Source organism: Triticum aestivum, chromosome 1D (genome assembly GCF_018294505.1).
Source record: "Triticum aestivum cultivar Chinese Spring chromosome 1D, IWGSC CS RefSeq v2.1, whole genome shotgun sequence".
Lineage (NCBI taxonomy): Eukaryota > Viridiplantae > Streptophyta > Magnoliopsida > Poales > Poaceae > Triticum > Triticum aestivum.
Window position 1 is genome coordinate 396,443,628 of NC_057796.1, and position 72,089 is coordinate 396,515,716.

General features: G+C 44.9%; 1 protein-coding gene across 6 annotated transcripts; it reads right to left on the bottom strand.

Moving 5' to 3' along the window:
• Positions 1-29,721: 29,721 nt before the first annotated feature.
• Positions 29,722-34,902, bottom strand: LOC123182345 (ribonuclease P protein subunit p29). Of its 6 annotated transcripts, XM_044594880.1 has the most exons (11): positions 34,579-34,885; positions 34,325-34,400; positions 34,122-34,217; positions 33,235-33,447; positions 33,090-33,134; positions 32,947-33,020; positions 32,594-32,856; positions 32,379-32,447; positions 30,845-30,903; positions 30,648-30,749; positions 29,722-30,155 (listed from the first exon to the last, which is right to left on the bottom strand). In XM_044594880.1, the coding sequence occupies exons 2-11, from the start codon at positions 34,389-34,391 to the stop codon at positions 30,019-30,021; spliced, it is 1,125 nt and encodes a 374-aa protein (XP_044450815.1). In that variant the 5' UTR covers positions 34,392-34,400; positions 34,579-34,885; the 3' UTR covers positions 29,722-30,018. The 6 variants fall into 6 exon arrangements, with proteins under 6 accessions (XP_044450815.1, XP_044450814.1, XP_044450816.1 ...); XM_044594879.1 differs by having other exon boundaries at positions 32,947-33,134; positions 34,579-34,899; XM_044594881.1 differs by having other exon boundaries at positions 32,947-33,134; positions 34,122-34,224; positions 34,579-34,895.
• Between the last annotated feature and the right edge of the window lie 37,187 nt (positions 34,903-72,089).

A 72,089-nucleotide genomic window follows, 5' to 3' on the forward strand; every position in this document is an offset into this window, starting at 1 on the left:
CTTTCTGTGACTGGACGTGCACGATGGCTTCTGTGGCAACGTTGATGGTGGTGAGCAATGTCGGAGGCGTGGCCTTGGTCGTGGTAGTCGGCTTCTTCACTGACGTGTTCGTGGGAGTGTCTCGACTACTTGTTGCTGTGAAGTCAAAGCCGCGGTAGGGGGCTGGCGGTAAGCGATGACGCATGATAGGCGGTTCGTTCGGTGATCCTTCGTGACGCCAACCTTGCCTCATTTTCTATTGTAGTTCACCGTCGGAGTCGGAACTGCACTGTCTATTATGGACTGTATGGAGTGTTGTGTTGTAGCTATCAGGGTTGCTATTTTTCTTTTTCTTTGATCTTCGGATCTTCTGGTCTTAAGGCCTTCACCATCTTATTGTTTTCCGTTGCTTCCTGTTATTATCAATGAATGCCAGCAATAGCTGGGTCTTTTTTAAAAAAATGCTACTATGAAAATACAAAATAATGCACATACCCCTCCGCTGCAAAATAGCCGCCGCGCAGTCTGCCAATACCCGGAACTACGGGCATAAGAGGCACCAGGAACGGGTGGATAACTGGCATGTGCACATGACCTATAGAATTCACACATCCAGCATGCCTCACCACATCGTCTATTTACCCTACACCGGTGGCTGGTTTGCGCATACGGGAAAATTTCAGGTGATACCGAAACTTGGGTGATACTGTCATACGGACTTCCCGGCTCAGCTGTTGGATCTCAGATTTGACGGGCATCTAAAGAGCTATTGTACCTACGCATATATTTGAGATTCTCCTATGGCTTTTCTGCAAAATGTTCAATAGCTTACCCCTTTTTTTTAGGGAAGGCCATCATGGCTAGTTTTATTGAAACTCAAAATAGGTTTACATCGTCTACGAGCTTGCTGACAACAATGTTAGGAGGCTCGTCCAACCAGCTAAAAGAAGTTTTATTACAATAACAAAAATGAGCTAGCACATGAGCCGCTTGATTACAAGATCGATAACGGTACTTAAATATGACCTTCCCAATTGAATTACTAGTGTCTAGACATTCTGCGAAAATGGTCGCTGCAGCGTCCCACCAAGTTGTTTGACCATTGCAAAAATTGATGACCTGCAGAGAATCTGATTCCGCTTACACTCGATTACATCTGAGGGCATTCGCAAACACAAGGCCATCTCGCATGGACAAAGCTTCAGTAATAATTATATCAACTGCAAAAGGAATGAATTTGCATTGAGCTCCAATAAAATTACCTCTATCATCACGTATAATAGCTGTTGTAGCCCCTATTGTCGGTGTCAAAACCGGCGGATCTCGGGTAGGGGGTCCCGAACTATGCGTCTAAGGTCGATGGTAACAGGAGACAGGGGACACAATGTTTACCCAGGTTCGGGCCCTCTCTATGGAGGTAATACCCTACTTCCTACTTGATTGATCTTGATGAATATGAGTATTACAAGAGTTGATCTACCACGAGATCGTAATGGCTAAACCCTAGAAGTCTAGCCTGTATGACTATGGTAATGAGTCCCTCCCCTCTCCGGACTAAGTCCTGCGGTTTATATAGACACCGGGAGGATCTAGGGTTACACAAGGTCGGTTACAAAGAAACGAATCTACATATTTGATCGCCAAGCTTGCCCTCCACGCCAAGGAGAGTCCCATCCGGACACGGGTGCAGTCTTCAGTCTTCGTATCTTCGCAGCCCAACAGTCCGGCCCATGGCTAACAGGCCGGACGCCCGAGGACCCCTTAGTCCAGGACTCCCTCAGTAACCCCCGAACCAGTCTTCAATGGCGAGGTGTTCGGCGCATAGATTGTCTTCGGCATTGCAAGGCGGGTTCCTCCACCGATGACTTCCAAGTAATGTATTCGGCCTCCTATTTAATGTCATACCCTTCGGCTTCTGTGCATCAACGACTTCAGCTTCCACGCGTCGAGCGAATGCGGGAGGTCAGGGTATTTTTACACATGACACCCCGGCCATGCGAGGGATAGCGCCTATTTAAAGAGATTGGATCTCAGATCCATTTAACATCCCGCAGAAAAATCCTCAAAGATTGATAGGAAAGAACACTCCAACATGTCTAGCATTCCCGGCTCCTCCTCCCGTCCCTGCGGCCCAGAAAAAGGTGAGTGGGAGAAGTGCTCCGTATCCCATAGTCAGCTGGTGAAGCTACAGACACAGGGATTTCTCCCTCTTGCGGATCTGGTCCCTGTTCGAGCAGGCCTGGCCTCCTTCAACGGCGGAACCCAGGTGGAGGATTTCCCCAATCCACCCGGGGGGAACGAGTGTGTTTCGTCCCTATCTGCTAAGGGGCGTCGGATTTCCAATCCATCCGTTCCTCCGGGGGCTTCTGGAATACTATGGCCTCCAGCTGCACAACTTTACTCCCGCCTCCATCCTGCACATTGCGGGTTATGTCGCTTTATGCGAACTATTTCTGGGTATTGAGGCCCATTTCAAACTGTGGAGAAAGTTGTTATGTCTTGTCCCGCGTAACCACGAGGGATCAATATTTGAAGTGGGCGGAGCCGAAATATGGCGCATCGCCGATACCGGGTACTTGTTCGGCACGCCAAGGAAGGCATCCGAAGAATGGCCTTCCGAATGGTTCTATATCGAGGACGTCTCACTTCCCGACCCAGTTCGGAAGGGTCTTCCCGAGTTTGCAAGCGTTCCGCTGAAGAAACGCCACAGCTGGGGCCCCCGGAGTCTTGAAGAGGATGACAGTGCGGAAGTTCGTCAACTCATGAGCAAGGTAAAGACGCTCGCCCAGTCCGGATTAACAATAGTCGAGGTAATGGCGACCTCCATAGTACGAGGGGTTCAGCCACTTCAATACAGAGGGCTCCCAATGTGGCACTATAATGGGGAGGATGACGCCTCCCGCTGCGGTCGGAAAGGTCCGGACACCCCCGCCGTTCTGGCCAAGATACTGGTCAAGCTGTTTAAAGGGGAGGAAGAGGAATTTCTTCGCATCAAGCGCAGAGATGGGTACTCTATGTATGACCCTCCCAGCTGGGTAAATCCTAACCCCTCTGCTTTTACTCATTCCACTCCCCAAGTCATCTTTAATGAATTCTTAATCCGCTTCTTTATAACAGCATTGGCGAAAGATCTCCGAGGGGCTTCACAGCCCCGCCCCACAGCTAGAGAACCATAACCGGGAGCTTGATCCTGGGTTCGAAGAGGATCCAGATATATTTGTGGTACTCGCGGAAGGGGTGTTTTACCAGGCGAGCTACGATGGCACAGAAGTGGCCATTGTCGCCGACTATCCCGGTCTTCTTCCTGCTTCTCACGTAAGTCATCATGAGACATCTCCCCCGAAAGAGTGTCCTCGCTCTGCCTCACCCACCGCACTGTCTCATGCACCAAAGGGGAGACATTCGGCACGTCATGCTACCCTGGGGGCGACTCCGAAGAGAGCGGCTCCCACGCCGAGCAAGGCCTCTAAAAGGAAGGCAGGTGAAGACACGGCCGGGCCTTCATCGAAGAGGTACGGATTTGAAAATACGCTTTTAGTAGTCACATCCAACTGTGACTGTTATGTTTGTCCAGTATCAGGAAAAAGGTTCGCCGAACTATGTCCGGGAATTCGGCCAGTCGTACTCCCAACCGTCGGGGTGCAGACCCTGCCGGAGAGACGGGGGCCGATACGGGAATAACACCGGACTGTCCTTCGCCCGAGGGTTCGGAAGACATGTCCGTCACCAACTCGGAAGTGGAGAGCGCCATGAATCATCGGCGCCGGAGGGCCGTTTTACGAGACCCTGGCTTCTCAAAAGAGGCGTTCGTTGCCTTCAGCTCGGCTGATGCATACATCCGAGCTGCTCGAGATGGGCTTGGCAGAGCCACAAAGCAGCATTTAATAGATGTGCAGGTAAGTTTTCTTTGTCCGAATAGGATAACCACATGCCAGTAGCCCTCGAGACTGAAAGCAGTTGGTACAACTGATTTAAGGATCGTTGTATAACCAGGTTCTTACAGAGAAGAACAACCTGCTAGCCCAAGAGCTGGAACAGTGTCGGACATAGCTAAATGCTGCTACCGCCGAACTGAAAAGGTCCAAGAAGGCATCTTCTGGTAATATTCCCCTCCATCGAGGAACAATAATTATATACCAGTTGTGCTAATACTGTTGCTTGTCTCATAATAGGATCGTTAGATCAACTGGAAGAGAAACTGAAAACCGCTCAAGCGGGAGAGAAAGAGGCAAAAAAGACTACACGCCGCAGGCGAGCGTGTCCTGACCCGAGTCAGAGAGGAGAAAAACAAACTCCAAGATTCAAACACCGAACTGGGCGAAGAACTAAAAGATGTGCAGGCCCAGCTAGCCGACTCCGTGAAGTAAAATAAAAAGCTGCGAGGTGGCATATTCGGTATGTGGCCGACTTTACCTCATGTCAGTTTGGAGATGAAAATTAGCTGATATAGATGTTCTTGTAGGTATGCTGACGGGCCGTCCTGAAGAGGAGGTGTCCGGATCATCGGACGAATTGCTTCAAGGGCTATCTCAAATGCACGAGCAAGCTCGACAGGCAATGCGGAGTGTTGCCAAAGCCTTGTGGCCCTCCTCTTCCCCTCCAGGAAGGATGGAGGAGGTTGTAGAGTTGTTCAAAGGAGCACGGCGTCGTTTCTGACTGTGGAAGATATCTGCCTGCCGGGAAGGTGCACGAGAGGCCTGGGCTATGGTAAAAACGCGGTATACCAAGCTTGATCCGAATCACATGGCCCGGGTCGGACCTCTAGGGTCAGACGGGAAGGAGGTTCCCGTTAGTTTGGTATATAACCAAGTAGAAGTAGCCGCCAGGTATTCCCAACAGGATTGTAAATTAGACTGTCTGCTAGACGGTATAGAACAGGAAGTTTTTTAGTCCTAAGTGACTATGTATTTTCCTTGACATGTTCGACTCTAGCTGGATTGTAAAACGATTGTCATGGCAGACCTTTTTGCTTCGACCTCTCGACCCGAAGGTGCGGAGTGCTTCCGAATACCTGAGCGGCAAAATAAACCATGGTATGGTGGAAACCAGACGTAGGGGTGATAGTTGCTTAAACAGACAAGTTGTATCCGGCTAGTTATGTTATATTACATTAATATTGTAAGAAACATCTTCCAGAGAGAATAGTTCCGTTAAGGGTTCCTTTCCCTGGGTGTGCATGCATTAGCGTGCATGTCCGGACTGTGATAAAAAAATCACAGTATGTATAGCTTCTGGGAGTTCACGATGGAACGAATGCAAAAAACATATTTAATTCACCGACCAAATATTCCCTTAAGAACGCTAGCTTTCGGCTTCACCCAGTCTGAGGTACACATCCGGATGACCCGGCAGTAACAATCGCAGAGGTGCTCCCTTTATGCCCTAACCGAACTAACGGGAACATAGGGCATAAGCACAGGAGCCAGGCAACCCAACTTGGCCAAAACTTAAGTCATATCGATGCATATAATGGCGAAGAAAAGGTACATATGAGGAAAAGACACATATGTGGTGAGCTTGATGCTTGAGAGATAATAATAATAACAAGCTTCTGTCCGAGAAGCCCCCAGGTATAATGGACGTACATATTTGAAGATGTATACGTCAGAGGTGTGTGGCCTAGCCGTACGAGAGCTTTAAAGTGAAAAAAGAAAAACGAAAAAGAGAGAAAAAATAATGAAAACCGCAGGGAAGAAAGAGACGAACAAAGATTTCGGCGCTAGGCATAGAATCTTCGGAGTCTGGCCGCGTTCCAGGGGTTCAGCTCTAGGCGATTGTCTGACGCATCACGCAGACGGTACGCTCCTCTGGTGAGAATTTCGTCAATGATGAAGGGACCATCCCATTTGGGCTTGAGTTTGTCCTTTTTCTTTTCCGGCAAGCGTAGAACGAGTTCGCCAACGTTGTAAGTTTTGGCCCGTACTTCTCTGCTTTGATATCTCCGAGCCTGCTGTTGGTATAGTGCTGAACGGGCTTTTGCGACGTCGCGCTCCTCCTCCAGGGCATATAAGCTGTCCTGCCGATCAAGCTCGGCTTCTCTCTCTTCATACATGCGCACTCGAGGTGAGTCATGAATAATATCGCAGGCAACACAACCTCTGCACCGTACATCATGAAGAAAGGTGTGTATCCGGTAGTGCAGTTGGGCGTGGTCCGCAGCCCCTAGAGTACAGAGTCGAGCTCCTCAACCCAGTGCTTGTCTGATTCTTTTAAAGACCCCACTAGTCTTGGCTTAATGCCGCTCATGATAAGACCATTGGCTCGTTCCACTTGACCGTTTGTTTGTGGGTGGTAGACAGAGGCGTAATCCAGCTTAATGCCAAGGTTAGCACACCAGGTTTTCACCTCATCGTCTGTGAAATTGGAACCGTTGCCGGTGATGATGCTATGTGGAACACCATAACGGTGTACAACATCGGATATGAATTCTATCACTGGTCCAGACTCGACCATTTTAACTGGTTTGGCCTCTATCCACTTAGTAAATTTATCCACCATGACCAGCAGGTATTTTTTCTTGTGGCTTCCCCCTTTAAGGGGTCCAACCATATCCGGTCCCCAGACCGCGAAAGGCCAAGTGATGGGGATTGTTTGTAGGGCAGTAGGGGGCTTGTGGCTTTGGTTGGCAAAGAGTTGGCACCCGATGCAACATTGGACAAGGTCATGTGCGTCTGCTCGGGTCGTCGGCCAATAAAACCCTGTACGGAAGGCTTTGCTAACAAGTGCCCGAGTTGCAGCGTGGTGCCCGCCGAGACCGGCATGAATTTCAGCCAAGAGCTACCGCCCTTCTTCCTCGGAGATACATCTTTGAAGGACTCCGGTAGCACTTTTCTTGTAGAGCTCTCCGTTGTGAACCTTGTAGGCCTTCGAACGCCGGACAATGCGGCGGGACTCATTCTGATCCTCGAGGAGTTCCTTCCTATTAAGGTAGGCCAAGAAGGGTTTGGTCCATGGGGCAATGACTGCCATAATAAGGTGGGTCGATGGTGTTATTTCGGTGGCTGAGCCCGCGATGATATCGGTCTGTTCGGAATCTGGGGTTGTGTTCGGATCCGGACTGGTGTTGCCGCCCTCCCCTTGCCACACCACGGATGGCTTAAAAAGCCTTTCCAGGAAAATGTTAGGTGGGACGGGGTCGCGCTTGGCGCCGATACGAGCAAGGACGTCCGCCGCTTGATTACTTTCTCGGGCCACGTGATGGAACTCGAGCCCCTCGAACCAAGCCGACATTTTAGGACGGCATTACGGTAAGCCGCCATCTTCGCATCTTTGGCATCGAAGTCTCCATTTATTTGAGATATTGCAAGGTTTGAGTCCCCGCGCACTTCCAGGCGTTGTATACCCATGGAGACAGCCATCCGGAGACCATGCAATAAGGCCTCCTATTCGGCTGCGTTATTGGAGTCTGTGTATAATATTTGGAGTACGTACTGGACGACGTCTCCAGTGGGGGGCGTTAGAACGACGCCCGCTCCTAGCCCTGCCAACGTTTTGGAGCCATCAAAATACATAACCCAGTTGGAATATGTGTCGTACTCTTTAGGGAGTTCGGCCTCTGTCCATTCGGCGACGAAGTCAGCCAGTACTTGGGATTTAATAGCTCGACGTGGTTTGTATGTAATATCAAATGGAAGGAGCTCAATGGCCCATTTGGCAATCCGGCCCATGGCATCGTGGTTGATTATTATGTCGTTGAGTGGTACTTCAGAAGCCACCGTGATCGAACACTCCTGGAAGTAGTGTCATAGCTTTCAGGATGCCATGAAGACCGCGTATGCTATCTTTTAATAATGGGGGTACCAGGATTTGCATGGTGTAAGGACAGTGGATACGTAGTATACTGGCTTCTGGAGCGGGAATTTGTGTCCGTCCTGTTCTCGTTCAACGACGAGCACGACGCTCACCACCTGATGTGTTGCCGATATGTATAGTAACATGGGTTCGCCGACGTTCGGTGCAGCCAGGATTGGGTTGCTCGCTAGAAGGGTTTTTATTTCTTACAGTCCGGCTGTTGCCACGTCCGTCCACTCAAAGTGATCGGTGTGCCGTAGAAGGCGATAGAGTGGCAGTGCCTTTTCTCCCAATCTGGAGATAAAGCGGCTTAGAGCTGCCACGCAACCAGCGAGTTTTTGGACTTGTTTAAGGTCTGTTGGCGTAGCCAATTGTGACAGAGCTCGGATTTTGGCTGGATTTGCTTCAATTCCTCTATTGGAAACGATGAAGCCCAGCAGCTTTCCTGCGGGGACGCCAAAAACACACTTTTCCGGATTGAGCTTAATGTCATATGCGCGGAGGTTGTCAAATGTGAGACGTAAGTCGTCTATTAGTGTTTCGGCGTGCCTTGTTTTGATTACGACGTCGTCCACATAAGCTTCAACTATCTTTCCGATCTGTTTCTCCAGACATGTTTGAATCATGCATTGGTAGGTGGCGTGTCACGACCGGTTTTTCAATAAAATAATTATTGAGAGACCAATCCCTTTTACGGACCAGTAAGGAAGAATCCCTTCTCACTGGTAGACAATATCTTGGTCACAGAAGAAGAATACCAGGAGTACTAAATATAATACAAAGTTGAGCGGAGACTGCCCAACAATTTATTACATGCACGCCGATAAACAAGACGGCGGATAGGGTGGCATAACTACTAACTCACGATAATAACGGTGGTGGAAATATCACCGCGAAGCGAATGATATGACTCCTGAAGACTACAGCTCTTCGAGCGTCGGAGTGAGGCTCGAGGAGACTTATTGCGGGTGGCGGAAGCGTATATAATACAAGTGACCAATATCCGGGATCGCGCAGGACTGACTGGGACTCCTCTAGGCGTCGGACGCGCTATCAAACTCTTCATCCAAGAGATCGCCTTCGTCAATATCTGGCCAAATCAACAAGCCAGGTGAGTACTATGAAAGTACTCGCAAGACAGTTCGGACATAAGATATAACAAAAGTAAACATGAAGCATATGAACAAGTTAACCAGTGCGATCAGACATAGAGATAATAAATGCTGGGTGCCAAGCGAGGGTCTGAATGACGCCTCGAGCGGAAACTGCAGAATAGTAATACTAGTACCAAACGAGTGTCTGAAAGACTCCTCGAGCGGAAAATGCCGAATAGTAATACTGGTGCCAAACGAGTGTCTGAAAGACTCCTCGAGCGGAAAATGCAGAATAATAATGATGGTGCCAAACGAGTGTCTGAAAAACTCCTCGAGCGGAAAATGCAGAATAGTAATGCTGGTGCCAAACGAGTGTCTGAAAGACTCCTCGAGCGGAAAATGCAGAATAGTAATGCCACAGTCGGGCGTCGGGGCGACACCACATAAAGGGCTTATAACAGAAAATAAAGGCAGTACATGCCACAGTCGGATGTCTGAGCGACATCGCATAAAGGGCTTATAATTGAAGTAAGAAAAACAAAGACACGCCACAGTCGGACGTCTGCGCGACGTCACATAAAGGGCTTATATTATAGTTCAATAATACAATAGTTCGGGAACATAAATTATCACAAGCATGAGGTAATTATAAAGTTAGTCCATCCACAGGAATAACAATAAATCTGGATTTACCACTTGAGCTTGTTCACCGGGGACAAGTTTTCCACGCGGATAGATATGGATATAATGTTTTCACTACTCGATCATGGATACGATGACTTGGAAGGAATTGACTCTGCAGAGTTTGTACTTAACCACAACCAACGGATTTCGGTAGTCACGGGGACTAGTTCCGTCTACGGTGTTTTGGAAGAAACACGTCTAACTAGTACACACCCAATTCAACCTTCCGAAGCCAGGGATCACCCTCGGTAACGTTCAAGAAAAACCTTGAGACGGGGAGGCTACAACCTCGCGTAGCATGGGATCAAATTTCTATACGCGCGCTCTAAGGGGGTGCCCCCCCTCTCGGTCCCAACCGGAAACACCCATGCCCCCTGACCGGATGACTGGCTTTAATCCTGGGCCAAGGTACCATCATCCCGGCCTCTCTGTTTGGTGTGTACACGGAAAGAGGTTACCAACTTACTAAACCGCATCCTGGCAAATGAAACATGTGGTAGCACGGAAGGGGGAAAGAACGATAACGTGACTCCGTCCACGTTAACGTCAGAAATAGTCGGATGACGCAAGGCTGGTATGCTACAACAGTACCACCTTGCTGCCCTTCATGTCACCACATGATTAGGCCATCTCTCATCAGAGATCATCGCAACTATGGAACATGCGGGGAAAAAGAACGATAACGTGGCTCCGACCACGTTAACATCGGAGAAGGTCGGATGAAGCAAGGCTGGTATGCTACAACAGTACCACCTTGCTGCCCTTCATGTCACCACATGATTAGGCCATCTCTCATCAGAGATCATCGCGACTTTGGAACATGCGGGTGGTTACCTTACAAGCAACGAGGTATTCACCGACACTCGTATGCCACGCACAAACTTTCACATGAACATGAAAAACATCTGCCATATCAAATGTTCAAACATGCTTGCCTGGTTCGGAGAAGTCGGAGTCTAGCTCGGCGAAGTTCGCGGCTCCGTCACCTCTCCCGGAACCTACGGCAATCACGAAAACGGGCACTAACGTGAAAACCAAGGGGTGCACAGAAAATTTTCCAAATATTTTTCAAATAAATCCCATAAAAAACTAGACAAAATTTGAAGATTGTCAGACAAAGAATCACTCAAAAATTCCTTTTTATTAAAAAGTTATAAAGGTTTCTGTCCAGGGACTTATCTGTAATGAAACAGAAAAGTTCCAGGGTTTTAACCAAGAAAACAGAAAACGCTTCGGTAGAAAATGCGCAAGCGCGAGAGGGAAAGCGTATTTGCCCGAAGGCGCCAACAGAAAACGGTTCAGGGGAAAATAAAACAGAGGCTGACACGTGGGGTCCACATGTCAGGTTTGAAAAGGCTCGCCGGCGCCCGAAGACGGCGGTGGACGCCGGCGTCGAACCACGGCGAGTTAGGAGAATCGGAGGGTACCAAGAGCTTCAGCGTCTTCTTCCGTGTCAGTGGGTGGTGGACTCGACCAACGGGGAGCACTACGTCGACGGCGACACTTTCTCCGGCGGACGACGGCTCGGGTGAGGATGGGGAACTCCGGTGGAGGGCTGCAAACTACGAATTGAAGCGTGGGTCAGAAAGAGGGATGCATGGTGAAGCTACTAGCAAGAGAAGGGATGCGGAGGAGCACACACGGGGACGAATCGAGCTGGATCCTGTGGCGGGTCGCGGCGGCCGGAGTCGAGGAAGGAGACCTCCTCGGGGCTCTTCCAGTGGCTAGGCGTGCTCTAGGGGGAGTGCAAGGATGGTGGGTGCTCGAGTTGAAGCTCGGGGCCTCTATTTATAGGCGGATCGACGGGGTGGCCGTGAACGGAGAATCTCCGGCGAGCGATTACGGCGGAGCAGTGGATTGGTAGGAGGTTTGAGTGGCCAGGCAGCATCAGTGGAGGTTACTGGGTTCATTCCGCAGCTAAACGGAGTTGGTCTTGGCGTAATGGCGTCGGTCCACGGTGAGGTGACCGCACGGGCTCGACGGCGGCAGAGAGCGCGCTCCGCGCCCTGCGGTTCACGATGGGAGTGGCAGCGTGTTCGGGGGAGTGGAAGTCCACGCGGCGAGCTCCGGTGGTTTGGGCGGCGCTGGGTGGCGTCGTCGGCGCCGTGTCTCCCGCTGGCATCCGCAAAGCCGCCGCCGGCGTCGGTCACGGGGCGGCGCACCTTCTGCTGCTCGTCGCCGACGCCCGCAAGGTGCCAGGCGTTCGTGCGGTGCAGGAACAAGAGGGAGGGGACGAGGAGCAAGGCGACACAGTGGCACTGGCGAGATCGACGTCCATCTCTGAAGAAAACGACAGTGAGCACTGAACTGAATCTCTGAAACTCTGAACTTGACAATGACCATGCACTGCAGGTGTTCGACAGAAAGATTTTGCAATGAGATAAATTTTTCTGCAGCTGGTACTTGGTGAGGTGACCACTCAATGCACCCAGAGGCTGCCTGATTTTTCTTGGAATTTTTGGAGGAGGTTTTGAATGAATTTCACCAAATTTGACAAATCTGGTCCAAACTTGCAGCAAGTTTAGTTTGAAAATTTTGAACTGAAGACCAGTGGATCTTCATGGATCTTGGTTGAGGGTTCAAAGGACTAGGAGGGGAAGAAAGTTTGGGGGCAAAAATCAAGACAAAAAGTGGAGTTCCTTTGTAAATCTCCAAGTGCTAGAAGAGAAGGCAGAAATTTGTTTGAATAAGATTTAAATGGAAATAATCACATGGGGAGGTCCAATTTGCTGGATTTGATGCAAATCATGATTCAAAGGTGAGGGAAGGGCTAGGAGAGAGGACTTGCACTAAGGCCATGGCAAGAAGGAATTGTTGAAAGTGGCAAAGGATTATTCCAAAAGCCATAGTGCATTTGCAAAAAGATTTTCAAAAGTTATTTTCCCCAATGAAAAACATTTGTCTTGAGTCCAAATGAAAAGCAAGAACTTCCAAGACCAAAAACAGATCTTGGGTGAATCCAAATAAAACTTTTGCCATAAGAAAAAATTACTTGGGAGGGAGAGTTCTCTTGAAGAAAAATTTAACTCACTCCCCTCAAGTCAAATAAAAATCTTTTTGAAAAATCCAAATAAAAACTTGGGTGTCACATGGCGCCGGCGTTCTTGAGCCCGAAGGGCATGGTGTTGAAGCAGAATGGCCCATATGGGGTAATGAATGTTGTTGCAGCTTGATCGGACTCCTTCCTTTTGATTTGATGGTATCCGGAATATGCGTCAAGGAAACACAGTGAGTCGTGTCCTGCGGTAGTATCAATGATTTGATCAATGCGGGGGAGGGGAGGGATCCTTAGGGCAAGCCTTATTGAGGTCTTTAAAATCGACGCACATGCACCAGGATTTATCCTTCTTTGGTACCATCACCAGGTTTGCCAGCCAGTCCGGATGTTTTATTTCTCTAGTGAATCCGGCCTCAGTTAGCTTGGCTAGCTCCTCCCACATAGCTTGGCGTTTCGGTTCGGAAAAGCGCCGCAGTGTTTGTTTGACTGGTTTGTATCCCTTTAATATATTGAGGTTGTGTTCGGCCAGCTTGCGTGGGATTCCTGGCATGTCAAAAGGGTGCCAGGCGAATATATCCCAGTTTTCGCGAAGAAAATCCCGTAGCGCGGCATCGACCGTTGGGTCTAGTTGTGCCCCAATAGATGATGTCTTCTTGGGGTCCGTTGGGTGGACCTGTAATTTGACTATTTATTCTGCCGGTTTGAAGGAGGTGGATTTGGGTCGTTTGTCTAAGATCACATCGTCCCTATCCACCGTGGAGCTTAGTGCGGTTAATTCTTCGGCCGCGAGGTCTTCAGATAATGCCTCAAGGGCCAGGGATGCGGTTTTGTTTTCGGTGCGGAGTGCTATATCCGGATCATTGACGAGAGTGATTATGTCGTTGGGCCCGGGCATCTTGAGCTTCATGTACCCGTAATGAGGTATAGCTTGGAAGCGTGTAAAAGCATCTCGCCCCAATAGGGCGTGATATCAACTGTTGAAAGGGGCCACTTGGAAGGTTATCTCTTCGGATTGGTAATTCTCCGGCGTGCCGAATACCACGTCAAGTGTGATTTTTCCCGCACACCGCGCCTCCCGACTGGGAATGATTCCTCAGAAGGTCGTGCTGCTTTGCTCGATGCGGCTCCTGTCTATTTCCATTTTGTGGAGTGTATCCTCGTAGATGAGGTTTAGTCCGCTGCCGCCGTCCATGAGGACCTTGGTGAGTCGGAAGCCGTCCACGATTGGACTGAGGACTAATGCGGCTGGCGCTCGGACTATCCTATATTTTGGTTAGTCACCGGCATTAAAGGTTATAGCCGTGTCGCAAGGGTTTACTGCAGCAATTTGGCAGACTTCAGCGAGGTCACGGAGTGCCCTTTTGCGCTTATTGTTTGAAGCGAATGTCTCGAAGACTGTCAATACTCTGAGGTCGTCGTCTTCTGGGGGTGTTGCTTTGGGGCGTTTTTGGTGAGGATATCCTCGCCGCTCTTGGCTACCTGCCGGAGTATCCAACATGCTCTAAGGCTGTGGGTTGATATGGTATCCGGCGTTGTGTGTATTTTGCATGGGCCATCGAGCCATCCCTCCAGAACGGTTCCATGCCGTGCAATGGGCTTATATTTCTTGGCTACTGGACCGGGCGTACCACGAGGGTGTGCCCTTTTCGCCTGAACGAGAGGTTGAGTTGGGATCGATGGTTCCCAGCGAGCTGCCTGAATTTTCCAGGCGCTTTCCATTATGCTGTACTTCTGTACGATAGTTGTCAGGTCAGCGAAGTGTGTTATGCGGCGGCGATTGAGGGCGTTGAGGATTCCTTCATTCGTGCAATTGTTGCAGAACGATGATATCGCGTCCTCGTCACAGCAATCTTTAACCTTGTTCTTGGCAAGGAGGAATCTGGCCCAGAAGTGGTGGACCGTCTCCTGAGACTGCTGCTGTATATTCGTGAGAGCGCAGATATCTGGGTGGGTGGGTGGTTTTAAATCCGGACCCTGATCCAATTGTTGATCTGGAGTCTGAAGATCCTCCGGACTTATCAGTCCGGGCTTCGGAGTGTTCGCTGATTGCTTAGGCCCGCTGTCCGATTCTATGTTCAGAAGGCAGGTCGCATCTTCTCACCGATGGGCGTCGGCTCTTCAGGGTCGAAGATCCGAACATAATCCGTCCTCAGTATAGAGGAGGGGTCGTTGTCTTGCTCCACGACTACCGCTATCTGGTGGGTGATCGGTGGAGATTTGATTTCTCTCTGATCGGGTTTAAGCCCAAACCGATCGTAATCTGTGGCGATCCCCAGGGCGGCGATGTGATCAAGGAGCTCGTTCAAAGACAAAAACTCTGTCGGATCCATCTGCTTCGCGAGTTCGGATTCGACACGGAGAGGATTTTCGATGACCCAAGAGGTCATCGTCGGCTTAACGGCCGAACGGGTGGTCGTAGTAAAGCCGCCCAGCCGGAGGGTTTGGCCTGGGGCCAGTACCCCTCCAGAGGTGTGAAGGAAATATGCCTTAGAGGCAATAATAAAGTTATTATTTATTTCCTTATATCATGATAAATGTTTATTATTCATGCTAGAATTGTATTAACCGGAAACATAATACTTGTGTGAATACATAGACAAACAGAGTGTCACTAGTATGCCTCTACTTGACTAGCTCGTTGATCAAAGATGGTTATGTTTCCTAGCCATAGACATGAGTTGTCATTTGATTAACGGGATCACATCATTAGGAGAATGATGTGATTGACTTGACCCATTCCGTTAGCTTAGCACTTGATCATTTAGTATTCTGCTATTGCTTTCTTCATGACTTATACAAGTTCCTATGACTATGAGATTATGCAACTCCTGTTTACCGGAGGAACACTTTGTGTGCTACCAAACGTCACAACATAACTGGGTGATTATAAAGGTGCTCTACAGGTGTCTCCAAAGGTACTTGTTGGGTTGGCGTATTTCGAGATTAGGATTTGTCACTCCGATTGTCGGAGAGGTATCTCTGGGCCCACTCGGTAATGCACATCACCATAAGCCTTGCAAGCATTGCAACTAATGAGTTAGTTGCGGGATGATGTATTATAGAGCGAGTAAAGAGACTTGTCGGTAACGAGATTGAACTAGGTATTGAGATACCGACGATCAAATCTCGGGCAAGTAACATACCGATGACAAAGGGAACAACGTATGTTGTTATGCGGTTTGACAGATAAAGATCTTCGTAGAATATGTGGGAGCCAATATGAGCATCCAGGTTCCGCTATTGGTTATTGACCAGAGACGTGTCTCGGTCATGTCTACATAGTTCTCGAACCCGTAGGGTCCGCACGCTTAAAGTTCGATGACGGTTATATTATGAGTTTATGTGTTTTGATGTACCGAAGGTAGTTCGGAGTCCTGGATGTGATCACGGACATGACGAGGAGTCTCGAAATGGTCGAGACGTAAAGATCGATATATTGGACGACTATGTTCGGACACCGAAATGGTTTCGGGGAGTTTCGGGCATATACCGGAGTACCGGGGGGTTACCATAACCCCCCGGGGAGACTAATGGGCCTATTGCGCCCTAGTGGAGAAGAGGAGGGGCGGCCAAGGGCAGCCGCGCGCCCCCTTCCCCCTCCCCAGTCCGAATTGGACAACGAGGGGGGGCGCCCCCTTTCCTTTCCCCCTCTCTCTCCTTCCCTCTCCTCTCCTACTCCCACTTGGAAGGGGGGAGTCCTACTCCCGGTGGGAGTAGGACTCCTCATGGGGCGCGCCTAGGGTGGCCGGCCCCCTCCCCCTCCTCCACTCCTTTATATACGGGGAGGGAGGCACCCCTTGGTGACACAACAATTGATCTCTTGGATCTCTTAGCCGTGTGCGGTGCCCCCCTCCACCATAATCCACCTCGATTATATCGTAGCGGTGCTTAGGCGAAGCCCTGCATCGGTAGCAACATCATCATCGTCACCACGCCATCGTGCTGAAGGAACTCTCCCTCAAAGCTCGGATGGATCAGCGTTCGAGGGACATCATCGAGTTTAACGTGTGCTGAACTCGAAGGTACCTTGCGTTCGGTATTTGATCGGTCGGATCGTGAAGACGTACGACTACATCAACCGCGTTGTGCTAACGCTTCCGCTTTCGGTCTACGAGGGTACGTGGACACACTCTCCCCTCTCGTTGCTATGCATCACCATGATCTTGCATGTGCGTAGGAAAATTTTGAAATTACTACATTCCCCAACAGTGCCATCCGAGCCAGGTTTTATGCGTTGATGTTATATGCACGAGTAGAACACAAGTGAGTTGTGGGCGATACAAGTCATACTACTTACCAACATGTTACACTTTGGTTCGGCGGTATTGTTGGATGAAGCGGCCCGGACCGGCATTACGCGTACGCTTACGCGAGACTGGTTCTACCGACGTGCTTTGCACACAGGTGGCTGGCGGGTGTCAGTTTCTCCAACTTTAGTTGAACCGAGTGTGGCTATGCCCGGTCCTTGAGAAGGTTAAAACAGCACTAACTTGATGAACTATCGTTGTTGTTTTGATGCGTAGGTAAGAACGGTTCTTGCTCAGCCCGTAGCAGCCACGTAAAATTTGCAATAACAAAGTAGAGGACGTCTAACTTGATTTTGTAGGGCATGTTGTGATGTGATATGGTCAAGGCATCATGCTATATTTTATTGTATGAGATGATCATGTTTTGTAACCGAGTTATCGGCAACTGGCTGGAGCCATATGGTTGTCGCTTTATTGTATGCAATGCAATCGCCCTGTAATTGCTTTACTTTATCACTAAGCGGTAGCGATAGTCGTAGAAGCAATAGTTGGCGAGACGACAACGATGCTACGATGGAGATCAAGGTGTCGCGCCGGTGACGATAGTGATCATGACGGTGCTTCGGAGATGGAGATCACAAGCACAAGATGATGATGGCCATATCATATCACTTATATTGATTGCATGTGATGTTTATCTTTTATGCATCTTATTTTGCTTTGATTGACGGTAGCATTATAAGATGATCTCTCACTAAATTTCAAGATAAAAGTGTTCTCCCTGAGTATGCACCGTTGCCAAAGTTCGTCGTGCCAGACACCACGTGATGATCGGGTGTGATAAGCTCTACGTCCATCTACAACGGGTGCAAGCCAGTTTTGCACACGCAGAATACTCGGGTTAAACTTGACGAGCCTAGCATATGCAGATATGGCCTCGGAACACTGAGACCGAAAGGTCGAGCGTGAATCATATAGTAGATATGATCAACATAGTGATGTTCACCATTGAAAACTACTCCATCTCACGTGATGATCGGACATGGTTTAGTTGATTTGGATCACGTGATCACTTAGATGATTAGAGGGATGTCTCTCTAAGTGGGAGTTCTTAAGTAATATGATTAATTGAACTTAAATTTATCATGAACTTAGTACCTGATAGTATTTTGCATGTCTATGTTGTTGTAGATAGATGGCTCGTGATGTTGATCCGTTAAATTTTAATGCGTTCCTTGAGAAAGCAAAGTTGAAAGGTGATGGTAGCAATTACACGGACTGGGTCCGTAACTTGAGGATTATCCTCATTGGTGCACAGAAGAATTACGTCCTGGAAGCACCGCTAGGTGCCAAACCTGCTGCAGGAGCAACACCAGATGTTATGAACGTTTGGCAGAGCAAAGCTGATGACTACTCGATAGTTCAGTGTGCCATGCTTTACGGCTTAGAACCGGGACTTCAACGACGTTTTGAACGTCATGGAGCATATGAGATGTTCCAGGAGTTGAAGTTAATATTTCAAGCAAGTGCCCGGATTGAGAGATATGAAGTCTCCAATAAGTTCTACAGCTGCAAGATGGAGGAGAATAGTTCTGTCAGTGAGCATATACTCAGAATGTCTGGGTATAACAATCACTTGATTCAACTGGGAGTTAATCTTCCGGATGATAGCGTCATTGACAGAATTCTTCAATCACTGCCACCAAGCTACAAGAGCTTCGTGATGAACTATAACATGCAAGGGATGGATAAGACGATTCCCGAGCTCTTCGCAATGCTAAAGGCTGCGGAGGTAGAAATCAAGAAGGAGCATCAAGTGTTGATGGTCAATAAGACCACCAGTTTCAAGAAAAAGGGCAAAGGGAAGAAGAAGGGGAACTTCAAGAAGAACAGCAAACAAGTTGCTGCTCAAGAGAAGAAACCCAAGTCTGGACCTAAGCCTGAGACTGAGTGCTTCTACTGCAAGCAGACTGGTCACTGGAAGCGGAACTGCCCCAAGTATTTGGCGGATAAGAAGGATGGCAAGGTGAACAAAGGTATATGTGATATACATGTTATTGATGTGTACCTTACCAGAGCTCGCAGTAGCACCTGGGTATTTGATACTGGTTCTGTTGCTAATATTTGCAACTCGAAACAGGGACTACGGATTAAGCGAAGACTGGCTAAGGACGAGGTGACGATGCGCGTGGGAAATGGTTCCAAAGTCGATGTGATCGCCGTCGGCACGCTACCTCTACATCTACCTTCGGGATTAGTTTTAGACCTGAATAATTGTTATTTGGTGCCAGCGTTGAGCATGAACATTATATCTGGATCTTGTTTGATGCGAGACGGTTATTCATTTAAATCTGAGAATAATGGTTGTTCTATTTATATGAGTAATATCTTTTATGGTCATGCACCCTTGAAGAGTGGTCTATTTTTGTTGAATCTCGATAGTAGTGATACACATATTCATAATGTTGAAGCCAAAAGATGCAGAGTTGATAATGATAGTGCAACTTATTTGTGGCACTGCCGTTTAGGTCATATTGGTGTAAAGCGCATGAAGAAACTCCATACTGATGGACTTTTGGAATCACTTGATTATGAATCACTTGGTACTTGCGAACCATGCCTCATGGGCAAGATGACTAAAACGCCGTTCTCCGGAACTATGGAGCGAGCAACTGATTTGTTGGAGATCATACATACTGATGTATGTGGTCCAATGAATGTTGAGGCTCGCGGTGGGTATCGTTATTTTCTCACCTTCACAGATGATTTAAGCAGATATGGGTATATCTACTTAATGAAACATAAGTCTGAAACATTTGAAAAGTTCAAAGAATTTCAGAGTGAAGTTGAAAATCATCGTAACAAGAAAATAAAGTTTCTACGATCTGATCGTGGAGGAGAATATTTGAGTTACGAGTTTGGTCTACATTTGAAACAATGCGGAATAGTTTCGCAACTCACGCCACCCGGAACACCACAGCGTAATGGTGTGTCCGAACGTCGTAATCGTACTTTACTAGATATTGTGCGATCTATGATGTCTCTTACCGATTTACCGCTATCATTTTGGGGTTATGCTTTAGAGACGGCCGCATTCACGTTAAATAGGGCACCATCAAAATCCGTTGAGACGACGCCTTATGAACTGTGGTTTGGCAAGAAACCAAAGTTGTCGTTTCTTAAAGTTTGGGGCTGCGATGCTTATGTGAAAAAGCTTCAACCTGATAAGCTCGAACCCAAATCGGAGAAATGTGTCTTCATAGGATACCCAAAGGAAACTGTTGGGTACACCTTCTATCACAGATCCGAAGGCAAGACATTCGTTGCCAAGAATGGATCCTTTCTAGAGAAGGAGTTTCTCTCGAAAGAAGTGAGTGGGAGGAAAGTAGAACTTGATGAGGTAACAGTACCTGCTCCCTTATTGGAAAGTAGTTCATCACAGAAACCGGTTCCTGTGACATCTATACCAATTAGTGAGGAAGTTAATGATGATGATCATGGAACTTCAGATCAAGTTGCTACTGAACCTCGTAGGTCAACCAGAGTAAGATCCGCACCAGAGTGGTATGGTAATCCTGTTCTGGAGGTTATGTTACTAGACCATGACGAACCTACGAACTATGAAGAAGCGATGGTGAGCCCAAATTCCGCAAAATGGCTTGAGGCCATGAAATCTAAGATGGGATCCATGTATGAGAACAAAGTATGGACTTTGGTTGACTTGCCCGATGATCGGCAAGCCATCGAGAATAAATGGATCTTCAAGAAGAAGACTGACGCTGACAGTAATGTTACTGTCTATAAAGCTCAACTTGTTGCAAAAGGTTTTCGACAAGTTCAAGGGATTGACTACAATGAGACCTTCTCACCCGTAGCGATGCTGAAGTCTGTCCGAATCATGTTAGCAATTGCCGCATTTTATGATTATGAAATTTGGCAAATGGATGTCAAAACTGCATTCCTGAATGGATTTCTGGAAGAAGAGTTGTATATGATGCAACCGGAAGGTTTTGTCGATCCAAAGGGAGCTAACAAAGTGTGCAAGCTCCAGCGATCCATTTATGGACTAGTGCAAGCCTCTCGGAGTTGGAATAAACGTTTTGATAGTGTGATCAAAGCATATGGTTTTATACATGCTTTTGGAGAAGCCTGTATTTACAAGAAAGTGAGTGGGAGCTCTGTAGCATTTCTGATATTATATGTGGATGACATATTGTTGATTGGAAATGACATAGAATTTCTAGATAGCATAAAGGGATATTTGAATAAGAGTTTTTCAATGAAGGACCTTGGTGAAACTGCTTATATATTGGGCATCAAGATCTATAGAGATAGATCAAGACGCTTAATTGGACTTTCACAAAGCACATACCTTGACAAAGTTTTGAAGAAGTTCAAAATGGATCAAGCAAAGAAAGGGTTCTTGCCTGTGTTACAAGGTGTGAAGTTGAGTAAGACTCAATGCCCGACCACTGCAGAAGATAGAGAGAAAATGAAAGATGTTCCCTATGCTTCAGCCATAGGCTCTATCATGTATGCAATGCTGTGTACCAGACCTGATGTGTGCCTTGCTATTAGTTTAGCAGGGAGGTACCAAAGTAATCCAGGAGTGGATCACTAGACAGCGGTCAAGAACATCCTGAAATACCTAAAAAGGACTAAGGATATGTTTCTCGTTTATGGAGGTGACAAAGAGCATGTCATAAATGGTTACGTCGATGCAAGCTTTGACACTTATCCGGACGATTCTAAATCGCAAACCGGATACGTGTTTATATTGAACGGTGGAGCTGTCAGTTGGTGCAGTTCTAAACAAAGCGTCGTAGCGGGATCTACATGTGAAGCGGAGTACATAGCTGCTTTGGAAGCAGCAAATGAAGGAGTTCATATCCGATCTAGGTGTCATACCTAGTGCATCGGGTCCAATGAAAATCTTTTGTGACAATACTGGTGCAATTGCTTTGCCAAAGGAATCCAGATTTCACAAGAGAACCAAGCACATCAAGAGACGCTTCAACTCCATCCGGGATCAAGTCCAGGTGGGATACATAGAGATTTGCAAAATACATACGGATCTGAATGTTGCAGACCCGTTGACTAAGCCTCTTCCACGAGCAAAACATGATCAGCACCAAGACTCCATGGGTGTTAGAATCATTACTGTGTAATCTAGATTATTGACTCTAGTGCAAGTGGGAGACTGAAGGAAATATGCCCTAGAGGCAATAATAAAGTTATTACTTATTTCCTTATATCATGATAAATGTTTATTATTCATGCTAGAATTGTATTAACCGGAAACATAATACTTGTGTGAATACATAGACAAGCAGAGTGTCACTAGTATGCCTCTACTTGACTAGCTCGTTGATCAAAGATGGTTATGTTTCCTAGCCATAGACACGAGTTGTCATTTGATTAACGGGATCACATCATTAGGAGAATGATGTGATTGACTTGACCCATTCCGTTAGCTTAGCACTTGATCGTTTAGTATTCTGCTATTGCTTTCTTCATGACTTATACAAGTTCCTATGACTATGAGATTATGCAACTCCCGTTTACCGGAGGAACACTTTGTGTGCTACCAAACATCACAACGTAACTGGGTGATTATAAAGGTGCTCTACAGGTGTCTCCGAAGGCACTTGTTGGGTTGGCGTATTTCGAGATTAGGATTTGTCACTACGATTGTCGAAGAGGTATCTCTGGGCCCACTCGGTAATGCACATCACTATAAGCCTTGCAAGCATTGCAACTAATGAGTTAGTTGCGGGATGATGTATTACGGAACAAGTAAAGAGACTTGTCGGTAACGAGATTGAACTAGGTATTGAGATACCGACGATCAAATCTCGGGCAAGTAACATACCGATGACAAAGGGAACAACGTATGTTGTTATGCGGTTTGACCGATAAAGATCTTCGTAGAATATGTGGGAGCCAATATGAGCATCCAGGTTCCGCTATTGGTTATTGACCAGAGACGTGTCTCGGTCATGTCTACATAGTTCTCGAACCCGTAGGGTCCGCACGCTTAAAGTTCGATGACGATTATATTATGAGTTTGTGTTTTGATGTAGCGAAGGTAGTTCGGAGTCCCGCTGTGATCACGGACATGACGAGGAGTCTCGAAATGGTCGAGACGTAAAGATCGATATATTGGACGACTATGTTCGGACACCGGAATGGTTTCGGGGAGTTTCGGGCATATACCGGAGTACCGGGGGGTTACCGGAACCCCCCGGGGAGACTAATGGGCCTATTGGGCCCTAGTGGAGAAGAGGAGGGGCGGCCAAGGGCAGCCGCGCGCCCCCTTCCCCCTCCCCGGTCTGAATTGGACAAGGAGGGGGGCGGCGCCCCCCTTTCCTTTCCCCCTCTCTCTCCTTCCCTCTCCTCTCCTACTCCCACTTGGAAGGGGGGAGTCCTACTCCCGGTGGGAGTAGGACTCCTCATGGGGCGCGCCTAGGGTGGCCGGGCCCCTCCCCCTCCTCCACTCCTTTATATACGGGGAGGGAGGCACCCCTTGGTGACACAACAATTGACCTCTTGGATCTCTTAGCCATGTGCGGTGCCCCCCTCCACCATAATCCACCTCGATTATATCGTAGCGGTGCTTAGGCGAAGCCCTGCGTCGGTAGCAACATCATCATCGTCACCACGCCGTCGTGCTGACGGAACTCTCCCTCAAAGCTCGGCTGGATCGGAGTTCGAGGGACGTCATCGAGTTGAACGTGTGTTGAACTCGGAGGTACCGTGCGTTCGGTATTTGATCGGTCGGATCGTGAAGACGTACGACTACATCAACCGCGTTGTGCTAACGCTTCCGCTTTCGGTCTACGAGGGTACGTGGACACACTCTCCCCTCTCATTGCTATGCATCACCATGATCTTGCGTGTGCGTAGGAAAATTTTGAAATTACTACGTTCCCCAACAAGGTGATGTTGTCTTTGAGAACAAGGCGAGCCATCGATCCTGGTGTTGATGTCACAGTGGAACTCTCAATGAAAGCACCAACGGAGATCCTGGACTAAGGGGTCCTCGGGCGTCCGGCATGTTGGGCTGCGAAGATACGAAGACCGAAGACTGCACCCGTGTCCGGATGGGACTCTCCTTGGCGTGGAGGGCAAGCTTGGCGATCAAATATGTAGATTCCTTTCTTTGTAACCGACCTTGTGTAACCCTAGATCCTCCCGGTGTCTATATAAACCGGAGGACTTAGTCCGGGGAGGGGAGGGACTCATTACCATAGTCATACAGGCTAGACTTCTAGGATTTAGCCATTACGATCTCGTGGTAGATCAACTCTTGTAATACTCATATTCATTAAGACCAATCAAGCAGGAAGTAGGGTATTACCTCCATAGAGAGGGCCCGAACCTGGGTAAACATTGTATCCCCTGTCTCCTGTTACCATCGACCTTAGACGCACAGTTCGGGACCCCCATCCCGAGATCCGCCGGTTTTGACACCGACACCTACACCTTCATCAGGATAGAACGCTGCATGCACATTGAGTTTAATAAATCGAGAATCGGGCTTAGACCATTTTGCTTCATTTATGTTCCTTGTGTCATAGCCGAAGCTCTCTGATGGTTACTTGAAATAGATAGTACCGATAGCGGCCACTTCCATGCTGACGGAATTGCTTCATTATGTGTCACACGTCTCCATATCCACCATAGATACCACCCTCAAACAATTATAACTTGTTTAAAATTCAACTCTTGATGAACCATGAGCTGCTGGTCTGGTAAAGACAGTATAAATTCAAATATCGCCGAACCAGATCTATCCACATGAATTGCTCGGTCAATAATATGTGTCACACCCAGTCTCCTCCATAATTCCTTCGCATTAGTGCACAGGAAAAGTAGGTGTCGGATGTCCTCCACTCCCAGGTTACAAATTGGACAAGCCCCATTTGAACCTATATGTCTATTAGCAAGTATAGCTCGAAGCGGGATTATTCCTCGCAATATTCTCCATCCAAAAATCTGAACTTTACGTGGGACTTGAAGCTTCCATAGCGTTTTCCAGACTACCAATGGTGTTGATACACCAGGGTGTCCCTCCATCGTTGCATGCCCCCGAAACCTATGCATCCATTGCATATGATAAGCACTTCTAACGGAAAACGTTCCTGTTCTATTCGGGTGCCAAGCAATAAAGTCATCAAAACCTTGCAAATGTAATGGAATTTGAAGTATTCTACGAACATCCGCCGGATTAAACAACTCTGTAATCAAGGCTTCATCCCATGACCCATTAACCGGATCAATTAATTCACAGTCTCGTAATGATTGTTTGACCTCTTGGAGTGATTATCATTCTGTCTGCACTAGATGGAATCCATGGGTCTCTGCAAATGTTTACCTTCTCTCCAGTTCCAATTCTACATATATAACCTTTTTTGAAGGTGTCAAGCCCTTTTAGAATACTTTGCCAACTAAACGAGGAGCCATTCTTTGGTGTTGCCTCTAGTAGAGACCCATTTGGGTAATACTTTGCTTTAAGCACTCTCGCCACCAAAGATTTCGGTTCAGTTATCAGCCTCCAGCATTGTTTCGCAAGCATTGCTAGATTAAAAGAGTATAGGTCCCGAAACCCCATACCTCCTTCACTTTTAGGAACAGAAAGCTTCCACCAAGCCATCCAATGCATTCTTTTGTTATCCGCGTCATCACCCCACCAAAATTGTGCAATAATATATGTGATCTCTTTATAAATACCTTTAGGTAAACTAAACACAGACATGGCATAAACAGGTATGGCTTGGGCCACTGCTTTCAATAAGATCTCCTTTCCTCCAGTAGAAAGGATTTTTTCATCCAACCCATTAACCTGATTTTGATTCTCTACAAAATGCGTGAGGCAATCACTTCTGTCAGCTCCCACTAAAGCTGGGAGGCCAAGGTACTTGTCTGAAAGTGCTTCAGTATCAATATGCAAAATTTGACAGATCTCTGCTCTTGAGACCACAGTAGTATTAGGACTAAAGAATATGCTTGACTTAGCCAAACTCACCATCTGTCCTGAACTCTGACAGTAGGTATTAGTGTTTGCTATAAGGAAGTTGCATTTAACACATCTACTTTCATGAGTATTAGAGAATCATCAGCAAATAAAAGGTGTGAAACTGACGGTGCATTCCTGCACACTCTAATCCCATCCATGCCACAAACTTCTTCTTCGTACTGCACCATACTAGAAAGTCCTGCACAAATAAGGAACATATAAGGGGAGAGAGGGTCCCCTCGCCGAATACCCCTCGTTGGAGTAAATAGTTCTGTTCCTTGATAATTAAATCTCACCTTGTATTTTACAGAACTGACACATGCCATGATAATTTCAATCAACTGTTCATGAAAACCAAGTTTCTGCATCATGCTCCACAAAAATATCCACTCCACTAGATCATAGGCCTTGTGCATATCCAGCTTTACTGCACACAGGCATGTTTGCCCCACACTTTTATTTTTTATCTTATGAAGACATTCATAGGCAATCAGTACATTATCTGTTATCATTCTACCCGGAACAAACGCACTCTGAGTGGGAGAAATAATCTCTGGCAAAATGCTTTTCAATCTCATAGATAACATCTTTGAAATAATTTTGTACAGGACATTGCATAGACTGATAGGTCTGTACTGAGTAATCAATTCAGGTGTGTCTACTTTTGGAATAAGAACAATGGAAGTATCGTTCCAATCAGCGGGGATCTGGCGGATGTTTAGAGTAAACAATACCTCCTATGAGATAGCATCACCGAGTACATGCCAATATTTTTTAAAGAAAAGTGCATGTAGTCCATCTTGGCCCTGGTGCTTTTAAATCACCAATACTAAACACGGCCTTGCGAACATCATCATGCGTATATGGTGAATCAGGAAATCATTCATCTGATTAGTCACTTTAGTCTGAACTTCCTGCATAATCTCAGGGTCTACCTGCTGAACTTCCAAACTGAACAAATTACTAAAGTAATTATGAATATGTTGGCTGAGAGGCGTCGTACCTTCCACAGAATTACCATCTCCATCGTTCAGTTTCTTGATATAATTTTTCTTTCTCCACGCTGATGCATATGCCTGAAAAAAATCAGTATTTCGATCACCCAACTGGAGCCAATTAGATCTCGACCGCTGCATATAGTGAATTTCCTCAAGTTCTAACAAAAATTCTATCAGTTCAGATAGCTCATTTCTCTTCTCCTCTGTCTCATCATTCATAGGGCCAGTTATTATCTTTTCCAAATCTCTTTGCGCCTTTCTCAACCTTTTCTTAGGCTTCTTGAGAACCCTTTGATCCCAATCGTGAAACATATCGTGCATGCGATTAAGTTTAGCATGAACGGATAAAAGGTTCGGGTTGGATCCAACCTGCTGCCACGTTTCCTCAACGAGATCATTAAAATCACTTTCTTTAATCCATCTTGCTCGAAGCGTTTGACTGATTGCCGGATCCACCCACCTGCAGCGAGCGAGGCAACACGTTGGCAACGCGACACCCAAACAAGACAACGCACCCAAACTTTCACCCGACCCGTAACATAAACCTCAACTGGTCACCTGTGATTGATCTTTTTTTCCGATAAGGACCTGTGATTGATCATGGTATGGTAGTTGCTATCCTACAAGGATGCAGCTTGCACAAGAAGCGTGTTCGAACTTATGAATTTCAGTGTCGTGTCTTTGCCAGGAGTGACGGGCTTACAATGTGGAGCAACAAGAACTGCCAAGTGCTAAGCAATGAAGGGATAGACTGACGTTAATCAACAGAAACAAAGACTGAACAAGAAAAATTGTGGGCAAAAAATTGTAATAGACATGCTCTCAAGCAAACTATAAATCAAATATTTATTTCATGGTGTTTCTTTGAGAACTCGATGAGAATCGTTGGATGAAGAGTTACAATCAAATTATTTAGCATGATCAATTGGAAAAGGAAGTATCAGGTTAGCCATAGAAAAGAAAAGCCAAGAGAAGATTAATAGAGAAAAGATTGTAATAGACATGCTCTCAAGCAAACTATAAATCAAATATTGCATTATGAAAGTGGGATAGTAAGTACCTCGGAAGTGGTTGTCCTCTAACTTAATTCCAAAAGTGTTTGTAGTGTCACGGATAATGATGCCACTTACACCTTCTCAAATTTGTTAATCTTTCAAAACCTATTTAGTAAAATTCTATAGATTTATTATTTTAAAGCCGAGCCCGTCTCGTGGTTTCGTTCTATAAGAAATCTATACAACAACTTAGTTGAGCTATTTGACGCAATCAGACAACTATTAAATGGTAATTTAGTTCCCAATAAAACACATTTGAGACTACTGTAGTCAGGGAAGTGGCGGAAAGTGCAGGCCATTTTTTATGCTGGAGACGAGATTTAGGGTATGTTTCCGTTTTCGTTCCGTTTCTGTTTCCTGCAGTGGCTACTATGCTTCGATCTTGAAACTCAAGAGTGTCCCTTCCGAGCGTGAAAAGGGTCGGAGGAACTATCGGTTCAGTTGGTGTTAGCCATGTTTTAAGTGGGTACATGATAGAATACTGCATGTACTATGTAACTACTAGTGGCAGCTAAGATTGGATTATGGTTCTATGAAAAGTGATCGCAGGGTAGCTGTTGGAATTCAAGTTTGAACAATGCATAGAAGGAGAAATTTCAAACATACTCTTTTGATTTGCAAAATTAAGGTACAAACATATTTTTTGCATATAAGACATTCTGGAGAAAGTAAATGTATGACTGGTTTATCAGGCCGAGACGAGGCATGACCTAATTAACATGCTAGAAATTTGTCCGGGTCTGAGTCCGAGTCAGAAGATGGTTACAACTAGGCAAAATTGGTTCTACTTAGCTCACTTTGTCTTGTCCATTAGATCCAGTTCTTTTTCCTTTATTTCCAGAACCTTTATCTTGATCAGATTGAGTAGGAGTACGTGATCTTAGCCCTTTTATGTTGGCTAGCCACATGTGTAGAGACCAAAGAACAATACTTGAAAAAACTTAAAAAATATATTATTTGTTTAAAGCTCTTGTGACCCAATAGACTGATCTAGCCAAGGACAAACAAGCTTAGGAAATTTATCATTTTTTTTAAGTTACCATTACCTCTGACCTACCCCGAATAGAAACAAGCACAAAAATTTCATCATTTGTGTAAGTATCTCATGGGCTCTTACCTACCTAAGGACCAAGCTCATAACAAAGAATTCTTAGCTACTGAATCAACCGAGATCCGATGACCTCAAGTCACTAGTTGTACCGCATGTACCCAAGTCGTCTATAAAAGGAGCGGTCCTCCCAGTTCCTCGTCTTACTTCTATGTATTGCCATTGTTCATCATTCCTGTGTAGTGTGTAGTGCATTGTTTTGTCTCTGCATAGTAGCGATTTTAATTTGATAAGTGTAGACATAAGAGGCATGTGCAAATGCGCTATAGAATTCACACATCCAGCATGCCTCGCCACATCTCCTATTTTCCCTACACTAGCCGATGTGCCATCCTAGTACAGTCATTATGTACACCACGCCCTCATGTCATCTTGTGGAACTAAGGCTGGTTAAAGCAGAGAAGATGATTGGCGTGGCTGGCCCCTGGTTCAGCAGGGGCAGCACAGACTGCTATGGAACGGCGACGATTTACGTACCGAACGAGGGCGTTTAATAACAGCTCAGCGTCTTCTTCCACGCCGGAGTCCTTCCCACGGCAAAGGGATCCCACACCGGTGCCGCCGCTCCAGCCACAGCCCACAGGTTATGGTTTCCACAGCGCTGGAGTAGACACGACTGTGAGGCTAGGCTAGCGAGTGAGGCAATACATTAGCAACGCAATGGTTAGCAAATTTGGGGGCTATAAACAGGACAAGGCACCGAAACTTTCACCCGATCAGTCACATATATAAACCCCAACTGGTCACCTGTGATTGATAAAAAAAATTGATAAAGACCTGTGATTGATCATGGTATGATAGTTGCTATCCTACAAGGATGCAGCTCGCACAAGAAGCGTGTTTGGATTTACTAAGGAACTTCTCAGCGTCGCGACTTTGCCAGGAGTGACTGGCTTACAATGTGGAGCAACAAGAACTGCCAAGTGCTAAGCAATGAAGGGATAGACTGACGTTAATCAACAGAAACAAAGACTAAACAAGAAAATCTGTAGGGGTTTATCTGGGCAAAATTTGTCAGAAAACAGAGTCTAACAGGCTCGAAACTCTATCTGATCAGTGATTGCGCACGCTGCAGACGCTGGCTTTCCTTCAACTTCTCCTTTGGTGACAGTTTGTCGCCGATCAGTGTCACCTTCCAGCAATCAGCTTGGAGGACGAAAACTGATCCAGCTTTCGGTACAACTGTAGGTTTCAAAGTGAGTTTCTTAGAAAGCAATCCATCAGGTCTGCAGTAATTAATAGTTTAATACTAAAATTCATGACTACAAACAACATAGTATAACGGCAAGAACGAGCCTATGGGAAGAGCAGTTCCATTGAGCGAGTAAAATACAACGTTTTGAGCAAGAAGCTGAACAACCCTGTTCGCTTGTACTTCTGCCATGAAAAATTCAAGTGTGGACTTCACCAGAAAAACAAGTATGCGTTTCATCGCAGTCTCTTAGAGCATGAATCATATGGATGGAGAGTTACACTAAAATTATTTAGCACGATCAATGGGAAAAGGAAGTATCATATTAGCAGTAGAAAGGAAAATCCAACACAAGATTGCAACAGCCCTATATTCCCGAACAAAAAAAATAAGATTGTAGAAGACATGCTCTCAAGCAAACTATACATCACTTCATCCAAGCCTATTCAAAGTATTGCATTACGAAGTGGGATAGTAGGTACCTCGGAAGCGGTTGTCCTCTGATATAATTCCAAAAGTCTCTGCAGTGTCACGAATCATGATGCCACTTACACCTTCATATGAGGCTGCTTTGCATTGTGCCACTGCGAATGACCAAAAGAAAACACCAAAACAATGACAGGATCAATACAGGCAGTCTAATAACCCAGTATGCAACTATGCCAAGTATATGAATCACCTATTATAAGCGCCCCATGAAGATCTGCTGAAAGGAGGTTTTCCGATAATTGCTTTTTCCTATAAAGAAAACAGGGAACATCAATACCTCATACATTGTACTGAAAAGGCATAATAGAGGGTTAGCCCAAATCTGGGAAAGGTTAAACTGATTACATTTCTTGAATTTGATTGTCCAAATTTTCAAATTTATTAATCTTTCAGAACTCTATTTAGTATAATTCTATACAACTACAGCTTAATTAAGCTATTTTTGAGGCAATCAGATGAATACCAACAATCTAGTCCCTACAGTCAATAAGTTTCGATACAATTATCATTTTTGGGTGAGCTCGGTCTTACTAACAGCATAAAGCCTGTGAGTTACTCTACTGTGAATAAAAACAAACTGATAATTAAAGAGTAGTACAGCTGTACAAATACACCAATTCAATATATCAGTAGTTGGATCCTTCAAAAGTAGACACCAATTACAAAAGATCTAAAAACAATTAAGTCGTATATTTAAAAATAAGAGACAAATAACAGCAAAAGATCCAAAGACCAAATGCCTTTTCTTTTACAAATTGCAGTCTTTACCTCATAATTCAACAGTTGTTGTGCACATTACCAGAGTTTACAAATGTTTGCACATTATACTAGATTACCAAAAAGTTCGGTTTTTACCAGGGCCTTAATTCTTATACTGACCCAATCTGTGAATTGACATCTCAGACCCAATCATGTGTGCCAGCATGCCACGTAAGTATGAGGTGACTTTACAAATATGGGTCCACCTATAGAGTGACCCAGTTTACTTGTTTTCTGATAAGACATAGAGAAACTAGCACACTGATCTAAAGACATGTAACTAACATTTTTTTCGAAAAGGAGGCAAAAGATTTGCCTCATATATTAATTAAGGAGAGAAGAGGTTTTACAAATATCCCACAAACACCACATGACAAGTACTCTCGCAATACAATTTTCCCTAGGTGTTTAGCCCCTGCGGTGGACCACAAATTGGCCTCGTTCAAGATGTTGGCGAGCAAGATTGGCGGTGGAGCACTCTTGTGATGGAAAACACACGCGTTTCTCTCATTCCATATAGTCCAGGAGACAAGCATGGTGAAGGAGGCCAAGGCCTTTCTATCGGGGTTGCTCGTGTCGGATCTCTTCGCCCAAGACAAACATGTAACCAACATTCACGGGGTTAATAACATCTCAAGCATGTTATTTATGACTAGTCCAGCCTACTTTGCCATCCTGTACGTATTTACGAGTCAAACAGTTCACATGTGTAGACAAAGGGACATGATCCTGAGTCCACATATTTGGCCACGTAGGTAAGGAGCATTATTTTTTAAACATAATAATCTGGTACTATGCACAAACATTTGCAAATCCTCCTAATTTGCACTACATGCGTTGAATTAAATGGTAAAAACAATGTATAAATTGCAAGCCTTTTTATCTTTCCTAGTAAAAGCAAATAGTGTGGAGATGTAAATGAGGCCTGAAAGTAACAGAAAGAAAAGACAGTGAGGGATCCATACGGAGTACTTTTTGTAAGCTCTCGCATATACTCTTTCCACATTTCATGCATTGGCTTATAGAGGTCAAACCTGCAAGAATAAGAATCACATGTAAAAACTGCATAAACTCCAAAGATACCCCATGTGGGGATTTTAGCAAGGATATAAATATTTCAGTCATATGAAAATGTGATGATAGGAGAAGAAAACTTATACTAAACCTGAACAAGGATTACCTGCGGAATGTATCATGTAAATCAAATGACCCACATTTCTTATGTTGCTTCAGTGACATGTGCCTTTTAGATCGCTTCGAGTGGATCAACAAAGATCGTGATTGTGCATCCACTAATATAGGACCCCTTTGAACATAGTTATCCAAAAGAATCCCTCTATCCAACTTTAACTTTTTCGATCCCTTGGAAATTTTCCCGGCTTCTCCACCTTTGTGAATTATATCATATATGACATTTTGAACTACGTCTGTGCTGTCGGGATCCTACACCAAAGTTCACCCAAAAAATATTAAAGGATATTTCAACCATATAAAGTTAAATTTGAGACCATAACACATACCATGGGTACTTACCGCATAGTCATCTTGGGACAAATTTTCATGAAGAGCAAATGAAATCTCAGAGTATATAGGGTTGATTTCTCCACCTAAAAGGTCAAAAAAGCTATCAGTTGATTTCAGGACAAAGTCACACGCACACACAGATATAGGTTTACCTGAGGAGGCAGAAGGCTTTTGTTGATGACTGGAGATTCCTTGAGCTGAGAAGCAGAAGCAGCAGCAGCAGCAGTATAAGACAAATTGGGGACGTATATAAAATGTGCACTAATGAAATGGAGAATGGTGAGCAAAAATAAAAACCTCTAAATGTAGGCAGCTGGCCAGAAGTTCGAGGAGTGGATTCAGGAGTTTTTCCTTTCCTCTGTGCATCAAACTTGGGCTTGGGGGTACTCTCTTTGTTCTTCGGGCACTTGGGCTGTTCATCTTGCAGCTTCTTAGCTTTAGCTGCTGCATACCGTTGTTGAATAGCTTCTAAGGTCCGTTTCTTCTGATCAGAAATAGTTGACATTGATCCTACACCAGATCTGAGATTAAAGCAAGCTAAAAGCAGTGGTGGGGACAGGAACAAATCATAGGGTGTGCCACCTTAAAAAAATCGACATCACACGAGTAATACGAAATTGACCAAACGAGCAATATAAATAGTTTAATCATGTCTCACAGCAATAGAGTTCACTATATATGTTTGAAATTTGCAACTACCAACTAGCTCTGAAGACTGAACATTGAAGTAGTATTGAAAGTCTGAAAGAGTAGTTTCTAATCACACTAACGGACTAACCAGGGAGCCATGATTAAAGCAAACCCCGGGCGAATTTTTTTCGTCAACATGGAAAAACTTTGGCACTTATAACACCCCCAAAATATTCCATAACATTCCAGAAAAACATACAAAATAAAGCTCAATTTCTCAATAAATCTAGAATTTAACCCCCAGTGCTTAACAATCTAACAAAAAAAGAAAAAGAAAAACATGACAAAACTACAAGTCATCTATACATGTGACAATCAGACAATGCATACACCAATTTCTATTTCCGCAAAATGAATCAATTCTAGTTCCAGCAACAGATTACACATACTCACATAACACTGTATTCCATTTTAATTTCAGTTCAAAATTTAAATCATCTATGCACTCTGACAATCAGACAATCCATACATCAATTCACCAAAGACAAAATTACCAGCGAGAGAGGGGCGCCGCGGCAGCAGTAGGCACCAGCAGGTCACAGTAGTGGCGGAGTCAGGATTGGCTGACGCCCCAGGCAAGAAACTAAGGGCTAAAAACTACCCAAAAAAATTTCAGTTTCAAGGCATACGAAAGTCAATCTGTGGGTCAAAATTGAGCTGTAACACTAAGTACTATCAGTTGTTCGAGTTGAAGGACCTGTTTCTGTGGTTGCTGTTGTTCGAACTTGAAAAGAAAAATTCAATGTCTTGTTTCTTTTACTCATCTTGTCTTCCTGTAACATTTTATAGAAACAAAATTACTAAATGTCTAAATAGGTTTTCACATCTAACAAACAGCGGCATCTATAGCAATGAAAATCATCATCAAACAGTGGCATCTAGCAATGAAAATCATCATCAAACAATGGCATCTAGAACACAAAACAGGGGCATCAAGGCATTAAGCATTACCTCTCTGCTCTGCTCTGTGTTGCGGCTCGGCTCCTGGCAAAAAAGCACCTCGCCGGACGCCAAGCAGAAGGGATCGAGCACCTCGCCTCGCCGGACAGAGCAGCAGCGGCACAACCTGACGCCCGCACGGCCGCAGAAGGGATCGAAGGGGCGGACAACGGACTGGAGGGGGGGGGGGGGGGGGCTGGATAGGCGCGACGGCAGGTGGCGGCGGCGGGCGGCGCCGGCAGGCAGGGACGGCTGGCCGTCTAGGGTTCGTCCAAGTCGGGGGAAGAAATTCAGCGGCTGGTTGTTGTTTTTTTTTTTGAGACAGCGGCTGGTTGGTTCGTCCAGTTCGTCCGTGCGCAGGCAGCGATGGCCTGGGCGCTGAGCAGTTGGGCCAGTTAGCCAGGCCTGCCTGGGCTTGGAAGTGGGCTGCACCCCAGGCCAAACCAATTATTTTTGACATATAGGCTGACAAATAATCCCACGCCCCAGGCCGCCCCAGGGCTGCCATGGTTCATCCTTCATTGGTATGTCTCTATTATTCTCACGTCTCTATTATTCTCCTCCATAGCTGCACACATACCAATGAAGGATGAACCATTTTTTGTGCAGGGAGAGGCAGGAGGATGGACTGAATAAACCTTCCTCCTTCCAAAAACAGAAAGCCACACAACACATTAGCAAACATCCTTCCTTCCCTCTGCGAGGACCCAACTTCCTTCTGCAAATTGAAGATAAAAGCAGCAAGCTTGGACCTGCAGAGTCCCCGACAGCGTACATGGATGGAGAACCGGAGAGGCAGGGCTCGGCGAGCAGGGTCGGGGCATAGAGCGCGGCGGCCGCAGCCAGAGCCTCCACGTCCGTGTCGCCGTAAGCCGAGGCCGGATTCGACGCGCTGATTCTGACGCTGCTGCGCCTCCCGCGCGTCCTCCTCCTCCTCCCGGCCGTTGCCCGCGGCGGCGAGGAGAGTGTTGAGCAGCTCGTCGTGGTGGGCGGCGCGCGCTCGAGCCGGCCGGCGGGGCCCGAGAGCGCAGCGGTCTGGGCCTCGTCATCGGCGAACCGCGCGAGGGGGACTCGGACGGCGCGGGGAGGAGGGCGCGGCGGAGAGGACGCAAGCAGGCCGGGGTGCGGGGAGGACGGCGGCACGGCTCGGCGGAGGATGGCGTGGAGGAGGATGCCGGCCGGCGGCAGCGAGGCGGCGGATCCAGACGGGGGTGGGAGCTGTGTTTTGATTTTCGTTTTGTGTTTTTTTTCGCCCCTGACCAAGATGGCCGAATTTCGACCATTTCAAATATTTCGGTAATATCTCGGACGAAATTGCAGAAACAAAATTTGAATTTTTGGATAAAATTTGTCCAGAATTTAGCCGAATTTCGGCCGAAATTTGAGCAAAATCTGAATCAAATAGGGCATAATTATAGCAGCACAACAGTCCTTAATCTAAAGCAGCACAAGAAAATCAGAGCCGCGAGGCCAAATTGCTGAAGAAGCAAAACTGCATACATACTTCAAGGAGGAAGATATAAAAGCATCCAGAATTAAGATTTAATCAAGCGGCCGCCCACCATGCTGCTGCCGCTGCTCCATGCTCCTGCCTCCATTGAACTGGTCAGCTCGCGCTCCACCAGCTCCTTTGCCGCAGCCGTCGAGCACCATGCCTCAATCTTGGAGAAGCAACGCACATGTAGTGGATGGGGTGGAGGCGAGGAGACGTGGAGGAGGGCAGGAGGATAGTGAGCGCCTTGGCCAAAGAAGCCGCCATCGTGTGAGATGTGCCCTATGCGCAGCGGCGGCGCCACACACAGGAGGATCTAGAGGAAAGGGAGATTGTAGGGTTAGGGCGTGTGGGCTCGTGGTTTTGTCTCAGTCGAAGCCAAACAGAAACGCTCTAGGAGCTGGGCCGGGCCACAAATTCAAATTGGGCCAAAAATTTCGGCTAAAAGGGCCATGTACCGGGCCATGGCGAGATGGCCGAAATTCGGCCGGAATTAGTTTTTTTCGGCCGAAAATCAAATCACAGGGTGGGAGACGCGGTCACTCGACTCGGGGATGGGTTTTTTTTTCGGTCAAGCGCGACATACGAAACGTTTTTTCCAACTTATTTATTGGACTATGGGTTCAATTACCAAAAACCACACGGACCTTTGTATAAAAACGCCACAACGGTGAACCCGACAAACTCAACACGTGTTTTATTATTACTAGCAAAAATGCCCATGCGTTGCAACGGGAGAAAAAAATCCTTTGCGCCTAGTACAGTAAACACAACTCATGACCTTCCAAAGGTCTATGCCCTCTAGTTGAAATTATACTCCTTCCCATCCTCATCAATAGTGGCCACAGTGTCCACCTGAAGGCAATGCGTTTTTCGAACGTGACCAATCCGAACACGGTGATCTCAGCCTCTACATGACACACCTGCAATTGAGACACGCCAGCGCAAAGGAGCGTTTATACTTTGAAAACTAATCCCGTCGAGTTGGCCATCAGGGACACTCTTCGTGAGCTACACCCTACACGTACCATTTAGGATGGTGATAATTTCTGATGTCATGAAGCCATCGGCTCCTCCATGAAATAAGTTGTCATATTTTTGTATTTCTTCTCAAGTCAGAATGCTTGAAAAAAAATGGTCGCAGTTTCTTTTTGCCAGAGCACATCCCACCGAGTAACCCTACACATAATTGTTGGTCGAGAAACTAACCAGCCCATTCAAGTATATTGATCCCCACCCTTTAATTACACATCTTGCATGGCAGCCCTCAATTGCCTTTAATGCTGATTCCTTCTTAAATCATGCATGGCAGCCCTCAATTCCCGTTTAACGCTGATTCCTTCTTAAACAATTCCGCAATCCCTCCTTCTATTATTATACATGCACCTCGTGGTCTCCATCTCCTTGTGTGCTTCTCCCTTTTCTTTGCCCTCCCTCCTTCCTTTCCCTCCCGACTTCTCTCTTTGTAGACACCGATTTAGGCCAATATATGTTGGGTCTTTCTTCCATTAATTCCTTCTTTGAAAGAATCCTTGATTCGAGGCTGCTTATTGTTTTGAGCTCACTAACATATTTAAACTGGTGGGATTTTATAAAGAAAAACGATATGGGATTATCTTGTGAACAGTTCGTGAGGTTAGGATTAGGAGTTCGATCGAGTAATTATTTTTACCGTATTATTGGGCCACGTCGCAATGGATGGATGGATAGACTGAGGCCCAAGACAGATCAACCTAGAAATTCTGCTAGACGGGCGAAGCCGATTAACATAAGAAAATTCGGCTGATTGTGATAGATAACCGGCGCTAGCTCAGCTGGTCCTTTCAGGGTGGTTTCTTGCGTGGAGTCTTGTGTTCGATCCCCGCTCGGATTTATTCCTTTTTTAGCTGGCCGATCGTATCCTTCATGGGCCGGCTCAGGTTTTTTTAGCTGGCCGATCGTATCCTTCATGGGCTGGCCCAGGTTTCGTGACAGGTTTTTTAGCGACGCTAGCGTGCGGCGCATCAAATTTTATTAGTACCATCTCGCATATACGTTTTAAATTTAAATTGAAAGCGTAAATTCATGGGAAGAAGCGTATTGTGACGGTGAACCCGACAAAGTCAATCGGTGCTTTATTATTAGGGAGAGATTAGGGAGAGACTTCTGGTTTTCTTTGTTTTCTCGTTGTTTTAATTTTAAAAAAGTTTATTCTAAGCTGACTGAACTTTGACTGGCTTAAACCGCGTCGCTAGCCGTCCGATGCACTTTGATCGCGCGAGGCCAGCCGTGGACGTAGTTGGTGTCCACACACCCACCGTCCCCACGAGTCCCACCAACCGCTCTCTTATCTTCTTATCCTCTAGCGCGCCCCATGAGCCACCCATTTTTTTCCATTTTCCCCCCAAATTGCTGCTTTCCCTTCCCTTTCGTATCGTCCATGTTTATCAAGTCAATCCGCCGTGAGCGCTACTACCCAACTACGCTGCTCCAATCGATGGTTGCAAGTGTCCAAAGCTGTAGATCGACGTTGCTACAACGGCTACTTGCTGCATCCGCCGTCGCTGCAAGGGATGTCTCTTGCAGCTGGTCGTCCTCGTCGGTGGCGCCTACTGCAAGCACCCATCATGAAGCGATGCGGAGCGGCATTGTGGTAAGAAGTGGGCTGCCCATCTTGCTGCGATCAGTGGGGCTTCCTCACTGGTGACGCCTGCTTTAGAGCAAAACGGAAAGGGAGGTACGTCATTGTGGAAGGTGTGGTGCTGCAACTGCTGACGTACAGTGGCAGCAAGATTTCGGCGCCGACGTCACTGCTTCATCTCGGTCACGGTGTTGCAATGGGTTTTCGCCAGAGTTGCAATGAGCTTTGCCGGAGTCATCGGTGCTGCGTTGGTGTTTCACCGGAGTTGCAATGGAACTTCGCCGAAGTTGTTAGTGCTACGTCGGAGCTCCGTCGGGGCTGCAATGGAGTTTCGCCGGACACCGATGGTGCTGCCATGAGAGCTACAAGCTTTTGTCGGATGCCATCAGTGATGTGTTGAAGCTGCCGCGCGCTGAGTGATGTCGTGGCCTTGCTACGATCGTATGGCCACCAGCACACAAATCTGACGGTTGGTTGGGCGGATGACTCAGCCGCCTTTTATTTTTTGGTTTTTCTTTCTTCATTATACTTTGTTTTTTGTTTCCTTCTTGGTTTTCTTTGTTTTTTCTTTGCTTTTATTTCTGTTTATTTTTCGGTTATTATTGTGTTATTTGTTAATACATGTCTACTTTTTTCTCAGTACACAATGTACATTTTTAGAGCACTTGTCAAAAATTGGTACACATTGGACACTTTTCAAATACATGTTCTACAATTATTTGAAAATACATCTTTTGAACACTTTTTCAAATACACAATAACATTCTCAAAATACACGTTGCACATTTTTTAAAATCTCATAGACATTTCTTAGAAACACATGATTATTATTTTTATAAAAATGTCACATACATTTTAAATGAAAATAAACGTTTTTTACCTACACGGACATTTTTTACATTGTACAAACTCCGTTACAAAATAAGTGTAGTTGCTTTAGCATGGGTGGAGTAGTACATTTTAAAATAACGTCATGAATGTTTTGTTGAAATGGCGGAATATTTTCATAAAATGTCACAGACAATTTTTAATGGTTCGAAACATTTTCTTCACATTACGCAAACATTGTTTTTACATTGTATACACATTTTTATAAAAAAAATATTTTTTTTTGAAACACGGGGACATTTTTTCGTTCTCACGAACATTTTCTTGAAAGTTACCAACATTTCTTAAAACTGCACTAATAATTATTGTATACCATGTTAATTTTTTCTAAATTCATAGTTTTAAATTTCTTAAGTAAAATTAAGTTCTTGAAATATATGCATTTAAAATATAAATAAAAGAAAAAAAATTGAGTGACGACAGCTCGCCGAGCCATGTCCTACTGGGCTGGCGTCCTGTAGGCGACGCAGTCCTGTAGTCTGACGGGCTAGAATAGAGCAATCCTCGTTGGGCTGTAAGCCTGTATGTGTTTTTCTAGGCTGGCTTTTTTCTTTTTTGCTATATACTCTCTCTGTTCACCAATACAGGACATTTTAAACTCGACATACAAGTTTCTAAAACCGAAAACTCATAGGCCTACTCACGGAATCGTGAGTCGTTCCTTCGCTTCGGGATGTTGGCCGCATGGTGTATGTCAGAGTGTGTACGGCGGCTTGTTTAAGGGAAACGTTTATAATATATCGACTGATTTTTGACGAGACGCGGGCGCCGTCCGATTAGCAGGTCAGTCTGTTGTGTCAGTGCGTGGTAAAACGTAGAAAGTACGTTGTACGTCTTTGTATTTGACTGAACCAAGTTTGCTGGCTTGCTGCACTTAGCTGTATGGTGCTGCGGAGGGCTGCACTTCAACGGCGTTGCTACGAGCCAGCCAGCCAGCCACGGTGCTAAAAGGTTGCCGCTGCTATGCCGCGTTGGTGGCCTGCGATGCGAGGAAGACAAAGCATCGGTAGGCTGCAAGTCACGGCCTCTGCTGCATGCGCCAGTTGGTTGCTGCAACGGAGCGTCGCCGAGCCGCCGAAACATCGTCGGGTGTCGACACTGCACTGGAGTGTCACCAGGCCACCGGAGCATCGTCGGGTGTCGGCACTGCAATGGAGCATCGTCGGCACTACAATGGAGCGTCACCAGGCCATCCGAGTATTGTCGGCGCTACAATGGAGCATCTTCGGGCCGCCGGAGCATCGCCGGCGCTGCAATGGAGCGTCGCCAGGCCACCGGAGCATCATCGGTGCTGCAACAGAGCATCGCCGGGCAGCCGAAGCATCGTCGGCCCTGCAACGGAGCTCGCCGGGCTGCCGACGCATCGTCGGCGCTGCAATGGAGCATCACCGGGCCATCGGAGCATCGTCGACGATGCAACAGAGCATCGCCAGGCAGCTGAAGCATCGTAGGCCGAGCCGCTGGAGCATCATCGGCGCTGCAATGGAGCGTCACCGGGCCACCAAAGCATCATCGGCGATGCAACAAAGCATTGCCGGTCAGCCAAGCATCGTTGGTCCTGCAACGAAGCTTGTCGGGCCGCCGGAGGATCGCCGACGCTATAATGGAGCGTCACCGGGCCATCGGAGCATCGTCGGCGATGCAACAGAGCATCTCCAAGCAGCCGAAGCATCGTCGGTGCTGCAACAGAGCATCGCTGGGTAGCCGAAGCATCGTCGAACCTGCAACGGAGTATCGTCGGGCCGACAAAGCATCACCAGTGTTGCAATGGAGCATCCCCGGGCCGTCGGAGCATCCTCAGCGATGCAACGGAGCGTCTCCTTGCAACCTAAGCATTGTTAGCCCAACAACGAAGCATCGTCGGGCCGCCGGAGCATCGTCGGCGCTGCAACGGTGCATCGCCGGGCCGCGGAAGCCTTGTCGGCCCTACAACGGAGCAGCGTCGGGCCGTCGAAGCATCACCGGTGCTGCAACGGAGCGTAGTCGGGCCACTGGAGCACCGTCGGCGCTGCAACGGAGCGTAGTCGGGCAGCCAAAGCATTTGTCGGAACATCGACGACGCTACAAGGGAGGATCACGGGTGCTACGATGGAGCATCGTCGGGCCGTCGAAACATCGCTGGTGCTACAACGGAGCATCACCGACACTATGATGGAGCATCCTCGGACCGCCGGAACATCACCGGTGCCGCAATGAAGCATTCGTCAGACCGTCGAAACGTCGACATCACTGCAAGGGAGCATCACCGGTGCTATGATGGAGGATCGTCGGGCCGTCGAAACATCGTCGGCGCTGCAATCGCCGAGCCGTCGGAGCATCACCGGCACTGCGATGGAGCATCATCGGACCGCCGGAACATCACCGGTGCCGCGATGAAGCATTTGTCGGACCGTCGAAACATCGACGATGCTACAAGGAAGGATCACGGGTGCTACGATGGAGCATCGTCGGGCTGTTGAAACTTCGCTGGTGCTACAACAGAGCATCACCGACACTGTGATGGAGCATCGTCGGACCGTCGGAACATCACCAGTGCCGCGATGAAGCATTCGTCGGACCGTCGAAACGTCAACAACGTTGCAAGGGAGCATCACCAGTGCTACGATGGAGAATTGTCGGGCCGTCGAAACATCGCCGACGCTGCAATCACCGAGCCGTCGGAGCATCATCGACACTACGATGGAGCATCGTCGGGCCGCGAGAACATCATCGGTGCCGCGATGAAGCATTCGTCGGACCGTCGGAACGTCGACGATGCTGCAAGGGAGCAAGTGCCGCGATGAAGCGTTCGTCGATCGTCGGAACAGCGACGAAGTTGCAAGGGAGCATCAGCGGTGCTACGATGGAGCATAGTCGGGTCGGCAAATCATCGTCGCTGCTACAATAGATCATTGCCAAGCCGCCGAAGCATCACCGGCACTGCAATGGAGCATAGCCAGGTGGCCGGAGTATCGCAGGTGCAGTGATGGTGCATCAATGGTGCTTGAAGGGGTGGTCGCAGCAGCGTCGTTGCTGCAACATAGCAACCCCAGAAGTCGTTGGCGCTGCTGCCGTGGCTGATGTATGGCAGGCCCGCTCCGCCCGCTGGCTGTTTTATTATGAGGTGACCGGCGACGTGGACCTGAGGGCTGCAGCTAGTGCTCTAAGCCGGCTAGCTGCCGCTCTCACTAGAGTTACGTGTGCTGGTGGTGCTGCGTTGCTGGCTAGACGCTGCAGGGAGACATGTGCAAGTTGGGATGGAAGTCATGCCGTGGTCCAATCATCAGCTAATCCAGCGGCCTAAATTATACCGTATCGGCGCTAATCAAGGGAGGGAAAGGCGGCTTATTTTTCCACGGCATCATCCGGATGACGCCTAGCACATCCCCGGCAGCACCCCCTAGTCGGTATGGTGGTTGGTCGGACGTCCACCACACACATTGATTTTTTTAGCGAGATGGCCATGCTTTTTTTTAACGCCACAAGGCAGCCACGCTGGCGATTGTTTTAGGGTCACCACGCTGGCGATTTTATGGACCCCAAATTTTGGCACACGAATTTTTAAGTGTCTCAACTCAAAAAATTATAAGTATCTAAAACTTACAGTTATGACGTTCATAGTTTCTGAAATGTTACGATTTTATCGTTCGCTCGCACTAACATTAAGATTTCAATGTTCGCGTTTTTGAAACTTGCGATTTTATTGTTCGCTCGCACTAAGTTTCAACGATTGAAAATTAACATTTTTTTACAGAAAATCGTCAAAACATATATAAAATGGATCTTATTTGAAAGCCCTTGTCACAAGCAATATGAATATGAAAATGAAACTTAATTTAAATTTTGATTAAAAACATATAAAAGTTTTAAATTCGAAAGCCAAAATAATGAGGCAGGGGCATTTGGGGTGTTCAAAGATGAACATAACAGAGAGATATTCATTTGTGCTGATCCACCAACTCACCTAGCACTGTTGTGATTGCTGATCGGCAAGTTCCAATGGTCCATAGATTTCCAAAAATAATAATAATGACATGTATAGTTATAGTGATGTTGTATTATCAAGCTAATCACCTTTGTTGTTAAACCATATGTCTAGAATTTGAGGGTACATGAAAGTTGATGGTAGTTGCAAACATGAGTGTCGACAAAGTTCTTGAAGACATGATGCAAAGTGTATTGTGATTTATGCTTCATATATAAAGTGGGGCGCGGGCCTATTTCAAGAAGTGGTTGAGCCATAAACATGTTACATTATTGCTTGGGTTGTAGTGTTCACCTTGGTTGTGAATAATCAAAATTGCTAACTTTAACAGAAGGAACGTGATTCCGGTGCAACTTCCATATAGTTATTTGCAAGAAAAATGAACTTCTATACAATTGCATTTTTTTTTTTGCATATGTTAGTTTGCTGGAAAAAAAATGTGAGAGGATTTGGGACACGTAGGTGCGAGGGCCGAGTCCCTCGCGCATGTTTTTTCTTTTGTTTTTCAATTTTAAACTTTTATATGTTTTGAATAAAAAGTTCAAATTAAGTTTTGTTTCCATCTCCATGTTTTTCGTGATGAGGGCTTTCAAGTAAGATCCATTTTGGCGACCAGACCTCTAACAGTCTGATCTCTGTGCATCAGTGTCATCCCTGGATCGGTAATGCTGACACGCACAGTACTTGAGGATTTATAACATAGTAGCAATCACACACTTATTACATCGAATGTCTCAAAAGAGAACTTATTACAATAAATATGGCTTAAGGCCATCTAATACGATAACATCGGAAGGCTTGGAAGATAAAATGAGTCCATCAACTCCAACGGCATCACTGAGTGAAAGACAACGACCTATGGCTCCTTACTCGTCGTCTGAAAAGTTTGCAACATAATACGTTGCAGCCCGAAATGGGTCAGCACATGAAATATGCTGGCAAGGCAACACAAATGAGTAATGCACAGAATAATGCTATCACTACATGCATATATGGCTGGTGGAGGCTGTATGGTTAACATGTTTTGCGGAAAGCCAATTTTTCCCTACAACAAAGGAATAAATTCTATTTAACTATGATGGTGGTTGTTAAACATTGAAAAGGTTCACCCAACTCAATCCCAATTAAGCATCATCATTAAACCCAATCAAATTATATTAAGAGTGATGAGATCCACATGACTCTACAAGAACTAGATACTCAAGATGTCCGTAATCGGGGACACGGCTAACCATGATTAGTTTGTACACTCTGCAGAGGTTTGCGCACTTTTCCCCACAAGACTCGATCTCCTCCGTTGGATTTCTCGCACTACATAATGTTTGAGAAACGGATGACCGAGACACAGTCTTTCCGAAGAGGTTCCCTTAACCGATAGATAGGCATGTACACCTACAATCCCCTACATCTGCTAGCCCATCATGGAAAGGTTTCCCACAACTTACTTAACTATGCCAGAGCCCATAATGGCATGTGGCTGCACATGGAAGTTCCTAGCATGAATAATCTTATGATCCCTTTGAGCCTGGGTGGTAGTCCATAGGAGAATCACACGGTACCCCGGGATTTCCAAAAATACAGGCAACACTGGGTTCCCCAGGTGCCTCAATCCACCCGGATGTGTATTAAAGTTGCCACCTTAAGTTAACCATTAATTAACAAAACTCACATTTGTCATGAATACACTCAAACCCAAACCACGTCTACGAGCATAGCATAGCAATATAAGCAACGTAGAAGTAACTCCCATAGGGTTGATAATAAACAGGTGAATAGGTACTACCTCATATACTTCCCAAACCCACAATATAATCAGATCCTAACCATGCAATTGTTTGAGGATTGATCTAATGCAATAAAACTGGGTAGTAAAGATTTATGATCAAAGTGTTACTTGCCTTGCTGATGATCCGTGAAACCTAGAGACTCGTAGTAGCACGCTTCGCACTTCGGGTACTCTATCGCAAACAAACAATATACAATGAGCAATCAAGCAAAGATGCACAGGTAAAACTCAAACAAGAAGATCTAACCAGAAAGTTCAACTTAAGAACTCCGGTTTGCAAAAAGAATCAAATCAAACGAAGCAACAAAACTCAAACGGCGAAAGAAACAGTCTTCGATTACTAATCTGGTCTAAAGTCAAATTTTACAGTGGCAAAAACTTGTTTAAGTTGATTAAACAGAAAGAGGGCTTCGAGACGAAACTCTAGGCGCTTGAATCGCCTGATTCCGATAAACGAGCGAAAAGAGAAACTAAAACGAAAATCGAATCAGAAATCGCGATCGAAAATAATTGCGAAAAATCCGAGAAAAAGAAAAACTGACTAACAGGCTAACGAACGAACGTTCGCTGTTTGGGGCTAACGAGTGAAAACCGTTCGTTAAAACGAACGAACGAACGGGCGTTTGCTAAATAACTAAACCGAAAAAACGATCTAAAATAAAAAAAGGGAATCTAGGGTTAAAAAAAAACGATCGGTTTTCTCACAAAAACCGACGGCGGCGGCGATTACCTCCGGCGGTCGGCGGGATGGCGGCGGCGGTGAGCGGCTCCGGCGGCGTGGTCAGGCGGCGGCGGCGAGGCGGCGGGCTTCGTCGGCGGCGCGGCGCTGCGGGGAGGCGCGGGCGGCGGCTCGGGATGGCGACGCGGCGGCGGCGGCGCGCGGTTCCGGCGGCGGCGGCGGGTTTCGGGCGGGTTTTGGGTTTCAGGCGGGGTTAGGGTTTCGGGCGGGGTGGCACTGGCTCGGCCTCCGCGGCTTTAAAGGGCCAGCCGGGCTAGTGTCCAGGTCGGACACGGCCCGGTTAGGTCGTTTTTATAATTCCGTGCAGAAAAACAAAGAAAAGAAATACTAAATGGACTTCAAAAGTCCTGAAATAAATTTTCCCCATCCTCTAAAAGTCTACCGGACAAGGTGAACATTTATTTGGGACTCTAATGCAATTTTGAAAAACGCATATTTTTCCTAATTCAAATAAATTAGCGATAAAACTCCGAATAAATTCTTATTTGATTTTAATATTAAATCTCCAATATTTCTTTATTTTGAGGAAGTCATTTTATCCTCTCTCTTTTATTTTTTTATAAAAGAAATATTCGAAGAGAAAATAATTAAAATCAAACGATCCTCTTTTCAAAATTCGAGAAAACTCAAATATGAAAATAACGAAATTCCCAACTCTCTCCGTGGGTCCTTGAGTTGCGTAGAATTTCTAGGATCAAGGCAAAATGCAATAAAATATGATATGCAATGATGACCTAATGTATAACATTCCAAATTGAAAATTTGGGATGTTACAAACCTACCCCCCTTAAGATGAATCTCGTCCTCGAGATTCGGGTTGGCTAGAAAATAGGTGAGGGTAATCCTTCCGTAGGTCTTCCTCTCGTTCCCAGGTGGCTTCATCTTCGGTATGGTGTCTCCACTGAACCTTGCAAAACTTGATAACTTTGTTGCGTGTAACTCGGCTGGCAAACTCGAGAATCTTGACTGGCTTTTCCTCGTAGGTCAAATCGCTATCCAACTGAATCGCTTCAAGTGGCACTGTATCTCTCAGAGGGATATCAGCCATCTCTGCGTGGCACTTCTTCAACTGAGAAACGTGGAACACATCGTGAACTCCTGACAATCCTTCGGGCAATTCCAACTTGTAAGCAACTTCTCCCATACGTTCCAAAACTTTGTATGGTCCCACAAAACGTGGTGCTAATTTTCCCTTAACTCCAAAGCGGTTCACTCCTCGAAGTGGTGATACATGAAGATACACTCTGTCTCCGACTTTGTAAACTGTCTCCTTGCGTTTAGAATCTGCATAACTCTTCTGCCTGGACTGGGCTACCTTGAGTCTATCGCGAATCAGCTTAACCTTCTCTTCAGACTCTTTAATCAAATCTGGTCCAAACAACTGTCGGTCTCCAACTTCATCCCACAGCAACGGTGTCCTGCACCTCCTTCCGTACAAAGCTTCGAAAGGGGCCATCTTCAAACTGGCTTGATAGCTGTTGTTGTAAGAGAACTCTGCATAAGGCAAATTATCGTCCCAACTAGATCCATAGTCTAGTGCACAAGCTCTCAACATGTCCTCCAGAATCTGATTGACTCTCTCAGTCTGTCCATCTGTCTGCGGGTGAAAAGCTGTACTGAACTCTAGCCTAGTTTCCAAAGTTTCATGCAACTGATTCCAAAACTTTGAGGTAAACTGGGTTCCTCTATCTGATACAATGGTCCTCGGAACTCCATGCAAACATACGATCCTGGTCATGTATATCTTTGCCAACTTAGCACTGGTGTAAGTGGTCTTCACTGGGATGAAATGAGCTACTTTTGTCAAACGATCGACTACAACCCATATCGATTCATAGCCTGAACGAGTCCTGGGCAATCCCGTGATAAAATACATGCCTAGCTTGTCCCACTTCCATTCGGGTATTGGCAATGGTTGTAGCAATCCTGCTGGCTTCTGATGTTCTGCCTTCACTCTCTGACATACATCACAAACTGCTACATACTCCGCAATATCCTTCTTCATTCTGGTCCACCAGAAGCTATCCTTCAAATCCAGATACATCTTGGTATTTCCTGGGTGAATCGAATATGGCGAATCATGGGCCTCCTGCAAAATCAGCTTCCTAATTTCCTGATCATTGGCACATATACGCAGTCCTCAAACCATAAGGTATCGTGCTCATCCTCGCGAAATCCTTTAGCCTTTCCTTTGCTCATCCTTTCCTTTATCTCGGCTATCTCCTTGTCCGTCTTCTGAGCTTCTCTGATCTTATCCATCAAAGTAGATTGAATCTCCAATGCTGCTACATAGCCTCTCGGAACTATCTCCAAACATAGCTCGCGAAGATCCTCTGCTAACTCCTTGGGTAACTCTCTGGTCATGAGTGTATTGACATGACTCTTGCGGCTCAACGCATCGGCTACTATGTTAGCCTTTCCGGGATGATAATGCAACTTCATATCATAATCCTTAATGAGTTCCAACCATCTCCTCTGCCTGAGATTCAACTCCTTCTGTGTGAAGATATACTTCAAACTCTTGTGATCCGTGTATACCTCACAATGGTTCCCGATGAAAAAATGTCTCCAAGTCTTCAACGCATGCAATACGGCTGCTAACTCTAAATCATGGGTAGCTGATACGTCTCCAATGTATCTATAATTTTTGATTGCTCCATGCTATATTATATTCTGTTTTGGACATTATTGGGCTTTATTATACACTTTTATATTATTTTTGGGACTAACCTATTAACCGGAGGCCCAGCCCAGAATTGTTGTTTTTTGCCTATTTCAGAGTTTCGCAGAAAAAGAATATCAAACGGAGTCCAAACGGAATGAAACCTTCGGGAACGTGATTTTCGGAACGAACGTGATCCAGAGGACTTGGACCCTACGTCAAGAAAGCTAGGTAGGGGGCGCGCCTACCCCCTGGGTGCGCCCTCCACCCTTGTGGGGCCCACGTTGCTCCACCGACGTACTTCTTCCTCCTATATATACCTACGTACCCCCAAACTACCAGATATGGAGCCAAAAACCTAATTCCACCGCCGCAACCTTCTGTACCCGTGAGACCCCATCTTGGGGCTTTTTCCGGAGCTCCGCCGGAGGGGGCATCGATCACGGAGGGCTTCTACATCAACACCATAGCCTCTCCGATGATGTGTGAGTAGTTTACCTCAGACCTTCGGGTCCATAGTTATTAGTTAGATGGCTTCTTCTCTCTTTTTGGATCTCAATACAATGTTCTCCCCCTCTCTCGTGGAGATCTATTCGATGTAATCTTCTTTTGCGGTGTGTTTGTTGAGACTGATGAATTGTGGGTTTATGATCAAGTTTATCTATGAACAATATTTGATTCTTCTCTGAATTCTTTTATGTATGATTAGTTATCTTTGCAAGTCTCTTCGAATTATCAGTTTGGTTTGGCCTACTAGATTGATCTTTCTTGCAATGGGAGAAGTGCTTAGCTTTGGGTTCAATCTTGCAGTGTCCTTTCCCAGTGACAGTAGGGGCAGCAAGGCACGTATTGTATTGTTGCCATCGAGGATAACAATATGGGGTTTATATCATATTGCATGAGTTTATCCCTGTACATCATGTCATCTTGCTTAAAGCGTTACTCCGTTCTTATGAACTTAATACTCTAGATGCATGCTGGATAGCGGTCGATGTGTGGAGTAATAGTAGTAGATGCAGGCAGGAGTCGGTCTACTTGTCTCGGATGTGATGCCTATATACATGATCATACCTAGATATTCTCATAACTATGCTCAATTCTATCAAGTGCTCAACAATAATTTGTTCACCCACCGTAATACTTATGCTCATGAGAGAAGCTGATACGTCTCCGTCGTATCTACTTTTCTAAACACTTTTGCCCTTGTTTTGGACTCTAACTTGCATGATTTGAATGGAACTAACCCGGACTGACGCTGTTTTCAGCAGACTTTCCATGGTGTTATTTATGTGCAGAAACAAAAGTTCTCGGAATGACCTGAAACTCCACGGAACATCTATTTGGAAAATAAGAAAAATTCTAGAAGAAAAATACATGTCAGGGGGCCCACACCCTGTCCACGAGGGTGGGGGGCACGCCCCCTACCTCGTGGGCCCCCTGACGCTCCACCGACCTCAACTCCAACTCCATATATTCACTTTCGGGGAGAAAAAAATCAAAGAGAAGGATTCATCGCGTTTTACGATACGGAGCCGCCGCCAAGCCCTATAACCTCTCGAGAGGGCTGATCTGGAGTCCGTTCGGGGCTCCGGAGAGGGGAATCCATCACCGTCGTCATCATCAACCATCCTCCATCACCAATTTCATGATGCTCACCGCCGTGCATGAGTAATTCCATCGTAGGCTTGCTGGACGGTGATGGGTTGGATGAGATCTATCATGTAATCGAGTTAGTTTTGTTAGGGTTTGATCCCTAGTATACACTATGTTCTGAGATTGATGTTGCTATGACTTTGCTATGCTTAATGCTTGTCACTAGGGCCCGGGTGCCATGATTTCAGATCTGAACCTATTATGTTTTCATGAATATATGTGAGTTCTTGATCCTATCTTGCAAGTCTATAGTCACCTACTATGTGTTATGATCCGGCAACCCTGAAGTGACAATAATCGGGACCACTCCCGGTGATGACCATAGTTTGAGGAGTTCATGTATTCACTATATGTTAATGCTTTGTTCCGGTACTCTATTAAAAGGAGGCCTTAATATCCCTTAGTTTCCATTAGGACCCCGCTGCCACGGGAGGGTAGGACAAAAGATGTCATGCAAGTTCTTTTCCATAAGCACGTATGACTATATTCGGAATACATGCCTACATTACATTGATGAATTGGACCTAGTTCTGTGTCACCCTATGTTATGCCTGTTACATGATGAACCGCATCCGGCATAATTCTCCATCACCGATCCAATGCCTACGAGCTTTTCATATACTGTTCTCCGCTTATTTACTTTTCCGTTGCTGTTGTTACAATTACTACAAAACACCAAAAATATTACTTTTGCTACTGTTACTTTTGTTACCATTACCACTACTATCATATTACTTTGCTACTAAATACTTTGCTACAGATATTAAGTTATCCAGGTGTGGTTGAATTGACAACTCAACTGCTAATACTTGAGAATATTCTTTGGCTCCCCTTGTGTCGAATCAATAAATTTGGGTTGAATACTCTACCCTCGAAAACTGTTGCGATCCCCTATACTTGTGGGTTATCAAGACTATTTTCTGGCGCCGTTGCCGGGGAACATAACTCTATTCTTTGAGTCACTTGGGATTTATATCTGCTGGTCACTATGAAGAACTTGAAAGATGCTAAGACAACAATTTATTCCTCAACTACGAGGGGAGGTAAGGAACTGCCATCTAGCTCTGCACTTGATTCACCTTCTGTTTTGAGTAAGCTTGCGACACCTAAACCTGCTTCTGCTATTCGTTCTGATATGTCGCATGTTATTGATGATGCCACTTCTGCTATGCATGATACTTATGATGAAACTACTTCTATGCTTGATACTACTATGCCACTTGGTGAATTTCTTGATGAACAACTTGCGGGCTAGAGAGAATGAAATTATTGATAATATTTATGAAAGTGATGATGAAGAATCTTCCCCTAATAAATATGAATTGCCTGTTGTGCCTGAGGGCTATGTTATGGATGAAGCAATTGCTGAAGAAATCTTTGCTTGCAAAGATAGATATGATGTTAAGAAATTATTAGCTAAATGGAAGCAGCAATCTCTTAATGCTAGAATGAAACATGACCCTGCTTTTGCTACTTCACCTATCTGTGTTACTGATAAGGATTATGAATTCTCAGTTGATCCTGATATAATTACTTTGGTTGAATCTGATCCTTTTCATGGCTATGAATCTGAAACTGTTGTGGCACATCTTACTAAATTAAATGATATAGCCACCCTGTTCACTAATGATGAGAAATCTCGCTACCTATATATCCTTAAAATATTTACGTTCTCATTAAGGGTGATGCTAAGATATGGTTTAATTCTTTTGATCATGGTTGTGTGCGTAGTCCCCAGGACATGATTTATTACTTCTCTGCTAAATATTTCCCTGCTCATAAGAAACAAGCTGCTTTGAGGGATATATATAATTTTGTGCAAATTGAAGAAGAGAGTCTCCCATAAGCTTGGGGGAGGCTTCTCCAGTTATTAAATGCTTTGCCTGATCATCCTCTCAAGAAAAATGAAATACTTGATATCTTTTATAATGGACTAACCGATGCTTCCAGAGATTACCTGGATAGTTGTGCTAGTTCTGTTTTCAGGGAAAGAACACCAGATGAAGCTGAAATTCTATTGAATAATATGTTGACAAATGAAAATAATTGGACACTTCCTGAGCCAGCTCCTGAGCCAATTCCTGAACCTATTCCTAAACCAACTCCGAAGAAGAGAGGTGTCCTATTTCTCAGTCCTGAAGATATGCAAGAGGCAAAGAAATCTATGAAAGAAAAAGGTATTAAAGCTGAAGATGTTAATAATTTACCTCCTATTGAAGAAATACATGGTCTTAATTTACCGCCTATTGAAGAAACATATGATCCTAATCCTTCACCTATTGAAGAAACTCATGGTCTTGATAACCTGACACAGGTAGTAAAGGTAAATTCTCTCTATAGATATGATAAAGCTGAAGTCCCTCCTACTAAAATTGCTAGCCAATGCTTGGATGAGTTTGATAACTTTATGGTTAAGCAAGAAGACTTCAATGCTTATTTTGGTAGACAATTAAAACAAAATGCTCATATGATTGAACACTTGGGTGATTATATGTCTAGAGTTAAAGGTGAACTTAAACTCATTAGTAAACATGCTTCTATGGTTACCACTCAAGTAGAACAAGTACTTAAAGCTCAAAATGATTTGCTCAATGAATTAAAGTAAGAATAGTGATTATGCTATTAGAGTGGCTACTAGAACTGGTAAAATGACTTAGGAACCTTTGTATCCTGAAGGCCACCCTAAGAGAATTGAACAAGATTCTCAGAGAAATAATATAGATGCACCTAGTCCTTCTAAAAAGAAGAAAAAGAAAAATGATAGGAATTTGCATGCTTCTAGTGAACCTATTCCTGAACCACCTGAGAATCCCAATGATATTTCTATTTCTGATGCTGAAACACAATCTGGTAATGAACATGAGCCTAGTGATAATATTAATGATGATGTTCATGATGATGCTCAACCTAGTAATGATAATGATGTAGAAATTGAACCTGTTATTGATCTTGATAACCCACAATCAAAGAATCAATGTTATGATAAGAGAGACTTTGTTGCTAGGAAACATGGTAAAGAAAGAGAACCATGGGTTCAGAAACCCATGCCTTTTCCTCCCAAACCATCCAAGAAAAAGGATGATGAGGATTTTGAGCGATTTGCTGAAATGATTAGACCTATCTTTTTGCGTATGCGATTGAATGATATGCTCAAAATGAATCCTTATGCTAAGTATATGAAAGAAATTGTTACTAATAAAAGAAAGATACCGGAAGCTGAAATTTCCACCATGCTTGCTAATTACACTTTCAAAGGTGGAATACCTAAGAAACTTGGAGATCCAGGAGTACCAACTATACCATGCTCCATTAAAAGAAACTATGTTAAAACTGCTTTGTGTGATCTTGGAGCCGGTGTTAGTTTTATGCCTCTCTCTTTATAACGTAGACTTGATTTGAATAAGTTGACACCTACTGAAATATCTTTGCAAATGGCTGATAAATCAACTGCTATACCTGTCGGTATTTGCGAGGACGTGCCTGTTGTGGTTGCAAACGTTACTATTTTAACGGACTTTGGCATTCTTGATATTCCCGAGGACGATAGTATGTCTATTATTCTTGGAAGACCTTTTTTGAATACTGCAGGGGCTGTTATTGATTGCAACAAAGGCAATGTCACTTTTCATGTTAATGGTAATGAGCATACGGTACACTTTCCAAGGAAACAACCTCAAGTTCATAGTATCAATTCTATTGGAAAAATTCCATCGATTATTTTTGGAGGTTTCGAATTTCCTCTTCCTACTGTCAAAAAGAAATATGATATTCTTATTATTGGGGATGTGCATATCCCCGTTGAGGTAACATAGTGTTATTCGAAATTTCTCTGGTTCCATGTTATTCGGAATGAGTTTGTTAACAAGACTTGATCAACCTTGTTAGTGGATTCCTTTTGATGAGCATGAGATGGATGAAACTAGAAGCACAACCTTCTGTACCCTCTCTCTACTTTCTGTTATTTAGTTGAAATAAAGTAAAAATAGTATTTTTCTGTCTGTTTTCTGATTTATCCGTGCAATATAAAAATACCCTGAAAATAAAAGTTCTCAAATGCCCTGAAAATGGAATATGATTTTTTCTGGAATATTTGAGAATATCTGGCACTGAGAACACAACAGGGGGAGCAAATACCTGGCCACGAGGGTCCAGGGCGCGCCCCCTGCCTCGTGGGCCCATGGTGGCCCCCTCCACTTATTCCTGCACACACACACTTCTTCTTCCTCCCAAAAAAATCACTATCCAGCTCAAGCACGAGTTCTAGCTCATTTTGCTGCGATTTTCGATCTCCTTGCTCAAAGCACCTCTCACAAAACTGCTTTGGGTGATTGTTCCTTGGTATGTGACTCCTCCATTGGTCCAATTAGTTTTTGTTCTAGTGCTTTATTCATTGCAAATTTGTGCTGCCTAGGTGACCATGTTCTTGAGCTAGCATGTCAAATTTATATGGTTCCAAGTAGTTCTAATGCTTGATATAGGCTCTAGGCACTTGTAGGAGTAGTTGCTATCAATTTTGTTGAGTTTGGTTCACTTTTATTTGAAGTTGCTAAAAATTTCAGAAATTTTCAGAAAATAATGAAGAGATTTTTGAGGGGCTCATCGAGCCGAAGCTCGAACAAAAAGCAAAGTGAAGAAGCACAGAGGCCCAAATATAATTTGCCGCCGTGTGAATGGCCTTCCAATGATTTCTTGAGAGCAGCCGGGATTTATGATGATTTTTATGAATTGGCTGAGAATGCAGGCCTCACCGACTTCCTCCGCGACCAACGCAATCAGTATCTCTTACTCACCAATACTTTTGTGCAAAACTTCTACTATTATCCTAAGGAATCACCTCCTTCAGTAGAGTTTCATTTATATGATGTTGTTAAGAAGATGCCACTAGATGAATTTTGCAAGATTTGCAAAATACCTTTTGAGGGTAGTTTAGATGAACCACATCGTAAAGATGTGGATGGGTTTATTGACACTATCACTGTGGGGGAAACCAGGAAGGTTTCCGATGCAAGAATCACTAGCATACATTTTCCTGTTTTACACTACTTTGCCATATTTGCTAGTCATTGCTTAATTGGTCGCGGAAACTGTGGAAACCTTAGTGTTCCTGATATTATTATTTTGTTCCATGGTTTATTCTGCGATAACACTGTTAGTATGGGCGGTATTATTGCCAAACGGTTAAGTCTGAACCGTACAAAGGGCCCCATCTTTGGAGGTATTTATGCTTCACGCCTTGCTGCACACTATAACATACCTATTAGGCACTATGAAAAAGAAGAAAAATTGCTGTCCACTGCTTATTTAGATTATAAGAGTATGGTAGCACATGACTTTATTCTTAAGAATAGGGAAGGAGCGCTTAAATACAAATTGTTCTTTGATAAACATCACCCTGAGACTATTACCTTGCCTGCTCCCTCCTTGTTTAATTTATTTGAAGATCCGTATCTCGTTCCGTTGGCGGCCATTCACGCCTACCGGAACTCTACACCAGCCACGGAGCCGGAACCACAATCTGAACCTCCACGACAGTCTAACTATTATTGGGATCCGGAGATGATTTCTAACCAGTGGCAATCAGAGTCTTCTTCATCTCAGTACGACCCCAGCTACAACTATGGATATCCGCCAGGCCATCCGTGGCAATAAACCAACTTAGGCCAAAAGCCTAAGCTTGGGGGAGTACGTATTTCCCACCGACATTATATTTATGTTCACACACTCATTGCTAGATGTCGGTGCTCATACTTTTTCATTGTAATATCCATGCTAGTTTATTTTCCTTTTTCTTGCTTTCTTCTTGTGTGTTTAATAAACCTTAAGAAAAACCAAAAAAATTAGTGTAGCTTTTAGTTAGTTTACTTTTCTTGCTGTAATAGTAATAATTAAAAAGAAAACCCAAAAAGATTTCCCGTTCTTCTTTTGCTTGTTGGGAGCTTTCCCATGTAAATAGTTTTATTTCTTTTCTTTTATTTGGGGGTTGATAGGAGAAGACCATGATTAAATTGTTGAAGTGGCTCTTATATGCATTATTGTTGATTTAACCAAGAGCCCATATTGCCTTGTCTTCTCCTGTTTATTGAATGCTCGCAGATTCCAGCTTAGTCCAATGCACGTGCACTCTTATTATTATTCACATCGTTCGGTCGTGCAAGTGAAAGGCAATTATGACGATATATGATGGACTGACTGAGATGAGAAAAGCTGGTATGAACTCGACCTCTCTTGTTTTTGTAAATATGATTAGTTCCTCATTCCTGATTCAGCCTGTTATGAATAAACATGTTTGCAAGACAATTAGAGATCATAGTTGCTTGTGCCATGCTTGATTAGCTATGAGTTATAATGGTTTACCTTGCATGCCAACATGCTATTAAAATGGTTGTGATGTGGTATAGTGAGGTGGTATCCTCTTTTGAATGATTTAAGTGACTCGACTTGGCACATGTTCGCACATGTAGTTGAAACAAATCAACATAGCCTTCACGATATTTATGTTCATGGTGGATTATATCCTACTCATGTTCATACTCAATGTCTATTAATTTTAATGCATGTTCATGACTGTTGTCACTCTCTAGTTGGTCGCTTCCTAGTCTTTTGCTAGCCTTCACTTGTACTAAGCGGGAATACTGCTTGTGCATCCAATCCCTTAAACCCCAAAGTTATTCCATATGAGTCCACTATACCTTCCTATATGCGGTATCTACCTGCCGTTCCAAGTAAATTTGTATGTGCCAAACTCTAAACCTTCAAATGAAATTCTGTTTTGTATGCTCGAATAGCTCATGTATCAACTAGGGTTGTTCGTATCTTCCATGCTAGGCGGGTTATTCTCAAGAGGAGTGGACTCCGCTCCTCACTCACGAGAAAATGGCTGCTCACTGGGATGCCCAGTCCCATGCTTTATGCAAACTAAATCAAAATAATTGCAAACAAAACTCCCCTGGGACTGTTGTTAGTTGAAGGCACTCGTTGTTTCGAGCAAGCCATGGATTGATGCTTGTTGGTTGTCACGACCGGTTTTTCAATAAAATATTTATTGAGAGACCAATCCCTTTTACGGACCAGGAAAGAAGAATTCCTTCTCACTGGTAGACAATATCTTGGTCACAGAAGAAAAATACCAGGAGTACTGAATATAATACAAGGTTGAGCGGGAACTGCTCAACAATTTATTACATGAATGCCGATAAACATAGCGGCGGATAGGGTGGCATAACTACTAACTCATGATAACAACGGTGGTGGAAATATCACAGCGGAGTGGGTCATATAACTCCTGAAGACTACAGCTCTTCGAGCATCGGAGTGAGGCTCGAGGAGACTTATTACGAGTGGCGGAAGCGTATACAATACAAGTGACCAATATCCGGGATCGCACAGGACTGACTGGGACTCCTCTAGGCGTCGGACGCACTATCAAACTCTTAATCCAAGAGATCGCCTTCGTCAACATCTGGGCAAATCAACAAGCCAGGTGAGTACTATGAAAGTACTCGCAAGACAGTTCGGACATAAGATATAACAAATGTAAACATGAAGCATATGAACAGATTAACCAGTGCGTTCAGACATAGAGATAATAAATACTGGGTGCCAAGCGAGGGTCTGAATGACTCCTCGAGCGGAAACTGCAAGAATAGTAATACTGGTGCCAAACGAGGGTCTGAATGACTCCTCGAGAGGAAACTGCAAGAATAGTAATACTGGTGCCAAACGAGGGTCTGAATGACTCATCGAGAGGAAACTGCAAGAATAGTAATGCCGCAGTCGGGCGTCAGGGCGACACCACATAAAGGGCTTATAACAGAAAATAAAAGACATACATGCCACAGTCGGACGTCTGAGCGACATCACATAAAGGGCTTATATTATAACTCAATAATCCAATAGCTCGAGAACATAAATTATTACAAGTACGAGACAAATATAAGGTTAGTCCATCCACAGGAATAATAATTAAACTGGGTTTACCACTTGAGCTTGTTCACCGGGGATAAATTTCCACGAGGATAGATATGGATATATTGGTTACTCTAATTAATCATGATGACTTGAAAGGATTTGACTCTGCAGAGTTTGTACTTAACCACAGCCAACGGATTTCAGTAGTCACGGGGACTAGTTCCGTTTACGGTGTTTTGGAAGAAACACGTCTAACCAGTACACACCCATTCAACATTCCGAAGCTAGGGATCACCCTCGGCAACGTTCAAGAAAAACCTTGAGACGGGGAGGCTACAACCTCGCGTAGCATGGGATCAAATTTCTATACGCGCGCTCTAAGGGGGTGCCCCCCTCTCGGTCCCAACCGGAAACACCCATGCCCCCTGACCGGATGACTGGCTTTAATCCTGGGCCAAGGTACCATCATCCCGGCCCCTCTGTTTGGTGTGTACACGGAAAGAGGTTACCAACTTACTAAACCGCATCCTGGCAAAGAAACATGTGGTAGCACGGAAGGGGAAAGAACGGTAACGTGACTCCGTCCACGTTAACGTCGGAATTTGTCGGATGACGCAAGGCTGGTATGCTACAACAGTACCACCTTGCTGCCCTTCATGTCACCACATGATTAGGCCATCCCTCACCAGAGATCATCACAACTTTGGAACATGCGGGTAGTTGCCTCACAAGCAACGGGGAACTCACCGATACTCATATGTCACGCACAAACTTACACGCAAACATGCAAAACACCTATCATATCAAAGGTTCAAACATGCTTGCCTGGTTCGGAGAAGTCGGAGTCTAGCTCGGCGAAGTTCGCGGCTCCGTCACCTCTTCCGGAACCTACGGCATAGCGAAAACGGGCACTAACGTGAAAACCAATGCGTGCATAAAAACTTCTCCAAAGATTTTCCAAATAAATCCCATAAAAAACTAGACAAATTTTTAAGACTGTCAGAAAAAGAATCACTCAAAAATCACTTTTTATTTAAAAGTTATAAAGGTTTCTGTCCAGGGACTCATCTATAATGAAACAGAAAAGTTCCAGGGTTTAAACTGAGAAAACAGAAAACGCTTCGGAAAGAAACGCAAGCTCAAAGGGAAAGCGTATTTGCCCGAAGGCGCCAACAGAAAACGGTTCGAGGGAGAAGAGAATAGAGGCTGACAAGGGGGGTCCACATGTCAGGTTTAAAAAGGCTCGCCGGCGCCCGAAGACTGCGGTGGTCGCCGGCGCCGAACCACGGCGAGACAGAGAGATCGGAGTGTACCAAGAGCTTCAGCGTGTCCCTCCGCGTCGGTGGGTGGTGGATTCGACCGACGGAGAGCACCACGTCGACGGCGACACTTTCTCCGGCGGACGGCGGCTCGGGTGATGTTGGAGAACTCCGGTGGAGGGCTGCAAACTTCGAATTGAAGCGCGGGTCAGAAGAGTGGATGCATAGGGGAGCTACTGGCAAGAAATGGGAGGCAGAGGTGCACGCACGGGAGCGAATCGAGCTGGATCCCGTGGTGGGTCGCGGCGGCCGGAGTCGGGGAAGAAAGCTCTCCCGTGGCTCTACCAGTGGCTAGGCGTGCTCTAGGTGGAGTGCAGAGGTGGTGTGGGTTCGAGTTGAAGCTCGGGGCCTCTATTTATAGGCGGATCGACGGGGTGGCCGTGAACGGAGAATCTCCGGCGAGCAATTACGGCGATGTAGTGGATTGGCAGGAGGTTTGAGTGGCCAGGCAGCATCAGTGGAAGTTGCTGGTGTCGTTCCCCCGCTAATCCCGGTTGGTCTTGGCGTAACGGCGCCGGTCCACGGTGGGGTGGCCGCACGGGCACGTCGGCGGCAGAGAGCGCGCTCCGCGCCCAGCGGTTCACGACGAGAGTGGCAGCGCGTTCTGGGGAGTGGAAGGCCACGCGGCGACCTCCGGTGGCTTGGGCGGCGCTGGGTGGCGCCGTCAGCGTCGCGCCTCTCTCTGGCGGCCGCAAAGCCGCCGCTGGCGTCGGTCACGGGGCGGCGCACCTCTTCCAGCCCGTCGCCGACGTCCGCAAGCGTCTAGGCGCTCGTGCGGTGCAGGGACAAGGGGGAGGGGACGGGGAGCAAGGCGCCAACGCGGCACTGTCGAGATCGACAACAGTTTCTGAAGAAAACGACAGTGCACTGAAACTGTTCTCTGAACTTAACTGAACAAAGACATCCACAGTGTCCAGTAGGTGTTCGACGAAATGATTTGGCAAGCAGAAAAATTTTCCTGGTGCTGGGACTTGGTGAGGTGACCACTCAATGCACCCAGAGGCTGCCTGATTTTTCTCAGAATTTTTGGAGAAGGATTTGAATGAATTTCACCAAATTTGACAAATCTGGTCCAAACTTGCAGCAAGTGTAGTTTGAAAAATTTGAACTGAAGACCAGTGGATCTTCATGGTTCTTGTTTGAGGGTTTAAAGGACTAGGAAGGGAAAAAGGTTTTGAGGGCAAAAATCAAAGCAGAAAGAGTAGTTCCTTTGTAAACCTCCAAGGGCTAGAATAGAGGGCAGAAATTGTTTTGATAAGATTTAAATGGAAAATAAATATATGGGGAGGTTCAACTTGCTGGATTTGATGCAAAACACGATCCACAGATAAGGAAAGGTTTATGAGAGTGGATTTGCACTAAGGCCATGGCAAGAGAGAATTGTTGAAAGTGGTAAAGGATTATTCCAAAAGCTATAGAGTATTTTCAAAAGACATTTTTCCCAAGTGAAGAGCATTTTGGTTTGAGTCCAAATAAAAACAAGAACCTCCAAGATCAAAAGAAATCTTGGGTGAATCCAAATAAAACTCTTGCCATAAAAAAATATTTTGAGAGGGAGGGTTCTTTTGAAGAAAAATTTAAATCACCTCCCTCAAGTCAAATTTTTTTTTTTGAAAAATCCAAATAAAATTTTGGGTGTCACATTGGTGGAGGGGGAGTATAAACTTTACCATTCTGTTTGGGAACCGCCTATAATGTGTGTAGCATGGAAGATATCGCCATCTCTTGGTTGTTATGTTGACAATGAAAGTATGCCGCTCAAAATATTATTTATCTCTATTTCAAAAACCGAGCTCTGGCACCTCTACAAATCCCTGCTTCCCTCTGCGAAGGGCCTATCTATTTACTTTTATGTTGAGTCATCACCCTCTTATAAAAAGCACTACCTGGAGAGCGCAGCTGTCATTTGCATCCATTACTATTAATTTATATTGGGTATGACTATGACTGGATCTCTTTTACCATGAATTACAATGTCTATTCAATCCTTGATCTTTAAAGGTGCTCTGCATTTATGTTTTGCGGTCTCAGAAAGGGCTAGCAAGATACCATCCTGTTATATCATATTATGATTGTTTTGAGAAAGTGTTGTCATCCGAGATTTATTATTATTGCTCGCTAGTTGATTATGCCATTGATATGAGTAAACATGAGACCTAAGAGTTATTGTGAATGTGGTTAGTCATAATCTTTGCTGAAAACTTGAATGCTAGCTTTACATATTTACAACAACAAGAGCAAATAGAGTTTGTAAAAGCTTTTCTTTATCACTTTCAGTTTATCAACTGAATTGCTTGAGGACAAGCAAAGGTTTAAGCTTGGGGGAGTTGATACGTCTCCATCGTATCTACTTTTCCAAACAATTTTGCCCTTGTTTTGGACTCTAACTTGCATGATTTGAATGGAACTAACCTGGACTGACGCTGTTTTCAACAGACTTTCCATGGTGTTATTTATGTGCAGAAACAAAAGTTCTCGGAATGACCTGAAACTCCACGGAACATCTATTTGGAAAATAAGAAAAATACTGGAAGAAAAATCCATGTCAGGGGGCCCACACCCTGTCCACGAGGGTGGGGGGCGCGCCCCCTACCTCATGGGCCCCCTGACGCTCCACCGACCTCAACTCCAACTCCATATATTCACTTTCGGGAGAAAAAAAATCAAAGAGAAGGATTCATCGTGTTTTACGATACGGAGCCGCCGCCAAGCCCTATAACCTCTCGAGAGGGCTGATCTGGAGTCCGTTCGGGGCTCCGGAGAGGGGAATCCATCACCGTCGTCATCATCAACCATCCCCCATCACCAATTTCATGATGCTCACCGCCGTGCGTGAGTAATTCCCGTTGGCTTGCTGGACGGTGATGGGTTGGATGAGATCTATCATGTAATCGAGTTAGTTTTGTTAGGGTTTGATCCCTAGTATCCACTATGTTCTGAGATTGATGTTGCTATGACTTTGCTATGCTTAATGCTTGTCACTAGGGCCCGAGTGCCATGATTTCAGATCTGAACCTATTATGTTTTCATGAATATATGTGAGTTCTTGATCCTATCTTGCAAGTCTATAGTCACCTACTATGTGTTATGATCCGGCAACCCCAAAGTGACAATAATCGGGACTACTCCTGGTGATGACCATAGTTTGAGGAGTTCATGTATTCACTATGTGTTAATGCTTTGTTCCGGTACTCTATTAAAAGGAGGCCTTAATATCCCTTAGTTTCCATTAGGACCCCGCTGCCACGGGAGGGTAGGACAAAAGATGTCATGCAAGTTCTTTTCCATAAGCACGTATGACTATATTCGGAATACATGCCTACATTACATTGATGAATTGGAGCTAGTTCTGTGTCACCCTATGTTATGACTGTTACATGATGAACCGCATCCGGCATAATTCTCCATCACCGATCCAATGCCTACGAGCTTTTCATATACTGTTCTCCGCTTATTTACTTTTCCGTTGCTGTTGTTACAATCACTACAAAACACCAAAAATATTACTTTTGCTACTGTTACTTTTGTTACCGTTACCACTACTATCATATTACTTTGCTACTAAATACTTTGCTACATATATTAAGTTATCCAGGTGTGGTTTAATTGACAACTCAACTGCTAATACTTGAGAATATTCTTTGGCTCCCCTTGTGTCGAATCAATAAATTTGGGTTGAATACTCTACCCTCAAAAACTGTTGCGATCCCCTATACTTGTGGGTTATCGGAAGCCACTAGTGAAACCTATGGCCCCCGGGTCTATTTTCCATCATATTAATCTTCCAACACTTAGTTATCTTTATTGCTTTCTATTTTACTTTGCATCTTTATCATAAAAATACCAAAAATATTATCTTATCATATCTATCAGATCTCACTCTCGTAAGTGACCGTGTAGGGATTGACAACCCCTTATCGTGTTGGTTGCGAGGATTTATTTGTTTATGTAGGTGCGAGGGACTCGTGCGTGGCCTCTTACTGGATTGATACCTTGGTTCTCAAAAACTGAGGGAAATACTTACGCTACTTTGCTGCATCACCCTTTCCTCTTCAAGGGAAAACCAACGCAGTGCTCAAGAGGTAGAAGTAGCGTAATTCAACTCATGGGGTTTAAGCTGTCGTGAGGCATATGAAACAACTCTTCCCTCCTGCATAAGTACGGCTCCAAGTCCTCGACGATAAGCGTCGCAATACACTTCATAATCCTTGCGTTGATCTGGCAGAATCAACACTGGTGATGTGACCAAACGTTTCTTCAACTCCTGAAAACTGGCCTCACATTCCTCAGTCCATTTGGACTTGGTGTCCTTCTTTAACAACTCCGTCATAGGTTTTGCAATCTTCGAGAAATTCTCAATGAACCTCCGGTAGTATCCCGCGAGTCCAAGAAAACTCCGGATCTCTCCAACTGACGTGGGTGCCTCCCAATTTGTCACAGTGACAACCTTGGTGGGGTCTACCTCTATTCCTTCTCCGGAGATAACATGTCCAAGGAATCCAACTTCCTTCAACCAAAACTCACACTTGCTGAACTTGGCGTATAGCTGATGTTCTCTGAGCTTCCCAAGTACTAAACGCAAATGCTCTTTATGCTCCTCTTCATTCTTCGAGTAGACCAGAATATCTTCAAAAACACCTTGTTCATCATGTTCATAAAATAGGCAGGTGCGTTAGTCAGGCCAAATGACATAACGGTATACTCACATAGCCCGTACCTCGTGGTAAAAGCTGTCTTAGGTATATCCTGCTCTCGAATCTTCAGCTGGTGGTACCCTGATCGCAGATCGATCTTGGAAAACACCTTAGCTCCTTGCAACTGGTCAAACAAATCATTGATCATCGGCAGTGGGTACTTGTTCTTGATCGTCACCTCATTCAATCCTCGATAATCAACAACCATCCTTAACGATCCATCCTTTTTCTCCACTAGAAGCACTGGTGATCCCCAAGGCGACGAACCTGGGCGAATATAACCTTTATCCAGTAACTCCTTAATCTGCTTCTTAATTTCCTCCAAATCCTTTGCGGGCATTCTGTACGGTCTCTTAGATATTGGCCCTGTGCCTGGCAAAAGATCAATAAAAAACTCAATGTCTCTATCCGGTGGCATGCCTGGCAACTCTTCTGGAAATACATCCGGGAAATCCTTCACCACTGGTACTTCCTCCTGTACAACTCCTGATAAGGAATTTACTTGAGTCCTATTCGGCACATGCCGGGATACATACTTGATCCTTTTTCCTTCTTGGGTGGTGAGCAAAATCGACTTACTGGTGCAATCAATGTTTCCTCCATACATCGATAGCCAATCCATACCCAGAATCACATCCAAACCTTGCGACTCCAAAATTATCAGATCTGAGGGGAAAACATGCCTACCTATGGTCAATGGCATCTGAAAACATCCTTGGCTTGCCATATACTCTGCTCCTGGCGAGCTCACTAACATAGGTGTACTAAGAACTTTGGTGGGCAGTTTATACTTATCCACAAATCCCCTTGATATGTATGAATGCGATGCACCAGTATCAAAAAGAACGACTGCAGTAAATGACTTAACCAAAAACTTACCTATTACTGCATCTGGTTGGGCTTCAACCTCCTCCACGTTAACGTGGTTCACTTGTCCCCTGTTGAAAGGGTTGGGCTTCTTCCTAGAGCTTCCATTTCCGTTTCCATTCTTAGCTTCAGGACATTCATTGGCGTAATGTCCAGTCTTCTGGCACTTGTAGCAAGTAGCGTGGCTTAGATCTTTCTTGGCGGGCGTTGCTGGGTTGGAACGGTTCTGTCCGTTGCTTCCTCCATTACCATTCCCGTTCTTGGAGCCACTATGGTTGTGCGAACTTCCTCCAGTGTGATTGTGACCTCCATGGTTATGCTGAAGGGGTCCCCGGGTTCGGGGTAAAACGGGGTCTCTGCTGAGCTCCAAAATTATACTTCCCTTGTCCATTTCCTCTTGCGGTTGTCAATCTGCTGCTGCTTCCCTTCAATTATGAGAGCTCTATCTACCAATTCCTGGTAGTTATTGAAATTTGCCACCATCAACTGCATGCTCAGCTCCTCATTCAGTCCTTCCAGAAACTTCTCCTGCTTAGCTGCATCTGTAGCGACGTCATCTGGGGCATAACGTGCTAGCTTACTAAAGTCATCCACATACTAGCCAACTGTGCGTCCTCCTTGGCGTAAGTTGCGGAACTCGCGCTTCTTCATGGCCATAGCTCCTGTTGATACATGGGCAGTGCGAAAAGCCTGCTGGAACTGGTCCCATGTAACAGTGTCGATGGGGTAGGTGGCTGTGAAATTCTCCCACCATGATGATGCGGGTCCATCAAGCTGATGTGCGGCAAAACACACTCTCTCCGCATCTGTGCATCCTGCAGTGGTCAACTCCCTTTCAATCTTGCGGAGCCAATCATCTGCAACTATCGGCTCGGTGCTACTGGAGAACACCGGCGGATTCAACCTTAGAAAACGGGCTAAGTGATCAACAGGTGGTGGTGGTGGGTTGTTGTTGTTGTTGTCGTTCCCCTGATTCTGATTCTGGACTAGTATCTGCATCAATGCATTCTGCTGCTGGATCAACTGAGTGAGCTTCGGTGGGAAAGAAAATCCATTGTCGCGTCTCGGAGGCATATGCTGGGTTTAGAAAAGATGAGAAAACAGAGTAGAATGAGGTCTAGGGGGAAAACACTACCCATATGCACATGAGACAAACACAATCATATCACTCAATCAATCAAGCAAGGGCATACAATCGGTCTAGAACTATCATTACAAAAGTGCTCGGACTATACTATATACATGGTGGAATACTACTACTGATATGGTGGTCGACTAGAAAAATTGATCGGTCGAAGACTCCATGATATTTGCTCCAGCTTCATCAACATAGTCATCATCGCTATCGTCGGGGTCCGAGTCGGTGTCATCGATGATGATGTAGTTCTCCCGGCAAGTGGAATCGTCGTTTTCTCCTCCTGGTGCGGGATCTCCCATGAGTACTCCGATCTTCTTTATCAGGTCGTCATTCTTCTCCACTAGTACGACGATTTCTTCCTCATAATCTTCGCGAGTAGCCTTGAGTTCTTCCTCCAGCTCCGTGATCCTTGACATCGCCTTCTTCAAATCTATCATGCTTGCGCACATCTGGTTCTGCTGGCGTCGAATGTGCTGGTTTAACTCCTGGATGAAAGCTGCAATAGATCTACCCTTCCTGGTGCTGATCATCTCCCATTGCTCATCTCGGCGCCCACAAATCTGGTAAATAGTATCCTTGAGATCCTTGTGGTAAACTTCTCCAATGCGTCCCATGGTGATGTGGGTTGCCATGCTCTTGCCTAGACTCCAGGTTGGTGCATCAAAGGGAAACTCTATGGGCTCAGTGACTGGTGTGAATGTCCTTCCTGGAACTTGATCTTGAATCATCCAGCACTCCTCTTCTAGTAAAGTGGTGTTGTAAGTCCCGGTGAAGCTTGGTATTCCAATGTTCAGGTATCTAGTGACTTCCTTCAAGTGTTGTCCAAAGGGGGTGTCTTCATCCGGTTGTGCAAACTTGTTCCTTACGTCCGCCATCCTAAAGAGTAGAAAATGGAGAGGAGTCAGAAATGAAAAGAGAGTAGTGATCTAGGGCTTTAACTTAGTGGTCGTGTCCTACAGTCAGCGTGTGCTCTGATACCATCTTGTAGCGACCAGACCTCAAACAGTCTGATCTCTGTGCATCAGTGTCATCCCTGGATCGGTAATGCTGACATGCACAGTACTTGAGGATTTATAACAGAGTAGCAATCACACACTTATAACATCTAATGTTTCAAAAGAGAACTTATTACAATAAATATGGCTTAAGGCCATCTAATACGATAACAGCGGAAGGCTTGGAAGATAAAGTGAGTCCATCAACTCCAACGGCATCACTGAGTGAAAGACAACGACCTATGGCTCCTTACTCGTCGTCTGAAAAGTCTGCAACATGATACGTTGCAGCCCGAAATGGGTCAGCACATGGAATATGCTGGCAAGGCAACACAAAAGAGTAATGAACAGAATAATGCTATCACTACATGCATATATGGCTGGTGGAGGCTGTATGGTTAACATGTTTTGCGGAAAGCCAAATTTTCCCTACAACAAAGGAATAAATTTTATTTAACTATCATGGTGGTTGTTAAACATTGAGAAGGTTCACCCAACTCAATCCCAATTAAGCATCATCATTAAACCCAATCAAATTATATTAAGAGTGATGAGATCCACATGATAATCCAAGAACTAGATACTCAAGATGTCCATAACCGGGGACACGGCTAACCATGATTAGTTTGTACACTCTGCAGAGGTTGCGCACTTTTCCCCACAAGACTCGATCTCCTCCGTTGGATTTCTCGCACTACATAATGTTTGAGAAACGGATGACCGAGACACAGTCTTTCCGAAGAGGTCCCCTTAACCGATAGATAGGCCTGTACACCTACAATCCCCTACATCTGCTAGCCCATCATGGAAAGGTTTCCCACAACTTACTTAACTATGCCAGAGCCCATAATGGCATGTGGCTGCACACGGAAGTTCCTAGCATGAATAATCTTATGATCCCTTTGAGCCTGGGTGGTAGTCCATAGGAGAATCACACGGTACCCCGGGATTTCCAAAAATACAGGCAACACTGGGTTCCCCAGGTGCCTCAATCCACCCAAATGTGTATTAAAGTTGCCACCTTAAGTTAACCTTTAATTAACAAAACTCACATCTGTCATGAATACACTCAAACCCAAACCACATCTGCGAGCATAGCATAGCAATATAAGCAACCTAGAAGTAACTCCCATAGGTTTGATAATAAACAGGTGAATAGGTACTACCTCATCTACTTCCCAAACCCACAATATAATCAGATCCTAACCATGCAATTGTTTGAGGATTGATCTAATGCAATAAAACTGGGTAGTAAAGAGGTATGATCAAAGTGTTACTTGCCTTGCTGATGATCCGTGAAACCTAAAGACTCGTAGTAGCACGCTTCGCACTCCGGGTACTCTATCGCAAACAAACAATCATACAATGAGCAATCAAGCAAAGACGCACGGGTAAAACTCTAATAAGAAGATCTAACCAGAAAGTTCAACTTAAGAACTCCGGTTTGCAAAAAGAATCAAATCAAATGAAGCAACAAAACTCAAACGGCGAAGGAAACAGGCTTCGATTACTAATCTGGTCTAAAGTCAAATTTTACACTGGCAAAAACTTGTTTAAGTTGATTAAACAGAAAGAGGGCTTCGAGACGAAACTCTAGGCGCTTGAATCGCCCGATTCCGATAAACGAGCGAAAAGATAACTAAAACGAAAATCGGATCAGAAATCGCGATCGAAAATAATCGTGAAAAATCCGAGAAAAAGAAAAACTGACTAACAGGCTAACGAACGAGCGTTCGCTGCCTGCGCTTAACGAGTGAAAACCGTTCGTTAAATCGAACGAACGAACGGGCGTTCGCTAAATAACTAAACCGAAAAAAACCGATCTAAAATAAAAAAGGAATCTAGGGTTTAAAAAAAACCGATCGGTTTTCTCACGAAAACCGACGGCGGCGGCGACTACCTCCGGCGGTCGGCGGGATGGCGGCGGCGGCGAGCGGCTCCGGCGGCGGGGTCAGGTGGCGGCGACGGGCTTTGGCGGCGGCGCGGCGCTGCGGGGAGGCGCGGGCGGTGCGGCGGCGGCTCGGGATGGCGACGCGGCGGCGGCGGCACGCGGTTCTGGCGGCGGCGACGGGTTTCGGGCAGGGTTAGGGTTTCGGGCGGGGTTAGGGCTTCGGGCGGGGTGGCACTGGCTCGGCCTCCGCGGCTTTAAAGGGCCGGCCGGGCTAGTGTCCAGGTCGGACACGGCCCGGTTAGGTCGGTTCGTTTTTTTAATAATTCCGCGCAGAAAAACGAAGAAAAGAAATACTAAACGGACTCCAAAAATCCTGAAATAAATTTTACCCGTCCTCTAAAAATCTTTCGGACGAGGTGAACATTTACTTGGGACCCTAATGCAATTTTAAAAAATGCATATTTTTCCTAATTCAAATAAAATAGCGATAAAACTCCGAATAAAATTCTTATTTGATTTTAATATTAAATCTCTAACATTTCTTTTTTTTGAGGAAGTCATTTTATCCTCCCTATTTTATTTTTTTATAAAAGAAATATTTGAAGAGAAAATAATTAAAATCAAACGATCCTCTTTTCAAAATTCGAGAAAACTCAAATATGAAAATAACGAAATTCCCAACTCTCTCCATGGGTCCTTGAGTTGAGTAGAATTTCTAGGATCAAGCCAAAATGCAATAAAATATGATATGCAATGATGACCTAATGTATAACATTCCGAATTGAAAATTTGGGATGTTACATTATTTGCAAGAAAAAGGAACTTCTATACAATTGCATTTTTTTGCATATGTTAGTTTGCTGGAAAAAAATGTGAGAGGATTTGGGACACGTAGGTGCGAGGGCCGAGTCCCTCGCGCATGTTTTTTCTTTTGTTTTTCAATTTTAAACTTTTATATGTTTTGAATAGAAAGTTCAAATTAAGTTTTGTTTTCATCTTCATGTTTTTCGAGATGGGGGCTTTCAAGTAAGATCCATTTTGAGTATGTTTTAACGAATTTTGAAAAAAAATGTTAAATTTTAACTCTTGAAACTTAGTACGAGTGACCGATAAAATCGTGAGTGCTACTCATACTACTGTGTTTGAGAGACAAGGGTATTTTGTTTGACATCATTGAGAGGGGAAGTGTGTTCATCGGTTGATTTTGCGTCCATGTCACATCAGAGAAAAGGAGCAGGAAATATGCGTGTTAGATTGTTTGTTGTTGCTAGGAAATCTTGTCCGCGGAAAAAAGTCCAAAACAAACCTTGAACTGGTAAACGTAAACCGAATACTGAACTTTCAATCACTTAAGCCAACACATCAAACTCTTTGATCCCGATCTATTTTAAACCTTGAACATGTTCTCAAAGGGACTGTTGATACAACAGGTCGATCTACGCCCAGACGCGAAACATGTTTTATTTTTCGTAACAGGACATTTAAAAATAACAAATGTGATACTCACACAGAATCGAACTTGCAACCTAGCGCCGCTGACCAACTGCTGTGAGCCTCTCTGACTAACGAATGTTGGTGAAAAATGAGAAGTGCGACAATATTTAATCATATAATGCAGCCTCGAGATTTGAAAACATTTTTGACATTTTTTAGAATATTTTTGAAAATTTTAAATAATCTTAAAATACTAATGTTTTTAAAAGCAAAAAAATCAAACAGTTTGACATTTTTCAGAACATGTTTTGAAAAAACACAAAGAAGTTTTGAAAACCTGAACCATTTTGGAAATCTGCAAACAGTTTTTAAAGTGTGAACACTTTTTAAAAAAGTACAATTTTTTGACAACACGAACATATTTTGAAACCATAACAAGTTTTAATGTGCGAACAATTTTTCCAAACACGAACATATGTGAAACATAAACATTTTTGTGAAAAAATGGGAACAAATTTTGAAACCTGAACAAAATTTTAAAGTGGGAACGAATTTTCAGAACTCGATTTTTTAAACATAAACGTTTTCTGAAAAAATGGGAACAAATTTTTAAACCTGAGCAAAATGTTAAAGTGCGAACAATTTTTCAGAACTCATATTTTTTTTAAACTTTTTTTTGAAAAAATGGGAACAAATTTTGAAACCTGAACAAAATGTTAAAGTGCGAACACTTTCTGAAAATCATAAGAATGGGAACAAATTTTGAAATTTGTTAGCACTTTAAAATTTTGTTTAGGTTTGAAACTTGTTCGTCTGAAATTTCTTGTTTTTTAGAAGCGTTAGCACTTTAAAAAATGTTTAGGGATTTAAAAATGATTCACGTTCTAAAATTTTGTTTTTGTTTCTCATAAAATGTTTATAATTCCTAAAATTATTCACATTTTTGCAAAAAAAATTGGAATTTTAAAATGTAAATTTTCGCTTTATGAATATTTGGATTTCAAAATTGTTGACAATTCAAGAAAATGTTTCAAAACATCTAAAAATATATTTTCACAATGCTTGCCAAGCTTGTTCTATTTTTTAACCTACCATTAGTCACATTTTCAGCTAATACCTTCTCACCAAGCTTGTTTTTAGATATTCCATTTTCCACAACCTGTCGGCATTCGACGACGTGATACTACATGCAATACAATGCTTGACTTTCCACGGGCCATAAATATTAGTACTATTTTTACATGGCATCCTTTTTTGCAGTGTGGCCGAATCATATTTTGCTGTTGCACCATGCATGCTTGGACTCTGTACTATCACACTTGTGTTAGCTGATTGTAATGATCCAAGGAGTTAAAAGTCAAGACGCTGACCAAAGAGCTAAAGTCATGGTGACTGAGCCACACGTTTTAATTAGAGTGGTGCAGAGATCGGTTTAAACAGTCGGAGTCCACAGTGGGTACATGTGCACGCTGT

Excerpts from the sequence above, each read along its gene's own strand:
- LOC123182345 (XM_044594879.1), bottom strand. The coding sequence starts at position 34,391 with ATGAGTAAAAGAAACAAGACATTGAATTTTTCTTTTCAAGTTCGAACA. Across the intron at positions 33,135-33,234 it reads CCAGCTGCCTACATTTAGAG|CTCAAGGAATCTCCAGTCAT; the intron begins GTTTTTATTTTT and ends TCTGCTTCTCAG. Across the intron at positions 30,156-30,647 it reads AGAGGACAACCGCTTCCGAG|TTGTACCGAAAGCTGGATCA; the intron begins GTACCTACTATC and ends TGAAACCTACAG.